Source organism: Thermobia domestica, chromosome 14 (assembly GCF_964235325.1).
Source record: "Thermobia domestica chromosome 14, izTheDome1.hap1.1, whole genome shotgun sequence".
Taxonomy (NCBI): domain Eukaryota; kingdom Metazoa; phylum Arthropoda; class Insecta; order Zygentoma; family Lepismatidae; genus Thermobia; species Thermobia domestica.
In genome coordinates, this window is record NC_137467.1 from 86,336,016 (window position 1) to 86,408,104 (window position 72,089).

Sequence of the window (72,089 nt, forward strand, 5' to 3'; positions counted from 1 at the left end):
AAAATCGGGGCTGCCTAGATATAAAACACCAATACATAACACTAAATACTTGTAGCCAAAGTCTTCAAAAAATTGGCGTAAAACTCGTTGCATGTTGATAGCGGAATTTCTATGGTCCATTTGTACATCTGTAGTTGATATTGCGAATGGTCCAACTCTAAATAAGGGACAGAAAACGCCATAAATTTACGATCTTGCTGAGTCGAATTTAGCTGAAAGAAAGACTGGTAAAGATAAAAAGGACACTATTAATTTGGCGTCAGCAATTTTCTCGATCGTGTCGGAAATAGACGATATTGGATCGGAAATTGGCGCGCACTGGAGGGTAAGCTTTGTGAGATCCAAATCGAGCCTTGTAGCCTGAGAGTTAGGCTTTGAGTATTAGGTATGTCCAAAATTGATTTCTCAACGACATTTTGCCGCAAAAGTAAAAGTTTAAGAACTTGTTCTTTAGCTTTGGCAGGTATCCTATGTGGAATAGAAGTATGTGGCGTTTGAAAATGGTTCACGAAATTTTAAACTAAGGCTGATCTGAAGCGCGTTGATAGTTGTGAATTAGTCTGGATGCTATTTAAAAACATTATCATAACGTGTCAATTACTCATGTAATTGCTGTTGCTAGTTTAGTGCTAAGGAGCTGTCAATATTAAAATTCGAAGGAACTACTAAATGCGCGATCTTGTAACATCGTTTGTGTGTTGCCTCACGAAATTACTCCGGAGTTGTTGTATACAATTTCCTTATTGTATTTAGTTGCACACGCTTCTCAGCCTACCCATGAAACACTATCGTATACACAATAAGCGTGATCTCCACGAAGTTACACGAAATTGAGGAAAGATTCACTACAGAGAGATACAATTTACTGATTTTAGCTACAGTGCAAATCATAACATATTTATGCAAGTTGTACGTAACAGGTGACTGAATATATAATTTGTGTGCATCAATATTCAACAGCAAAGTTATTGGGACCAGTTTTGTTGATTGCGGCAGTATCACCGCCGTACGTTCATCACACACATAAAATCACAGTGATCTGTAAGTTTAAAAGGCAAGATCGATTTGCTTCGTTCCAAGGCAACTGTAGCATGATTAAGCTGTGGAAGATACCCGTAGTGTTGTAATGTCATAGTCTTATCATAATTTATGATGGAAGATTGATATTTAAGAAATGTGTCTGCTAAAACAAAAAGAAAATCTTCTATGAGGATAAGTCGGAAAAGAATCGTAAGTATCTTATTATTTAACTTAATTGTTACCAGACATGCGTGACTTAAATATAACGGGGTATTAGAAATTCCAGAAAGAGTTGCATGTAATTCACATGGTTATGTTGCCGACGATAAATCTGAGAAACTTAAAATAGAACTCTCCTTCCCAGAATCGATAAGAAAATGTATCTCTTTTCCTGCTAAAGTACCATAAACATACATAAGATCTTCTTTGTTAATTAAAAGTAATTTCACTGCGCTCCCTTGTTATGACCCGTATGTAATTTTTGAGCGATTCTACAAAACTATGTATGACAGGTGAGCGAAAAGGGCACGTGTCAAGAAGTCGTTGTGGATGGATTGGTTACGTTTGGGAAGGGAGGGTTTGGGGGAAACTGCAAATAATCATTGTTTGAAGTAGGGGAGGGAGAGTGTTGTCTACCAGCACGTGATACTGACTTTCAAGCCGGGCTAGTAGGGCAAGTTACCAACATATCGGTAAGAGACGCAGGTTTGAATGTCAGAGGGAGAGACGTCCCGTGAACCTGGGGCAGCATCCGATCTGTGCTCGCTGTGTTCTGTATTACTTGGTTATTCTTTTTGTTTGAAGTGCAATGAACCTTGTGAAGTGGTAGAGCTGGAAAGGACGGGGTAGTCATATTCGAAAACCTGAATACTGAGGAGTAAAACGGAGGGGTAAGCAGAAATAATGTTAAGAGCAAAGTGTGTGATCACACCTTGTCTTGCTGACTCGCTTTTGGTATACCTAGTTACTTTTTCCTTTTATTTTTATTCTTCTCCATTTTGTATTTGTTATTGTGATTATTATAGGTAATAGTATGAGAATTCTGGTTACATAAACAATAGCACGTGTTACAGTGCCTGCAAGCACTAGACTTAGAACTTTGAAAGCAATCAGAACCACACAGAGAAAGTGATCGACTCCGGTGATGTCTAGAAGGAGAAGAATACTGCGACTTGGAAGTAACTGAAGTCGCAGGGAAAGGTGGAGAATTGTGCCTATACTTGGGCGTAGGATACTTAACCTGCGCTGTGAAATTAAGGTGTTCACTAAATTATAACGACAATTTCTGGAACTTTGCTACTATACCCTTAATAGCGTTATTTGTTTCCTGGTTAGGGGAAGAAAAAGGGGATGAGAAAGATGGAATTGGATGCTGGAGCCCTGTCTGGGTAGTGCAAACTGTTTTTGATGCCACTATTGGTTCAGCTTATTGTTTTCTCCTTTTTTCACCAATTACTCTATCAAAAGTTCTAATTGACAACTGGGAGAAGTGCTGAATGTATTGTGGTTGGAAAGAAAAGAGTGCTGCTGGGATATATTCTTTGTCTGAGATATCCTTATTAAAAAGACCTGCAAGAGTTTTTTTTTTCATAAAGAAAGAACTCCAGCGGTTTCCCTGGTTTCTGAACCCTTGACTGGGAAAGCTAAGCAACGCAATCCGGTTCCTATTGGTCTCAAACTGTGTAAGAAACTTCGTTTCTACCTCTATCCACGGTTCAGTAGTGAGCGAATCATTAAGGGGCGTAAACCAATATTTATCGTTCCGTCGAGTGTAGGCTAAAACATTCAATGTTTTATTATGATTCCAAGCATGAATTTCACTACCAACCTCAAGATTCGATAAAAGACTGATCATTCTACGTAGCCGAAGCGAAAAATGTCGGAAATGCTCAGGTCGGAAGAACAAACGTGAATGAGCAGACAACAGACTCGCAGGCTGGCAAGATTACTGATGTTAATCACACATGACACGCACTGAGAGTCCTTGGTGTCTTCATTTGTGTTGCAGGGATCCTGAATTTGGTTCTTCCGTACATGTCCTCTCTCTTCAGCAACTTAGACGTTCTCGTAGAGAGAAAATGAAATGCAGTGTAACTCTAGTGTCAGGCATACTAAGTTCGATACTAAGTCGTCCTTTGATATTTGCCTACAGACTTCGGTCTCTCTATTATTATACTGATGAGTTGACTTCCATTGGGTCTCTTATGGCTGCATCTCAACATCTTAAGAACGACGTATAGCATGTTCCTTCGGCGTTGAAGTTTCTGCTGGATATACACCCGACGAGACGAGATGAATTATCACATAAAATACAACAAAATAGAATACAAGTAGCAAGAGTGTTTTCCAATCCTCAGTTTTTATAGTGCTGTTAGTTTTCATCTTTGATGTATTGCTTTCCACTTTCACGGCTTGTTACTCTATAGAAAGTTCTCTGTTGTTAAACTGTCAGTTACGTTTCTTATTTTTCAAAAGTATCCGTCGTAGAATATTCATGTACACTCAATACTCTTAGCTCGCTTTTCTTTCCTAAGTAATGCAATGTTCTTTAATAAAATTAAATAATTCTTTTTTTTTTAAATAAAATTTTATCCATTTGAGCCATTACATGTTATACTTTTTCCTCGATTTACTGAGTACATATTTGCATCACTATGACAATATTGTTTCTAACTTGGACACCATTGTCTCGGAAGTATTATCCATGATCGCAATGACGCGGTGGAATTAGTATTCGTCTTATACGAGGACGAGTTGTCGTTTGACTAGACTGACATACTCACGTCTCGCCAACAAGGACTACTACTAAACTATTGCTTTCTGTCCTACCCAAATTTGTTGTTTCCAGGGGGATTGAGCAGTTAATGTGATGTTTCAGTGAGGTATACTGGTAATCGTTAAAGGAAGAAGACAATATAATGATATCTTTATTGAGATTTAAATACAGTGAACAGAAAAATCATTCATAACAGAAGAGAAAGGGAGATTATTTAATTTACCTCTGTGCACCTATGCATACTACACTAATGAATCATAATATATGAAACAAAGTAACTCAAGACATAATTTTTTCAGGACAGACAAAATTCAGGGTGTTAATTATTAATTAAAACCTTATAAAATTATTTACTAGTCTCCATTATTTACTAGTATGTGCATGTGTTCTAACAGTTCAGACTTAGATATTGATTTTAAGACTAACTTTTAAGAAAATACCTAAGCAAAAGAATGCAAGAGGGGATGAGAAATGATGTCTTACGCAATGCTTATAGAATAGGCTATCATGGTTGAACATAAATTAAACTCAACAAGTTTCAATTGTTAAAGACTAGTTAGGTAGAGAGTGAAAGAGGGGGAAGAAAGATTTAAATAAAAGAAAGGAATGAGCACTCGCCTCAAATATTCCTTGTCCTTGCTGATGTTGTAGTCGTCTAGGATGACGAATTGATTGTCCTCTACGTCTTCTCACTTTCTAGCTGGAAATATATGAAATCAAATGAGGTTGACGTCTGGATATGAATCCCGTCAAAATTGCCAGGGGCAACGAACGAAATTGCCAAGTGAGCTGTTTTCAATCTCTAGGTGTTGGTTTGAACACTTGTTGTAGATTGATTCTGCTCTGATGGACCTCTCCTCCTATGGCTGAAGCACCTGGAACAAACTGTTCTCCAATTTGGTAGTACTTTCCTTCTTTGATGTTTTCTTGTAAAAACTGCCACAATTGCCTCGTTGATACGTGTCTCCTATAGTTTTTTTAAAATAGGACATTGATACTAGCGTTCATTCAACTACGAATCTCTTACTAGTGAGTCCCATTTTGACCCACTTCCAATTACGTACAAAACTTCGAATTACGCGCAGAAAATGGCAAAAAACACACACAAAACGATATGAAAGAAACGACGTCGAAATTCGATAGTAGCGGAACAGTAGGTCATTTTCGTCCCACTTTGAAGGCCCATTTTGACCCACTTCTGGTAACTCACAAAACGTGGTAATAGGTGCACAAAACGATGGGAAGGAAACGACCTATAAGTTCGTTGGAGGCGGAACAGCATTAACTTGTTCCACTATATTTATTGGCCCATTTGGACCCACTTCCGACGGCGCACAAAACTTCACAAAACAGTCACAGCAAAGGAAACGACCTCGAAATTCGGTAGTGGTGGAACAGTGGATCATTTTCGTCCCACCTAGGAAGTTCATTTTGACCCACTTCCGGTGACGCACAAAACATTGGAATAGGCGCACAAAATGGCACAAAACGATGTGAAAAAAAGACTTCGAAATTCGTTGGCGGCAGAAGAATTTAATGGGGCTTGATATGTTCGATAGGGAGAGGAGCTAGGAGTTCTGGAACTTCAAAAGTAAAAAAGTAGAATATAATGGCATTATCGAACTTGAAATTAAATATCTTGAAAATGGGTAGAGCAATGAGAATAAAAACATTAGAACTGTGATAATGACAAAAGATAATAAAGGAATGCATAAACAGTGTTGCCACCCTTAATACAATGTTGACAACTTACAATATAATATATTTTCCAGAAATAATATAAGTAATATTATTATGTATATTAAGTAATATAAAATGTAACAGAAGATAAGAGAAGCATATATATCAGTGTTTTGCTGCGCAATGATGTAAATTATGAACACTATATGATGTTCAATTGGGAGAATCGCTATTGTCCGTATTTAATCTTGTATGCATTCTACAGTATGCAGTACTCAAGCTATCTCCCACCATGTTCAATACACAAGGTACATCTCTTCAGAACTAATTTGCAAATATGATGACAGATCCGAAGATTGACATCTAATCTCTCGAAAGATTCTTGGATTAGCTATTTCAACTGATCCAATTCCTTCAAACGCATCGTCCTTGATCCGGCATGGGCAAGTCGCATAGTATAAGACCAAATTAACAGGGTAACCAACCTGTCGTACCACGACTACCCATCCGCTGGTGGATATGTTGATGCAAAATAATCCTCACATCATGTTCAAGTAAAAGTTGATCTTGAATGAGGCATCATCTATCCACAAAAATTTGTTTGTAGATGAAGTCTGTGTCAGCTTTGTTCTGTGAATGTGAAACCGCTGACAGAATTCAACGTGTGGGTCCGAATCACATTTGTGCAAAGTGTGCAGAAGGTTTGGTCAGTAAGATTTCATCTTCAAATTCTTTAAGATCCTCCTCGAAAAATACATGTCATACTTAGGGCACGTCAGTGCGTTCAGGTAGACTATTCGGGCTAAATAAACAGCTCTTAGTAACAAGTTCAGTGTTTCCTTCATTTCATATAATTCATTGTGTCCGCTTCACGGTTAAACCTGTGTCCTTGAATCGTTGGTTCAGGTTGATAATGGGTTGACATGATTGTTATATACCTGGAAACATTCTCTGAAGTCTGCTCTCACCACACTCGAGCTTTTGTTGTGTTTCCGTCAGGCTTGCAGCACGAAAACACGTTGTACCTTGTTAGTTTGCAGTTAGTTTCAACACCTATGAAGCTCGGCACAACTTTACCACATAAACAACTCTTAAACAGAACACGTACAAAAACATGATTAACCATCCCAGCGACTTTGAGCAATAGAGTAATGGCAGTTCTAGTACAAAAAAGTTTGCTATTAGCTCTCTTATTTCTTCCCTTCCCTAATTTTTGGGAAGGCAACGTGCCAATAGATGGCTTATTTACTTTCTTACCGTACATAGTTTGGAGAAAACGATTTTTTGTACATTGGGTTTGTTGGCAAGCCCTGATTGGTTCAATTGTATTCATTTTTTTTCAACAAGGTTAAGGCATTGTTGGCTTAGTTGAAGACTCGTGTCCCTATGAAGGTTGCTGTCTTCTTCTAGTATTGCTATTGCTTCATTCACTTTGCTTTCCTAGTAGACTGGACACTTTGCCATCATAATTTTGGGCTATATTTCTTAAACCGTATTACGTACTGTTATATTCGTGATGCCATAATGAAGAGGGTACATTTTATTATCAGTTTCATCTTAAAATGTTGTTGCATAGTTGCATAGTTCAGCATCACTTTTGGTTTACAAAATTATTCATTTGTTTTCAATTTTCTAAAAACAAAAAAATAAAAACTACGTATGAGCTTTTGTACTGATGCATATTATTTTATTCTTCATAGAAAGATCTATCGATTGATATGTCATATCTTTGGACAATTATTGTTAATTGTTACACACTAATAATATTGTAGAACTATTACTAGTATTGTCACTATTGGCTCAATGGTATAGCATTCACATAAAATGCTTGGGATCCCTGGTTCGATGCCAGCTCGTGCCATGCTTATTTTGTGGTGGACAAACGCCGTGCTCATGAGTTTTTTCGGCGTTCTCCCGTTTTCAACTATTTTCTTCATTCCACCCTTTCATTCATTTCTCATCATCACCTTTCCTTTAGCCTTACCGATGTAACAGTGAGACGTAAACCTGAAAGATTTCTTTTGATACTATTGATTCCAACGCAAGTCCTTTGTCCGTATTTAATCTTTCCTTTTTTTATCCAAAGCCTTTGTAGCCCTCCATCAAACTTTCCTAGTTCATCAAGTCGAAAGCCTAATTAAGTAAAAACTAAGTAGACGTAACTGACTGGTTCATACTGGCTTCGCTATCGTAAATAACTTAAGCTAGAAATACAAATTGGTGATCAGTGGTGTGTAACAGTTTCATCAGACACTGTCTGACATTGTCTGTCAGTCTTGACAGTATCTAATGAAGCTAATATGTTTACTTAGTTTGCGAAACAGTTACAAATTCATTATATTTACATAAACGTTGCTTTGCTCAGCAATTTGTATTTCTAATTTAAGTTACGTAGACATATTTTTCTTTCTCTTCAAATTTTTCAATGAATACTTTAAGTAATTTGTCCGAATTATTTTTTCTCTAGAGCATTGTGCATATTCTTTGTTTATTGATAAAATAATTAAAATAGTATGGTAGTTGCCCACTGCTTTCCAGACAATACCATGCTGTTGTTTCAAGCCACTCTGGCCCACGCTTCGTATAAAGGAAAAAGTTTTAGAAATAGTAGTAGACTGTTAACGAGACTGTAATATTCAAATAAAATAATGCTTATGATATAGGTTTGAAACAAATTGGCAAGCTCTAGGAAAATGAATAAGTTTGAATTTTCCTACTTTACTTTCTGCATAGTGTTGTTACGAAATAATTTAGAAGATTATCTACAAGAACAGAAACGCTACCGCAAGAGATATGAAATTGTCACTTTATGCAGTATGATCCGAGGATACAGCCTGATATTCGCTTACGAAATTCCTGAAAACCGAGATTAAGTTGTCTTGGTGTGCGTTCCGTTATACCGTATAGATATTAGTAAATATTCTGTCATATTTTTAGTCATCTCATTTTTGAAATTCTAAAATATCTACACGGAGAAAAATGCATAATCCAGTCGGCATGTAAATGCTGTTTTTACCAGGTTACGCACTTCACCACATTAAGCAATGTTGTTTCATCAGTAGTACGATCTACACCACCGTCCAGCAAAAATTTTGTATTGTGGGACCACCATTTCAAATCTAGAATTAACGCCATACCCATTCCGAGGGTGGTAACTTAGGTATGTAATGTTGTTACTACCTTCCTACGAGTGTCCCCTCTTGGTTCTTTCTAAATCTGTTACTCCCTACCTTACGAGAGTAATAGTTTTTAACACGAAATCAATCATGTGAATAAAATTATCCAATCACAGTGAGTCTAGTTCGACGCCGAACTCCAGACTTGGCGTGGTGTTCCCACCTGCTGTACTTTTATACATGAAATTACATTACTTAAAGAGTGCACCTGCGTAAATACGATGTATCCACACGGAAATCCTAGTTCTTTTTTTCTCAGTGTATCATTAACGTTTAACGGAAATTATTCTGCAACGATGAGAGGTGTAGAAATCTATAGTTCTTATTGAGATGATCAAAATAGTATTGGTGAGTGTGATATAATCGAGAAAAATATTTCTTTCTGGTAAACCTTCAATTGATGCTGTACAGACTCGCGTTATCTATTAAGATGAAACTGTTACTGAAATATATCCTCATCACGTTTCCTATTATGACACTAGCAAGACAATAGGATACAAGTATGGATAAAGAGAACTAGCCCAAAGTTAATTCTTTAACCTTCTTTTTTCTTTAAAATAATACTAGCAGAATGTATGTCCTTTGCACGGGGAGGAAACGTTTCATTTTGCACATAAAGGGCACCAAAACTGTCACCAATCAACTTAAGGAACCCCAAAATATGAAAACGACATTAGTAGTAAAGAGGACTGAATTTGAATTTCAATGGCATCGGAAGTGTCACTGTTCGTCTCAGCGACCCTGAAGACCATGGATTCGACATTAATATCAGTCATTTGCAATCATTTTTATATATCTCCTCCCTTCCCCTCCCCTAAATTGCACCGTAAAAAGTGAAATAACAAAAAAAAAAAAAGAATTCCAGGCCCAAACATAATCTCTGTTAAAAAATTGATCGAAATCTTTGAGTTTTACGTCCAAATGTTATGGTGGTTAGGCTAAATGAGACGGTGATGGTGAGTGATGAATGAAATGGTGGAATGAAGAAAGTGTGAGGAAAGGGGAGAACTCCGAGAAAACCCACGCACACGGTGTTTGTCCAAAATTAGATCGAGGTCTGTCTGGTGGTTCAAGAGTTATGAAGATACATAATCACTTTCATTTTTATTTCTACAGAAGATAGATAAATTGTCCAAAGACGAAACATATATCAATCAACTCTTCATATCAAGCTTTAAAAAATGACCGGTACGAAGATAATCTTTTGTGTAATTTCTAGACAACCGACAGAAACTAATGTTTATGACTTTAGAAAATATGTCATTTACTGCCTACCTGATGCAGTTGATAGTCATTATTTTGCCGAAATTGTTTATTTATGTGTTTGAAAAACATATATCTTTAAATAGCAGACTGTGTGTATTGTTGTTTTATTTCTCATATTTGTAATATCAATTAAGGAAAACAGACAGTTTCGTATGAATTGTCAATGATCGTGTTAATGATAAATTTTATGTAAAATAATAAAAAAAACATCAAATCATAGCTATCGATAGAATCGTATTAAAATTCAGGCTAATTATGAACGTATATTCAAATTTGAAAAGAAAATACTAATAATTTCAGAAAAGTTATTTTCTGGGAATTTGTTTGATGGGAAAAATGTTATTCTGAACTACGTAGGTCAGCCATAAGTCTTGCTATATTTCTACAACTGAAATGTTAGGTACGTGTTTGCACAGTGATGGATCACAAGTTCAAGTTCGAACTCAACGAAAAGTAGTGTGGCAGGCGCACTATAAAAAACGGAAGTCGCCGCTCCGTCAGTATCTTTAGTGAGTTTTTAGTTACAGTGACAACGATTGCTGAACAGCGTCTGATATATGAACTGCTAAAAAATGAGTTCGAACTTTTACATAACGCTGCGGCCGCAACCAAAAACATTCGCCATGTAAAATTAAAGATGCATAGCAACATATTGTTTCAAGAAAATTCTTGTAGGTTTAAAACGCCGAAGATCAGTCTAGGTCCATTCGCTCCTGGTAACAATTCTGAGGCCATGTAACAAGCCATTCCGGATGTTCTATTAGCACACGGCCATTGGCAAACCAACTTAGCATGTAACAGCCCACTGTAGTGTGTGACCTTTATGAACTTGGGGAAAACATCAAGAGCTGCCTCATTGTGTCAAATTACTTGACCCCATCTCTGGGACGGAAGAAAGTGGATATGTGCCAACAACTAAAACGAAAACCTAATGAAGTGCGCTTTCTTTAACGGGTGGTCACATCGGACGAAAAGTGGGTTCTTTAACGAAATCAAAATCTACAAAGTCAGTATTTGCACAAGGGCCACCTTCCAGAACCGGTTGCCAAGCAAAGTATTATCGAACATAATGCCATGCTCTAGGTATGGTGGAACTGGGAGGACGTAATTCTCTTCGAGTTCTTTCCTGCTGGTCATATCATCAATTCCAACCTTCATTCCGAATAGTTCGATTGGATATACTACCATTTACGTCAAAAATATCCGGTCGTGGGGAACTGAAGGTGCCCCTGTTGTAAGAGAATAACTAAAACTACACTCTTCTCTAAAATGGAAGAGAAACTTCTGGAACTTGATTTCACCAAACTGAACCACATCTAGCACCTAGCACTGTCCAGTGTAAAGTGTCCATTCACCCATCAATGCCGTCAGTAAATAAATGATTATGAAATGTTTCTGGGAAATTGAACTTAAGAAACATGAGTTCCACTTTCATTCATTGTGGTTGCAAGTTATATATAGTACATTTATTGTAGTTTTTGTATTATTGCTAAGTGAAATCTTTGTTCTTCATATGGGAAGAATAGGTTCATGTAAGAAGTGTTTGTAATTATACTTGAACCCATCCCTGCTTTAGGATACATATTGTAGTGAAAATAACGTTACCATATCACAGCTTGAGCAAAGTACTAATCAAGTGATTTCCAAAATTAATTTTAAATATTCAGTAGTTGCTCGTTATGATGAGATAGACAACCTCGAAAAATATTATAGAAATTGTTTCCTTGCTGCCTTAGAAATGGACTGTTCAAGAAAGTTGGGACGAGTACTACTTATTGATTAGTTGTTTTCGATACAGAGTTTATATATAAAGTTTCATCTCTCTAACAAAAAGTGCTGGTAAGATACTATATTTTAGACATACATGTTAAATAATTTCTCTGTTAAAATACACATATCCATTTAAATAACATGATAACATGGTAGCTAGAGGACAGTGCTAAATATGTGGAAGAATTCATTTGAGACATGTTAATTGCTTTCGCGTAATAATGAAACTGATGATGTCTATTGTAACGTGAAGAACAAATATAAGTTGTTACCTTATTGCTTGCGCGTAATAATGAAACTGATGATGTCTATTTTAACGTGAGGAACAAATATAAGGTGTTACCTTATTAAGTGCTGATATAATGAACGTTTTTGCACGTGAAGAATTGCTTTACAGAAAACATTTGAACAGTACATTTTACTCACTTAGGATACGCGTGTTGATTAAAGTATAACTATACGAACTTAGGTCGACCCGAGTGATAGCTATCTTCAAATGTTCACTTTAAGCAATTCAACTATTTCTTTACTTTTGTTGTTTTATGAATAACAAAGTGAAAAATTAAAATATGAAACTTGCTCCCCTTCCCTCACAAAAACGAAATTTTCCAAAAAGCTGGCTACTCTAGTCTATTTTGTTATAAGTTTGAAACTCCATTTTCACCCCTATGATACGCACCTTATTTAAACTACATAATAATAATAATATTTAGTTCAATATATGTACTAATTATATTGAAAAATTAACTTCGAACAGTTCATCCATTTTCCCTGATCATGAGATGGACAACATCGATTTCAATTTTATAATTTACATAGATTTTTTAATCTGCTCCCTTTCGGGTAATTTCACTTCGGAAGTTTACTATTAATCTATAAACAATTTTAGTATCTCACTTGTGATTAGAATTAATGTTCTTAGTTGACATAAACCAAATCAAATACAGTAGTAGGGCATAATACTGATTAAAAGAAACATTGACGGAATGAATATGTGCTTTTTCTTTTAAATAAACGCAAACGATATATTTAGTTTGATGTCAAAATTTGGTGCCTTTTAAGGTAACAGAGATAGGTTATTAAAGAAAGTGAATGATTATGAAAGAATTGGAGGAAGTATAAAGGTAATGAAGGTATTAAAGGAATTTATGAGACATAAGAATATGAATGTGTGCAGCACAGTAATATGAAAGTAAGAGGCATGGAAATAGGAATATGGGAGGAATATGTATGTGAAAGAACCAATAGAAAATTCACTGATGCGATGTTGTGAATCAAGGGACAAAACTCGCCGGATTCGGATCGAACCAGAGTCTCCTCTCACCAGAGGTACTCGCCACTTTTTTGAAGATATTTCTTATTCATATTTTATCTTTTCTGTACTTTCCAGTATTACCAGACTTGACAGGGCACGAACACAGAAACATTGAGGACATAGATGGTTTTGTTCTTCAGACGAACTCGAACCTTTGGTTGGTTTCATCTTAACATTTTCAGCCTTATACCGCTTGACGCTTCCCTGTTTTCCTTATTCCAAATCTTCATTTCCGTTAAAACTGTAAATTTCTAAATTTTTGTTACTTTTGTTATCTGTAGGAAATTTGGAAATATGTCACTCGAGAGAAGACGTCATTATTTTCAAATTCTCAAACGTGTGGCTAAACTTAATGGTACTAGCATTTACAACACATCAAAATATAAAGGACAGGACCTACCAATCCCACTTAACAAATTGTACACGGAGGTAAGTGATAGTTTTAAAAATGAAGTAATTCTACTATATCAATATTTAATTTGTATGAACCCTGATTCTTGATTTGAAGATATGTAAATATGCATTATTTTATTGAAGACACATTAAATAGCATATGCAACTGAATATATGTGTATGGAAGCCATTATTACTTTTCTGTTACACGAAATATCCTCAATCCTATTCTGGAAGTTTTCTTTTTACTGAAAAGTAAGTAATGATATTTCTTTTTACCATTTAAAGAAGAAATCACTTTTGATTAACTAGGGAAAATATTATTGTTTAATCATTGAGGAAATAATGGATTTGGAATCACAACTATTAAATTTCTGAGGAAAGTGCTGTTTTTTGAATCACTGGCGAAGGTAAATATTTGTTAATTTCTGTATGGTTTATTTGCAATAACAAAAGAATTATTAGACTTTTCTGTAAGGTTTGACATGATTTTAAGATAAAAAGATGGAATTGATGGTAATTGATCTTTGGAAGATAATTCAACTATGACCGATGTTGTGACAAGATGTAATCAGTGATGTGAGTGCAGGAAAAAACCCATTTTTCCCGAGAAAAACCGGGAATGTTGGATGGGAAAATTTGGTAGTGGGAAAATTGGACAAAATGGGAATAAAAGTCGTAATTAAATCATTGAATCGAGTGACAGGAAATAATGTATTAAACAGTTTTTTTAATTTTAATGAAACCTTATAAAAGCTCAATAAATTTCTTTACATAATGTAGGTATTTGGTTATTGTCCAGTGTACCTTCAATAAAAGCATGAAATTTGGCAGACTCAATTCAAAAGTCCTCCCTACGCACTACATGTAGGAAAGTCCAAATATCACGTAAAATATCACTGGGCATCTGCGCTGTGCCAGTGCTGTGTTTCAGTTGTGTGAGAACAATTGACAAGTAAACGAGTTGCTAGTGCTTGTAATATTGCGATTGCCAGTAGGGATAAGGTGTTGCCAATTTCCACGTCCCGTTTGTTTCCTCTTTAGTTGATGAGTAGTGTAGTAGCACTTTATAAACATATATTATATGCACCTATATGCATGAGTATTTTAATGGCAAATGGAAAGACACAAAAACCAAAGGTTCACACTCACTGAAGATATGATGATGCCTTTTATGTTACAATCAAAGGTTGAGCCCCTACATTTCCTTAAGAATGTTATAATCTTCAAAATATTGATACAGTAATTAAAACATGTCAGTAACATTTCAGAGAACTTAAATCTGAATACCGAAAATTCATTACTTAAACTACTATTGTGCCCAGGAGCAGAATTTCTGATTGGAATCGGTTGAGGTTACGCCTCTTTTAATGATTATATTAAAATTTCTCATAATTACGGTTAATATAATCCGGTGTGAAAAATTTAACCACCATTGTATCAGTATGTCAAAACGAGTTAAAACGATATGGAACACGAGGTTACTCCCTCGCAGGTAGTGATGCTATATTCTTTCGACAACAAGTGTATCTTTTGCTGGAAAAAGGCCTTCGACTGCGAAATACCTTTTCAAAGGTTTGCAGCTTGGTATCCGATCCGAAACTTAGACTCAAAATTTTTGGGAGTGCAAAAAGTATGGAATGATGACAACGTATGTTTGAGCGTATACTTGCGTGTATTGTTAACACGTTTCGGAAAATTATGTGCAGTGTTGTATTTATTCATAGTTTTAACTCTAGTCTTGTTTCTTGAAAACTGTCACTTATTTTTTGTTCGAAAATCTGCCTATGATATTTGCTACATATTGTAACTTGGCAGCTCTCATTAGATAGTTTCACAATACTAAATGGTGTAAGGGGAAATCTTGTTAAGGGCCTGCTTGAAGCGCAAAAATTACGAACTATTTACTTCGATGATTTTCACAAATGACCAATTATAATAGTAATTAGTAAAATAATAGTAATTAGCGAAAATCATTAATTTAGCAGATACATAATTTTCGCGTGTAATGCAGACCCTTAAATAAATATATTATCTGATTTCTTTTGTCACATCCAGATGCAAAAATCTCTTCTGAATACTAGGAAACAAAAATGGCCCGACCATAATCTTCAGTGTGGAAGCACTTTAATACTGAGCTTTGTGGAACCAGAAGTATTGCAGTTTGTCGGTATTGCAAAACTAAATACAACTTTTCAAATGCAACGAAGATGGAAAAACACTTATAGAAGTGTAAAAACAGTCCAAAAACTGCCAGAGATTATTATACGAAACAAAACTAAAGAAGCACTGAAAGTGATTATGAAGTATTGCCCGTAGTTTTTCCACGTAAACTTCCTTCAAATAGTCTGACAGATGCCCAGTTGTTAACAAAGTGACCATGCGATATTTCAGTCGAATCTACAAGCGGTTCACAGGACAGCTCACCAAATCTCATTCACCCTAAAAAGCGCAAGCGTATTTTGATAGTATGTCTGATGATGACGTCATACAGTTGACAGTTGACGAAAGATTTGCTCCAGTGATATTCTGAAATTGAAATCTGTTACTGACTTGTGCAACAAAACTTAAAAAAAATAATGAAATATGTTAAAGATTCACACATTCCTCAGGCCGTATTTGGTGAGTAACAAAAATCGAAACAAGGATTAAGTGCGTTTGCTCTTAAACTTCCATCCCCGACACGTTGGAACAGTACAATTATCAAGCTATTAATAATAGTGATTCTATAAATAAATAAATAAGCGAATTTTGCAATAGTTCAAAGCTCGCAGTAGCATCTGTTCTAAACAGGGTGTGCGGGAAAGTTGTAACCATATTTCCTTTCTTGTTTGGTGGAAAAGTTTGTTGAGCAATCAGCCACTTTCTGAAATTGCAGTACTACTCTTTAGTATTTCATCGTCCTCAGCAGCATCAGAAAGAATTTGGTCTGCTTTTGGGAATACTCAAACATCTCAAACGATAAAGTATCGAAGCTTGTGTCAATAAGATTCGACTAAAATTTACAAAGCAAAGAAAGTATGAAAATGGAAGATTTAGTCAGTGCAACTAGTGAAGAGGATAGTGACTAGCAAGTAGGAATTGAGCACAACAATAGAACACACACAACGGACGTCTTTATAGTTTAAATATGCTAAGGTTCGTGTATACTACTATGTGTCTATGTGTATGTTCTATTAAGGACAAATATTATATGAAATAATTTGCTTTTGAAAAGTGGATTACTGTTGTGTGGTTATCTCTGTGTTTAGCAATTTGTGTGCACTCTGTATAGTTAATAATCTTTTAAATATGTCAATGAAGAAAAGTTCTGTTGTGCTCGCGTTGATGTAAGCTAAAGAAATGGTAAGGCAAAGATAGAAGGTAATTCCATTGCCTAGATGAAACATATTGACTACTTGTTTATGCAGGTACATATTCATATTTTATATAACGTTACTTTGTGTGATATTTACTATCACATATCTTCTACTTTCTTTACATAGTCCACACTATGCTGGTTGTTACTTCAATGTCAAGTTATCATCTTTCATATACTCATCTATCACATTTTTAAGTTACATGTCAAAATATGTGTATGATTGCAATTTTACATTGTTGTAAGTTGTTCACCTTTTCGAAATCATAGTAATATGTAAAATTGTTTCTTACTCTTTCGTAAATAGATATGTAATAAATCATTTCCGAACTATGCTGCAGTTTTTAGGTTTACAATTACATCTTTTACATCTCAGGAGAGAAACAAAATTTCTGTGTATGGAAAAATAATCCTCTTTTGTCCAAAGTCTTCTCAACCTGTTATAGTTTGATATTTATGTATATATTTGCACTATATTCGGAATCGAATTGATTATGTCCATGGTGTATTCAATAATACATGTATTTGAAAGCAGCCTGTATTATAAAATCCAACTATATTGTAAAAACTGCCTTTTATATTACGGATATACGTTTTTTCCCAATTTTCCTCAAAAAACCCGGTTTTTCCCGTTTCTTCCCGGGAATTTTCTCACGATTCAAAATTCCCGGGAAATTAAAAACACTAGATGTAATACGTAAGAAGTGAGATTAGTAACAAACAAAACTGTCGATAGAAGAATTTATATTAATTGAATGCGCTACATATAGAGTAACTAATATTTAAGGCTTGATCAATTGCTACAAGAGTGTTTCACAATCTTAAATAACTTACATGATCCACCGTACTCATATATATAAGTATCTGCATGTTGATTGGAGCTGAATCGACGGCCTCTTAGAGCATCTTTAAGTGGCCCAAACATATGGTAATCCGACTGAGCGAGATCATGACTGTATATGGGACGTTACAACATCTTGAAACACAGCACCTGGAAAGTTTGTGTGATGTGGGCAAAGGTATGTGGCCGAGTATTTTTATCCAATGCAAAAGCATCTTCAGACAAGAGACCTCTTCGTTTATCACGGATTACAGTCTTAGCCTTATTTATCAGCACATCACTGTACTTTTTATTGTTTATTGGTAATTGAAGACTTTGGGTCAAGAACTCGTTAAGTCCAAAAAGTGAAAGTATAAAAGAGGGCTTTACAAGGGTTTCTTTTCATCTGATTTTCTTCAAACTTGGTACCTATATACTACACCAAAAATAAATCTACACTTTTTGTTTTTTCCAGAAAATAAGAAGGGCAAAGGGCCCCTTTTCAAAAAATGGTCTCCTTGTTTAAAAGAACCATTTTAAAGAAACGAAACTCTGGCAGTGCGAAGATGACTTCAAAGTAGGAAATACGGGTTTTGTCGTTTTAAAAAAAAGGGTTGCAGGGGCCATGTCCCCTTCGAAATGACCAAAACCCCGCACAATCCTTACGGAAATTGGATTTCGGTGGAACTGCTTAAAACCGTGATATGTTGTAGATATGGTGTTCCTAAGAAAAAGTTTCAATAGGGACAACGACAAATCACTGACCGTTTGGCCACTACAGGGTATAACTTCTTTTTGAAAACAGCCGAAGATAGTAATATTCTGAATTTCAGCAAAAAAAAAAAAAAAAAAAAAGAAAAAAGAAAAGAAACCATGATATGTTGTAGATATTGTGATTCGGAGAAAAAGTCTTAATGGGCATAACCACCAATCACTTATCGTTTGGCCACTGTTCCGCCACTTTTTTGAAAACAGCCAAAGATAGTGATATTCTGAATTTCGGTTAAAAAATGACTGAAACCGTGACATGTAGTAGATATAGTGATCCTGGGAAAAAGTCTTAATGGGTATAACCACCAATCACTGACCGTTTGGCCACTACAGAGCCACATAAAAAAACAGAAGGTAATGTTATTCAGAATTTCGGTGAAATTGCTTGAAATCGTAATATGTTGTAGATATTGTGATCCTGAGAAAAAGTCTGAATTTGCACGACCATCCATCTCTGACCGTTTGGTCTCTACATGGCCAACTTTTATTTTTTTAAGTGCTGAAGATAACGTTATTTTGGATTTCGGTGGAATTACTTGAAACCGTGATACGTTGTAGATATTGTAATCCTGAAAAAAGCCTCAATATGCGCAGCCACCAATCAATGCCCGTTTGACCACTACAGGGCCACTTTGAAAAAAAAAACAACAATAAGAACAGAAGGTAACGATATTCTTGATTTCGGTGGAATTACTTAAAATGTTATGTGTTGTAGATATTCTGATCCTGAGAAAAAGGCTCAATGGACGCAACTACCAATCAGTGACCATTTGGCAACTACAGGTTCACATATTTTAAAACACCATAGGGTAAAGATAATTGGAATTTTGGTGGCCAAGGTCATTTAAGCATAGACAACATTCAGATGTTCATCTTGCGGGGTAAATGAAAACCCTGGAAAGCCCTAGACAATTTTTCTCAAGTTCACGGCACTTACAATATATATATCACAGTTTCATTCTTTTACACCGAAATCCAGAATACCAGTTACCTTCACCTGTTTTTTTAATGGCCCTGTAGTGGCCAAAAGGTTATTGATGCTATGTTTTTGCAAGTTGAGACTTTTCCCAGGATTGCAATATCCACAACATCTCACGGTTTCAAGCAATTCCACCGAAATCCAGAATACCGTTACCTTCAGTTTTTTTAAAGTGGCCTTGTAGTGGTCAAATGGTCAGTGATAGATGTTTGTGCAAATTCAGACTTTTTCTCAGGATCACAATATCTACAACATATCACGGTTGCTAGCAACTTCACCGAAAACCAGAATAACTTACCTTCTGCTTTTTAAATGGCCCTGTAGTGGCAAACAGTCAACGTTTGGTGGTTGTGCCCATTGACACTTTTTTCAGGATAACAATATCTACAACATATCACGGTTTCAGTCACTTTTTATACCGAAATTCAGAATCTTCGGCTGTTTTTAAAAAAGTGGCCCTGCAGTGCCCAAACGATAAGTGATTGGTGGTTATGCCCATTAAGACTCTTTCTCAGACGGAAATTCAGAATATTACCATCTTCGGCTGTTTTCAAAAAGAAGTTATACCCTGTAGTGGCCAAATGGTCAGTGATTTGTCGTTGTGCCCTTCGAGACATTTTCTCAGGAGCACCTTATCTACAACATATCACGATTTTAAGCAGTTCTACCTAAATTCAATTTCCGTAAGAATTGCGCACGGTCTTTTGTCATTTCGAAAGGGACATTGCCCCTGCAACCCTTTTCTCGCAAAAACAACAGAACCCGTATTTCCTACTTTGAAGTCATCTTTGCATCACCAGAGTTTCGTTTCTTTAAAGTTGCTCTTTTAAATAAGAGGACCATTTTTTGAAAAGGAGTCCTTTGGCCTTCTTAACTTATTTTCCGGAAGAAACAAAAAAAAAAAAAAAAAAAAAAAACGTGTTGCTTTATTTTTGGTCTAGTATATAGGTACCAAGTTTGAAGAAAATCGGATGAAGAGAAACCCTTGTGAAGCTATCTTGGACTTTTTGGACTTAACGGGCTTTTGCCCCAAAGTCTTAAATTCTTTTTCCAGGTAATGTTCCAGCGTTGGCCCTTGTGAGTCTCAAAACACTATGAACATCAGTTTCCGTGCAGAAGATTGACTCCTGAATTTGTTCTTGACGGAAGATCCGGGTTCCTTCCTTTCCATGCTCTGGCGTTTGCTCTCTGATCCAAAGTGATGTATCCACGTTTTATCTTCAGTAATGATTCGCTTGAGAAACGTTCTACCTTCGTTGGCATAATTGTCCAGCAGTTGCTGACAAATCAGTGACCATTTGGCAACTACAGGTTCACATATTTTAAAACACCATAGGGTAAAGATAATTGGAATTTTGGTGGCCAAGGTCATTTAAGCATAGACAACATTCAGATGTTCATCTTGCGGGGTAAATGAAAACCCTGGAAAGCCCTAGACAATTTTTCTCAAGTTCACGGCACTTACAATATATATATCACAGTTTCATTCTTTTACACCGAAATCCAGAATACCAGTTACCTTCACCTGTTTTTTTAATGGCCCTGTAGTGGCCAAAAGGTTATTGATGCTATGTTTTTGCAAGTTGAGACTTTTCCCAGGATTGCAATATCCACAACATCTCACGGTTTCAAGCAATTCCACCGAAATCCAGAATACCGTTACCTTCAGTTTTTTTAAAGTGGCCTTGTAGTGGTCAAATGGTCAGTGATAGATGTTTGTGCAAATTCAGACTTTTTCTCAGGATCACAATATCTACAACATATCACGGTTGCTAGCAACTTCACCGAAAACCAGAATAACTTACCTTCTGCTTTTTAAATGGCCCTGTAGTGGCAAACAGTCAATGTTTGGTGGTTGTGCCCATTGACACTTTTTTCAGGATAACAATATCTACAACATATCACGGTTTCAGTCACTTTTTATACCGAAATTCAGAATCTTCGGCTGTTTTTAAAAAAGTGGCCCTGCAGTGCCCAAACGATAAGTGATTGGTGGTTATGCCCATTAAGACTCTTTCTCAGACGGAAATTCAGAATATTACCATCTTCGGCTGTTTTCAAAAAGAAGTTATACCCTGTAGTGGCCAAATGGTCAGTGATTTGTCGTTGTGCCCTTCGAGACATTTTCTCAGGAGCACCTTATCTACAACATATCACGATTTTAAGCAGTTCTACCTAAATTCAATTTCCGTAAGAATTGCGCACGGTCTTTTGTCATTTCGAAAGGGACATTGCCCCTGCAACCCTTTTCTCGCAAAAACAACAGAACCCGTATTTCCTACTTTGAAGTCATCTTTGCATCACCAGAGTTTCGTTTCTTTAAAGTTGCTCTTTTAAATAAGAGGACCATTTTTTGAAAAGGAGTCCTTTGGCCTTCTTAACTTATTTTCCGGAAGAAACAAAAAAAAAAAAAAAAAAAAAACGTGTTGCTTTATTTTTGGTCTAGTATATAGGTACCAAGTTTGAAGAAAATCGGATGAAGAGAAACCCTTGTGAAGCTATCTTGGACTTTTTGGACTTAACGGGCTTTTGCCCCAAAGTCTTAAATTCTTTTTCCAGGTAATGTTCCAGCGTTGGCCCTTGTGAGTCTCAAAACACTATGAACATCAGTTTCCGTGCAGAAGATTGACTCCTGAATTTGTTCTTGACGGAAGATCCGGGTTCCTTCCTTTCCATGCTCTGGCGTTTGCTCTCTGATCCAAAGTGATGTATCCACGTTTTATCTTCAGTAATGATTCGCTTGAGAAACGTTCTACCTTCGTTGGCATAATTGTCCAGCAGTTGCTGACAAATTCTCACACATTTTCACTCGTGCTTTTCATCTTGTTTCTTCGGAACCCATCTCGCACAGACGTCGTAAAATTTGAGCGTGTTATGCATAGTGTCGTGTGTAAAACCATGATTAATCCATTAGTAAACACTTCGTTATGACAACACACTGTCCTCGTATTGTGCTGAAAGCCTTCTATGAATTTCCACTCCGTACTTTCAGAGTACGAAAAACGACAGACAGAACGCTGTTCTTCTTTGGTGTATACAGAGAGTGGCGCGGCCAGTTTAATTTCGTATCACTGCAATGTTCTATAGGCGAAGCCAACGCTGACACTTAGCGTCTGGCGAGCACAGACTTCCATAGAGCCAACAGGAAAAGAAATAGAAAAATATTGCTCTTACTTACCACTAGCAAGTTTTGTTAAACGTTCTAGCATCTCAGAATAGTATAGGCTATTGACAGTTCGCTGATCTTCAAGGAAATCGCAATAGATTGGACCCTGTGAGTCCCAAAAGATGGTCAGCAGCACTTTACCAGCGGAAGGTTGAACCTTTAATTTTTTGCGAACTGGAGAGCTAGTGTGTTTCCACTCCATACTCTGCCTTATGGTGTCAGGGTCGTAGTGATGGATCCAGGCCTCGTCGCAAGTCACTATTCTTTCAAAAAAAGCGTCTCCTTCAATCAAACTTGTTGCGTTAAGGCTTGACAAATGGAAAGCCTTGATTCTTTATGAGCGTCAGTAAGCTGCTCGGAACCCATCTGGTACACGTTTTTCTGAACTTTAAAATGTTCCTAATGACATTGTGAACAGTTCCAACACTTACTTGAACTTCCTTAGCTATCATTTCAACAGTAATTCTTCTGTTATCACGAATAAATCCGTCAATCCTCGATTCCAACGAAGAACCAGAAACTTCCACTGGACGTCCACATCGGGGTTCATCACCTACACTTGTTCGGCCACTTTTAATCCGATCAACCCACTTGTACACATTTGCACGGTTCATACAACTGTTACCGTACTGTCTCAACATTCGAGAAAAAATTTCACTTGGTTTTACACCTTCTGCGACTAAAAACCTAATGACTGAGCGCTGTTCTTGTAAGGTGCAATCTTCTAGAGGACTTGCCATGATGAATTGATATTTTTGAAGTTATGTTGACATAAAATTACGAAACAGCAGATCAGAGCATATCCCAAGGTTGCCAGCTAACACCACTGAAACAAACAAACAAAAAATGATTAGTGTTAAAAATATAGACTTTGTCTCTTTACTTATTGAATGATCCTCGTAATTTAATGTATTAGATCCCATTTTATTTATTATTTTTAACTTCGTATGCTATTTCATTTGTATTTGAGGGCGTATGCTCATTGGTTTAATAAGCAATTATTCTGCTTCTGCATGGGGATTATAATTTGTCAAGAATGAGAAAATATTTAATTTGGAGTAATATTTTCCCATTGAATTTTGTTTCTTAATTAGAGGATTGGCAATGGTGTTCCACGAGCTCATTGTCTCACGTTAAGTGTTTATTCGGCTGTCGCATTTTATATAATTCAGCTTCGCTCAATTATAATTCCGAGACAATTATCGTGTTCGAAGTAAAACTCGACAGCATGTGTATCAAATTCTCGTTTAGTTTACCGTCAAGTGAATATTCAAGTAAATGTGAATTTGTTTTAGAAAGTCCTAATTGACAGTAAGAAGAGCCTAGAAACTTTCCTTTATTATCTTTTTTCCCCAGGTATTGGAAAACAAGAATACATACGTAACACTTAGTCGCCACTCGTTTCGGCCAAATTCAATCCATTTTACAGAGGGAGGTATGTGTTCTGCTTTGAACACAGCACTTAAGAGTTCCATGAGGTAAATTGTAAATTCATTCATTATTAATATTAATGAAAAGTAGTTAATTTATGCGATAGAAATGGCCCGTTTAAATATACTAATGTATGCATAAATGCTGGTAAAATATAAATAAAAAATATCTACTGAAATTATATTTTATCTGTGCAAAGAATCCTATGAGAAGAAACATTTAACGACGATCAGTGTTCAATTATTATTGTAATGTACCATTACAGTCGAAGTAATGAAATTTTTGTTTGGAAGTTTCCAATATTTTTTGAACGTACTGTATAATATAGATTTTTCAATATATATTCTTCAGTCTATGTAGTATATTCATTTGTTCCTTATTAAAACCAAAATTAACGTAGAAGCTTTGAATAACCCAGTAGGAATTATATTTTGGGAAATAATATCTTTATTTATACATTATTTTATTGTAAATCCTGCATGTGGACATATCAAATGGTTGAGTATTGAAATTATACACTTTAATGCTATACGAAAAATAGGCCCGCAATTGGACAGAAATTCTTGAAATTATCCACCAATCTGATTTTGGCAGAAGAATTTAGACCCCCTTTGAGGTACCCATATCCTCCCAAAATCCGGTTTCATTCAGTTTTTACTATATTCTATTTGTTTTATGTTCCGCCCCCAAAATTCTTTGCTTTGATTGAGAACTATATTCCACTGTATTATTAAGGCACGATTCTTAGCATTCTATATTTGGGACTAGCTCCAAACAAGACCAAGTCTTTTTCTGTCTTAGAAAAAATGGATTTTGGGATAAAAAGGAGTAACATCCAGGTAAAATTAGTTTCAGTTAGAAGATAAACCATCCAGGAAGCAGTTGAGAGTCTAAATTCAGTGGAAATTTCAGATAAAACAGACTGAAAACCGTAAAATAAAGAATGCTTCTCAACAGACGCCATGTTTGCACTAACAAGTAGTTGTGGACAGGATTCAGAGTGAAGTGCATCGATTTTCCGGTTCTTTTAAGTGATCTTTTAAACAGTTTTGAAGATTAGTGTTTCTCCTAATAGGTCCCTTTATCCTTAAAATTTCCTGTTAGGTTACGATAGGCCTGTCCACGTATAGTTCTGCATATGTAGTATATGTAATTTTTTTTTTTAAATAATGACTATTAACATGGCAGTATTTGTAGGCTTCCTTGTAGCTAAGTTGAACTTCACAATGTGCGTGTAAGTTAGTACAGAGACTCTCACTTATTCCTAAATTGATCGTAGCTTCCAACGATAATGGGCTAAGTCAATAATTCATAGGGGTTCTTTTTTCTTCAGGAAAGGGACCTTTTTCATTAACAGTTTCAATATGTACCTCCTGGGGCATTGGAAATAGTTTTAAAACTGAAAAATATGATTTAGTTAATGGAAGGGCCATTTGACTCTGATTCATTCCGTTCCTTTTCCCAGTTTACAGAGCCGATTGTTAATATGGTGAAATCTAATGATTGTTTGATTTACGTATAGTTGAGTGGTATGATAATATGATTTTACACGCTTAGTAATATGCATTAATATTTGTTTTCTTAGTCCATGTGGGATATAGTACGTATGTGTGAGTAGTTTAGTATTTGACCTTAGAAGTGATGTGTGGGTGAAGGTATAATTCATTTCTTTACGGACAATGTATTGTACAATTAGTCATCTTTTGTTGTTAGTTTAAACGGATAAAGCAATTCGCCACGCAAATTCGTAGTAATCCCGTGCCGTACTTATGTAGTAAATTGCTTATATTTAGTGATGACAGAGTACAAAGTTTATTTAATAGTGCAGAGTTAGTTTTCGTACTATTAATGCCATCTCGTGCCGAGTTGATAACTAGTCGCCGCTAGTTTTTTGTTACTCTAAAACTTAATGATTCAGCCGATCTGGAAATTACCCTTCTTTTGTCATTTATGATGAGTAAATATTAGTTCTGGTCCGTATGAATAGGTATTTAGATGATTAACATTGTAAATTAACTTTACTGAAGAATACAGTCATTTATATAGTTTAGTAATCAAATTATTAATAATAGTACACTTTGCCATTTCCCTTAACTTGAAGTTTGTCTATATGGCATTTTCTGTTGTCAGGCTGCAGTTTCAAAATTCTATCTCTTCGTTGCTTTCTGTGAAAGATTGTATTGTTGTCACTTTTAAAATATAACTGCATTTAGTTAAGAGGATAGTTTGATATTGAATTCTCATTGCATATAAAAATAATATAAAGCCGTGAAATGAAATATTCTTTTGATTGTACTGAAAGAATCTAGTCTCAGTTCATACAAATTCTCGCGTGTTGATCAGTGTACAAAAGTTTATGCGTTAGCTTGGTGATTTAATATATATATGTATATAATAAGACTGCTTTGAACAGTCTTGGGCGTAATTGTAGAGTATAGGGTGTCTGAAAATAAGTCTACGTTATTATGAAATGAATAAATATATAAAGGAGTAATAATAATAGTAATGACATATATATGATAATAAGTGTGAGTAAATAATAGGACGCCCGTGCATATATGTGCCCAGTTGTGAATTTTGCAACAAGGTATTGATTATATATACGAATAACAATAATAATTATTTAGCGCACTTACCATTACGTCAGAAATTGTGTGAAGACAGTATGTCGTGTAAAAATGATGGATTGTATTTTCAATTCGTGGCTTGACATTTAATAGAAATCGGACATACTAACTGATCATCCAGCCTGACGATACGAATGGTAGTCATGCAGCAAATGATTCTGGATATTTTCCAGTTAATCACAGAACAGAATAACCGTTTGCAGAATTGATGCAATTTAAAAATATGCGTTCAGTTTATATTTGCGATACTACTCTGCAACTTGATTAAGCTAGGTTCGTTACTGTTCACAGAGGTGACAGAGTAGATAGGGTTAAATAATATAGAAAATTTATTACAGTAGTACCTCGTTCTACCGTACCAGAGCGTCTAAACCCCAATGGCCATGAATTTTCACTTGTTTTATCTCTACTATACAATGTTTAAAATTAGTTGACACCTCAAGCTTGGAACTCTTGCAGATTTGGGAGCTACTAGTAAGATTTGGTAGACAACTTACTAGTACAAAATTTATTTTATTTTATTTTTAAAAATTTTAGCAAATCCCTGTTGGATTTTTCTAGTTATTGATTTTAATCTAGTTTTTCATACTTTACTCGGAACTCTTCTCAGTTTCTGAGGGGTCGTATAATTGTTTATTTAGAAATCCTAAATTATGAGACCACACTGACCTTCCAGTAGGGCCGGAGTCTCCAAGGTCTCAGCCGGACACAGCGCGAAGTAAGATTTCCATAAAGCCATTATCTTTGTGGAAATCTTCCTCAGGACACGGACTGGCTTGTGGGCTTGGAGATATTTATCTTGGGCCACGCATTTTAGTAGGTCACATTTTTTGCCATATGAAAGCATATTTGACTGTGGATTGTTGTATGTCCAAATTCGACCACTTGTCTTTGTAGTTTTCGTGTCCTAGCTTATTCCTTTGACGCCGCTTTTGCTTTTCCTTTGTCTTCTCTATCTATTCCTCTATTCTCTTCTTCAAGATTTTTTAATTTTTAACCTTCCCCCAAGTTTTGAACTTGACGTATATCAACCATTCAACATATATCATTTGAACCTCGATTACCAATTGAGATGTCGCAAGACATGATTCGTGCAGATATTCGTTGATGTTGAATATCAAGGGACCGTTTCCCATCATATTTTGACCCATTGCAATAGCGAGAGATGGTTCTTTACACGATTAAGTTTTACTTTTTTTTTATCATTATCCGTTCAGAATTCTGCGTTAGACTACCAGTTATTTCTACTTTTGTTTCCATTTTTAATCATAGACGTAAATATTGTAGTTGTCTGGGCCCAAAAGTAGTGTTAATCATTTTAGAACCATATGGTCATACATATTTCTATGTTTACGCGTTTGCCATGCGAATGTATATGTCTAACAGAATTAATAAAATGCTTGAGAATATTAATCTTATTATTATGTGCGGTCAGTTACTATATTTGTAAATGTGTGATATGTCGGATTTTTCTTATGTAAAGTGTTGCAACCTAAAAATTCAATTTGTCGGGGCTATTAATTTGAAAGACTAAACGTTTATTGAGTATATGTATGTTGAGACACGAATGCGAATTGAATCTAAGTATGATATTAAAGTGAAATGTATAGTGTTTGATTGAGTCAACAAATATGTGTAAAGGGTCTTGGTACTTTACCCCGAACGGTTTTTGGTTGCCATAGTACCGAAATATCCGATAAATGTAGATACTGCTGCATTAGATATTCCCTTCAATGTTTGTGGTATTATTAAGCAACATATGTAATGACTAACATCATCTATATTACGCTAACTACATGTAGCATGGGATTTAGGCAAATCATCGTAACTCTAATGTATTCTTAAATCTACCCTCAAGTTAGTAAACCGAAATCCTTCTGTGAAATTACATTTCAATTCCATTCCTCATGTGCGAATCCTATACCTGAACAGTGTTTCCACCTCAGTAAAATAATTAATTTTTTCTTTCATCTGTCTGTTAACGTATATACATCATTACATTGCTGTTGTTCAATTTCGCATGTGGATTGATATATTTATATTTATGTTAATTGCTTGTTTATAAAATTCTGTGTTTAATTTCTCAATAGATGTAACAAATGTTCACCAAATTGTAGTTAGATGGTTTCTTTAAAGTATTTTCACCCATGTCGATACGCTGTCCTGTATGTATATGCGTGTGCGTGAATGAGTGACAATTTAGTTTTAAGTAGTAGCATTTAATCTCGATTTACTATGATAGTGTTTATAATAAGAGTGTAATAGCATGTTATATGTATTAGTGTATGATGGAGGTCATGAAAGATAACTAAATCTAAGTTAGTTTATATCGGCTCTGGGAGAAGAGCCAAAATAACAGAATGAGCCTGAATAACGACAGTCTTTTCAGAAATTTCAAAACTTGTATTTGTGAAAATTAAGTAGATCACTTTTACTTTTTTTCGTGGCTGATTCAGATATGTGTTCAATATCCATTATAAAAAATCGAATACTGAATACAGGTTATTTAAAATTTCGAAATAATAGACAAACTGTTAAATTAAAACCTCTCGTCACCGGGCTGGGTTAGGGCAACTCCCACTTGTGAAGTTGCCTGGATCCATGTCGAGGTAGTATGAGGGAGCATGTGTCTTTTCTGAATCATTTCAGAGACGATCATCAAGTAATGACCTTCGAATATCAATCACCTTTTAATATCTATTCAAGTTTCTATATCATATTTCCATAATTATTCAGTAATCCTTTATCTCTAGTTCCTTCTTCTTTTCTCCTTTTTCTACTCACTCTTTTCCTCCTCTCTCATACCTTCTTCTCTTCTATCTCACTCTTTCTTTTCTCTTTTTAATAAAACTGAAGAGGGGTCGTGACTGGGAGTTGTCACTATAGACAGTGTCATTAAATTCTTTAGGTGTTTCTTGTCGGAAGTCCGATAATGATTAACCAATAACGGAATATACATATAACCAACATAAAATTCCAAAATTCATTTATTTTAAATTTCATATTTGACTGAGTCATAATTACAAGATTTCAGTTGCAAAGAATAGCGACTAACTTTCCCAATCACGACAATGCCGCATTCATTATGATGTGTAATAACTGAACAGTAATCGTGGTGAAATCATTTAAATTAATTGACAAAATATGATCGGATACAAGTGTAAAAGTAGAAATCACAATTAGTGATTATACTAATTATGATAAATCATTTTAACTATGAATTTACTGATAGTACAGTCTTGCAATTGATCAAAATAGGATAAAATATAAATGAATCTAAGAAGTAATAATTAATAACGTTCCCTACACCAAATAATTTTCATAATTTATTAACATGCCGTTTTAGATTAAAAGCGTGTAAATCTCAAAGCATGATTACTGAAATAATCTAAAAAATATATTCTTTTTAACATTGGCAGAAAATCCAATTGGCTGTGATATGATCAAGAAAGAGATCAGTTAGCTTGATATGGACATGATACTGAGTGACAAAGAGATAAGAGGGTCCAATTAGCTGTGATATGAACATTATAGTGAGTGACATAGAGACAAGATAACCCCATTAGTGTGGTATGAACATTATACTGAATGACAAAGAGACAAGATGGCCCAATTACGCTGCTCTGCATGCATTCTGATGTTTTCAAACGACTAACAATTTGTCGACTGAACTTTTACACTGATTTCAAATATGTAATCAGTTTTTTCTATCACATTAGGTTTTTGAGATTTCGATTTTTCAGAATATTCAAAAATTATAGTTTAGTGGAAAAACTACTTATGTCTAATGGGCAAAACTAGTTGAAAACATAAATATATTCTAGTAATTACTAGAAGATTGAAATTAATTTTACTATGGGCGAGTCCTACGATGTCTTGACCTTTAATCGGGTCTATTTTCTCTTGGTATACACAAAGAGAACATGAGATTATTTCTTTTTTGTTGAAGAAGGATCAATGGTTTACTGCCGTGACAATCTAGGACTTATAGAATGGTTTGGTGTGACTTACTATGTTTCTGATTGGAGACTTTTTATTGATTCATCGAAATCAAGTTTGAAAGGCGTCTTATTCCACAATGGCAATATCCTTGGGTCTATTCCTGTTGCATATTCTATTCATATGAAAGAGACATATAAAAATGTTCTGTGTTTGATAAATTGTTTGAACTACAAAGAATACAAATTGCTTCTATGTAGAAATTTTAAAGCTATTGGCCTCCTGCTGGGTCTTCAATCAGACTACAATAAACATCATTTCAAGGGGACAGTCGTGCAAAGGAAAGAATAACCATCCAGAAAACATCTGCCATCTGGCGTGAGAAATATTGAACATGAATCACTCGTGGAGTGCTCAAAAATGTTACTCCTTCCCCTGCGTATAAAGTTATTCATCATGGCACAGTTGGTTTGTGCTCTAAATAAGAAGGTTAAGTGTTCTAAGTACATATGCAGGGTATTTAGTCCTGTGAGCATCGAAAAACTCACAACTGGTATATTTACTGGTCTACAGATAAGAAAACTTATCAACAATCCAGGTTTTGAGAATACCATGGACTAAATGGAGAAGAAAGCATGACAAAGCTTTAAGAATGTTGTGAAGAATATCCTAGGTAAAACAAATAGTATGGGTGTTGAGAAAATAGAAAGTTTGAGGATCCCTTTGCGGTAGTGCGGACAAGTTGTGCCTGCATGTACGTAAGTATTACCTCTACAAAATGTCGGAGCCTTAGGATAATATCTTCTGTTCTGCCAAGGCGTATGAAATTTCGAAAATTTGGTAAAAAAATAGGAAAAATCTAAAGTGTAAATTTTCGATAGAATCGTAGGCCCTTTCGAGGTAGTGCGGAGAAGTTATACCTACGTATAGGTATAACCTGTGAAAAATTTCAAAACCCTAGAATGATATCTTATGTTCTGGCAGGGCGTGCAAAATTTTGAAAATTCATTGAAAACTTCACAACATTTATCTTTATTTTACTTTTTTCAAATATTATACATTTATCACATCATATTTCATGGTAGTAACGAATTGTTACGTTTCCATGTATTTAACTACTATATAAAGTTTCAGAATCGTAGAATAACATTTTCTCTTCTGGCAGTTGCCCTGAATTTGCATATTTTTTTTCTTACTAGTACATGAACCATATTTTTAAATCACAATAACACATTTATTTCAAGTAAAGCAGCAACATTTTATAACTTCACAGTTATCAGGTTTCAAATCTTTCATTCATACAAATACCTGACAGATTAGAATGTTAATGTTTATCTTTCAACAAACAGAAAAATAAACGAAAACCTTATAAAACATTGCTTGCAATTTCAAGTTTGTGAAAATTTTTCGCGAAGGTTTCACAATTCACATTTTATACTGACCCTTGAACCTGAATGATGGCATACCATTTCTGGATTTTAAGGTAGTCCGAATGAAGTCGTCACAGTTTTCATGACTGAAAACTTTCCTGGAGGCCTTCGTAACTAGTTGTACAGTTCTTTCCACAGCTTGCGTGTGGCATGGGAAGTCAGTGAATGACCATTCCGTAGGAACCTCTTCTTGCAGCATGATTTGCAAATCTTCGGATGTTTTGTCATTCAAGACTGGTAATGGGGTCAGATGGGTTATCTGCCAGTCGATCATGTAAATGTAGTCCTTATCTTTAACATTTATTTTAGGAATGTTTAATTTGCGAACACCATCAGATTCAGCTGTTGCTTCAACTTGTCTGCCTCTGGCTTTTATAACTCTTCGAACGCAACTGCTCGAATGTGTGCTTTTTCGTCAGTTAGCAACCCAATCATAATGTTTTATGGAGGTGTAACGAAAGCATTTAGCGAAATCATATTGTCGATTATGAATTATTATCCCAGAGTTCTGAAACTTTTTATAGTTGTTAAATACCACGCAACTTTTCGTTACCAACCTGAAAAATTCTGTGATAAATGTATAGTATTAAAAAGTAATAAAAAAGATATATGTTGTGAATTTTTCAACGAATTTTCAAAATTTTGCACCCCCTGCCAGAACATAAGATATGACTGTACGGTTTTGAAATTTCGCACAGATAATAGCTACATGTAGGAGCAACTTTTCCATACCACTCCGATAGGGTCTACGATTCTATTGAAAATTTACAATGTTTTAGATTTTTCCAATTTTGTTTTACCAAATTTTCGAAACTTCAGAGACCTTGCCAGAACAGAAGATATTATCCCAAGGTTCTGAAATTTTGCAGAGGTAATACTTACATTAAACACAACTTTTCCGCACTACCGCAAAGGGGTCCTTAAACTTTCGATTTTTTCGATCCCCCTAACAAGAAGCCCTGATTACGGACGTATTGTAGAAGGGTTGCTGCAAGATCTTAGAAATCTTGGGTGTAATATGAGTGTCAAACTACACTGTTTACATGCATATTTAGAAATTTTCCCTCACAACCTTGGTGTCTATTGTGAAGAACACGGTGAACGCTTTCACCAGGACTTAAAGGATATTGAAAATGTATCAAGGTGGTTGAAACATAAATGTAATGCCCGACTATCGTTTGTTGCTTAAAAGGGAGAATACGGGGCGTTGTAACTGCTGGAAAAAGGAAAAACGAAGGAAATTATTTCATAAGTAGTAGGTTTTCGTATGATTAATTGTACATATTTGAGTGAAATATGGTATTTATTTGCATTTGCGTGTATTAGTTACTTTTGTCATTTTGAAACCACAGTATGTAAATGAAAATATATATTATGTATTCCATATTATAAGATAGTTTGTACTACTGAAATAAACATGCCTCCCCATTTTCAGGAAAACTTAAAGTGATAGAGGAAAATTGATGTTATATTCGTTATCATCTTCCCAAAATTATAAAAAATGTCACTCAAATCAAAACCATCATATTGTTTTTAAATGCAGAGCAGTATTAGCTGTGATATGAACATTACACTGAGTGACAAAGATACAAGAAGGCCCAATTACCTGTGAGATGAACATTATACAGAGTGACAAAGAGATAGTAGGTCCCAATTAACTGTGATATGAATATTATACTGAGTGACAAAGAGATAAGGGAGTCCAATTAGCTGTGACATCAACATTATAGAGACAAAGAGACAAGAAAACCCAATTAGCTGGGAGATGAACATTATAATGAGTGAGAAAGAGACAAAGATAATAGTTACTTAGGAAAGACAAAAACGTTTATCCAGCATGTCACCAACAGTCTGCTTGTAAACTATGAATAAACTAAGACAGGATTTTTAGAACGAGATAATTCCATTTGGTAAACCATTGATTATATGGTGTTTTACATTCCCCTATTAGTGGGTCAAACCATTGTGTATAGCATTGCACGTATACATTATTTAATACGGTAATAGCAGATGCCTCTTTGAAAATAGAAAATTTCGTTTTTTTTTACACTATTTACATTCAAAATGCTGTTGCTAAATTATAAGTCAAAATTACCTTGAAAGGCATAGCATTTGGATGTAATTATCACAACATAAACTTTCTCATTAAATAAAATACAATTATTAAATATAAGTTCACAACAGTTACTATAAGAAAGTTTAATCACTTGCAAGCTTTGCAGTACTATATTTGTGAATAAAGTGTATACGCTATTATTATTATATAAAATGAAGTCAATATCACAATATGAATCATTTGCTAAGACTGTTATGGACATGATTTTCTAGAATAGTCTAACTGACCTTCAAAGAAATCAGAGAGCCTTCTCACAGGCTCTACCACTAAATTTATTTATCAACTTCACATTGTGCGAGTATATTGGCATTTTTGTAATAGCTGAATGAGGTTCCTGAAAACGCGACAATTGCACTGTTAGATTGCTAAAATATTAAATGTTGCAAATATTTACGATGCAGTTTCTCCCCATAAAATGGCTTGTTCAAAATAAAAAAATTAGAGTTTTCCGTTTTCTGACTTTCGCGAATTTCTTATTCATATCACTTTTTCAGTGGTCTCTTCAATTGAAACGTGTCTTTACAAGATTAGCGAGTAAAATGTTCAATACACAAATGGTTATCTTTAGTTTTCGAACGGGCATTTCATTAGTGACCAGCAAATATAAGTTTTGTAACCGAACATATCACACGGATCATGCTAATTGCCAAACCACAAAATCAAGTTTCTGATAGGTATACATCTTGTTAAGTGTGTTGTAAAATTTGTCTAAATTCCAACCCATACTGGTTTCGGTATAGGATTTTGCTAACATCTCATTTCTTTCCCCCCTCAAAAAAATAAATAAAAGAAAGAAAGAAAGAAAAAGAAAATATAATTACGTGCTCAGATGCTCTATTAGAATCTAATTTAATTTCACGTTACTAAATTAAATTACAATTTTGGCTATCAGGAGAGTTTAACGGTACTAAAAGTTAATTATTTACGGAATATATTCTTCCTTTATAACATGTGAATATATTTCAAATAAGAAAATTGGATAAACAGTTTCTGGTCATGATTTAACGGCCTCTAGGAATGCTATGTTATGTTAACCTCTTACATAAAAGGTGTCTTTAGCTTCCAAGAGGATGAAGTTCTGCCATTAAGTATAATTACTACATTTTAATAAGAATTATGCCTAACCGTAGTAAATTTGAACTAGAACATACTTGTCTTACAGGTTTACTCTAGTAACTCGGGAAACAGTTCGTTCGAACTGTCTAGGTAGAAAACCTACTGCATCCACCAATTTGTCTTTTTGCTTCCTATCCACTATTAGATTATATTTGAATTTTGATCTTTCCATATATTTTCTTCTAAAATACAATAATTAAATGCCTTTCATTATAATGGAAAAAGAGAAGTAGAAATACTGTTATTTCTTCATCAACATTGAAGTTTTCAAAAGGGTCCCAAGTTTCCAACGAACAAGAGTCATGCAAAGAAACTTCGTCATTTTCTAATTAGAAAGCACTCTAATACAAATATTATTAGTAATTTTTCTTTTGAGCATGTCTATTAATATAAATATATAAATATAGGTGTATATACTACTACATTACTATTATGCAATTTCGTGTATGAATTGACCCATGTAAACGTATACTTATTGAATGTTTATGAAAAAAATTGTAATTTTATTATACTTACAGCTTTCCACTTGAAGAAGTCTACCCAAAGGAAATATACCACAAATATACAGATTTATTTATTTTTGTATGTTCAGTGACTGAAAACTCTAAGGTATGAACTTGTGAAAATCTCACATTTTTTTGGTCACACTAACATATATAAGATTATTAATTTGTTATGATTAACAATTTTTACATTCTAATCTGTATTGTAGGTTCATATATTAGTATCAGGAATTACATGAACGAGGTAGACAGTAAAGCGAGATAGAGCTCTATTCGCTGCTGGATATCATGAGTGTTGGACTGTACGATGAACTTTAAGTATTGAACTAAAGTTAAATATTAATCAAGAAAGAAAATTATGCAGTCTCGTTAATTAATACAGTATTATGGTGATATTATAACTATTAGTAGATATTTACTCTACTACTATGTTTGAAATGTAACTTAAAAGTTTAAGTTAACAATATTGGAGGTATCACAAATTAATATAATTGTATTCAAGATTTATTTAATGTATATATACAATTTCTATCTCGTACAGGACAATATCCGTCGCTAATCATTTGATCAGACTTTTATTTTCACGATTTACAAAATAATATTTCCAACTTCTAAATGCCATCCCTCAGGCACGTAGCCAAGGGGGGGGTCCGGGGGGTCCGGACCCCCCCCCTTCGAGACCAGAAATGAAAAAATTAAGGAAGGATAAAACAAAATGAAATGACGAAATGACAAAATGAAATGAAGGATCACCGTTAAAAATTAAAAAGAAAACTACAGGAAGCTTTTGCTTACTCTTTCTTATGAGGAAATTTGTATTACTTCCAATATGGTGGCGAGGTAAGCGAGATATTCTGGAAGAGTCAGGGAATTTGAAATTTCAAGAAAAGTTATGGAATTCTCAGAATTTCTGCTACTAGTCAGGGAGATTTCAAGCTTTCGAAAGCATAGTGCCGTTGTGTAACATCGTGGACATTTTAAATCATAATTTTTTGTCATCGCATAATTGTAGTATCCAACATGTTATTTTAAGGACAATTTTCTATTGCTCCTTTAACCTGTCATTTGGAACCGACAATAGTTAACGGAATAATAAAAACAATAATTTATGTTGAAAGAAAGTTCTGTTAGCATTTGATTCAACAGAGAAAGGAACGTATATATTGTAAAACTAGTTGAACATACACATGCTTCGCCACAGGGGCTGTATTTGGAAGTCAACGCCTGTGGGAGTATCACCATGAATCTCAGCGACGGCAAAAACTATGGATTTGATACTAATATCGGTCATTTTGGGCTATTTTTTTACATGTCTCGGTATCCACCCCCCGCTGACTCCCAGCCCGCATACAATTGTAACTAAATTTGCACGTCATCGCTAATGGAAATGTCACCATTGATTTCAGCGACCGCGAAAACTATTGATTTGACACTAATGTCGATCATTTTGGATTACTTTTATGTCTTTCCCCTCCGGCGACCCCCGGCCCGGAGCCGAATAGCGTGAATTTGGAAGTTAATGAGATCCGAGTTTCACCATTGATTTCAACGACCGCGAAAATATGAATTCGACACTAATAGCTCAAGTGGTAGAGCGTTGACTTCGCATTCGAGGGGTCGTGGCTTCGAATCCTGCTGCCGACCATCCTGAGATTTTCCAGGGTTTCCCTCAGTCCTACCAGGCAAATGCCGGGATGGTACCTACTAAACAGGCCCTGGCCGATACCTTCCCAAATCCTTTCCGTTGTTAATGTTGTTGGATAACCAGTGTAAATGGCCTCTGAGCTGTATCTGGTGATGGTTAAATAAATAAATAAATATCGGTCATTTTCTACTACTTTTACATGTTCCGGTAAACGCCCCGCTGAGACCCCCCTGGTTCGAATTTTGACAAAAACATTTAAATCTGGTCTGGAGCCTGGACCAAGGTATTCGTGACTAAAATTTGGTAACTCTCGGTCCACTCATCTGGTCCCCAGGCCTCACACAGACAGACAAACACACAAACAAATTCTTTATTTTATTTATATTAGAAGATAGTTTACAAGACAGTATTGAGTAAGTACTTTTTATAATAATTGAGGTCATAACGAAAGGAAAATTGTTATATTTGAATAAACAGGAGAAGGACGTAAATATTGTAAAATCTTTTTCAATACTTTTTTTTTATTATTTTGCTAGAAATTTCTTCATAGTTTGTTATTAAAATACTTGCCAACATATCCTCATTTTATTGTCCTAACAACCAAATATATGTTGATAGTAAAGTAGTTTAGATTGATCGAGCTCCTGGGCCTTCATAATTTCATGTCACTCGGCCCTCCCCCCCCGTTACGAAATCCTGGCTAAACGAACCAATATATGTTCCAGTAAAATAGTTTAGAATGATCGAGCCCCTTTTGGGATGACCACAGTATTTCATGTCACGGACCCTCCCCTTCACGAAATCCTGGCTACGTGCCTGCATCCCTGCTATTTTTATCTTTGGTTTCTTTTCTTCTTCAAATTTCAGATCTTTATTAATGCGTTATGGTGTTTCTTGGGTACCTAAAACAGCCCATTGGTTCTTCTGTTTCTCCTATTCAACTTTCACCTTAGTACAAATGTTTTGTTCCAATCATTATTATAACATTGATGTTTATTACAGAGATTGATTTAGTTATATTAAGCCGAAGCCAAGTTACAACTGTATCGCACATGTGGAACAATTTGTCATGAGATTGCCATGATGCAATCAACAATATTTCGTTAGTCACGGAGTAGAACAGTGTGTTCGAGCATAGTCTGATGCCACCGAAACTGAAAAGTTCTGGGAAGCGTTCATTGTGGTTTTTACCAACGCTAAGTTCACGGTGTCGCGCGTCATATAAATGTGTCGAGTGCGTAATTTTCCTGTACAAACTGCAACTGTAAATCGTATTATACAGAAATATCTGACAGAGAGTCATCGGCACACCTCACAGACGCAAGTAGCTAGAACTGTTTTCAGATAGGGTTCATGATTGTGGTTGGTTTCTCAAACAGGGTCAAATTGCATGTCCGAAAGATGGAGCGAAATGCAAAAAATCAATGCTGCGTAGTACCAGACTCGTGCTCTGACTAAAATGTACCAGCATGAAATTCTAGCATTATACATACAAGACGTGAACCACGTTGAGCTGCACAACGATAAATCATCCAGAACACGGTAAAAACATCCCTGGGATTCTGCTTCTATATGGGACACGAAACTAATTTGGGCAATTATCTTCTCTGGCATACTTATCGAGAGTCCAGATGCCAGCCCAATTTACAATTATGCTTTCGTACTCCCCAATCTGTGTCTCTCCCGTCGTTCAGTCCGCATTATCACCGGGCTGTGGAAATTCTGAGAGAGGAGTGGGATGCAATACGCATGACCCGACTGCAACACAGTTTCCTGCAATCGAATCTCGGATGCCAGGAAATAGTCAGTAAAGGTGAACTACAGATCAAACATAACCGATTGGTGGGAACACGGCATTTCCTAGTTACTGCATACTCAAATGTAATTGAAGCAACCCCTATAGACGTTCTTCACAGTTTTTCCGCAATAAAGCTTCCAAGTGGTTATTTGTTTAGCAATCATGATTTCGACGCGAGAGATCCCAGTTGGATTCTTCTAGAAGTTCATGTAATTTATTTGGTTTATTTCTAGGTTTCAACATACCTTTCAGCACAGAGGGAGCTAACGTAGTCCAGAGTTTAGTTAATCTCCATGTTCAGGTCTTATATTAACTCAGTACAAAAGAGTGACATAAACCCCAAATTAGGCAACAAACCAATCACATTTTCTAACATTCTGTTACTTTTAGTTTCAGATTCCCCTATACGTACGTAAAAGCCACATCATCTGCAAAGCTAGTGAAATTAACTTCTCTACCTTCTATTGAACAGTATTTTTCGTATGTAGACTTTCTTAAGTACTTTTAAATACATAAATGTTGAAATATCTAGGTGAAATGGAGAACTCTGTAAAACTTTTGTTTACTATATTCTCTCTTATCCTTTAAATCTAACCATTGCCCTTTGTTCATACATATGTTTGATATGAGCCTTCAATACTTGCATTCCATCCCAATCTTATTTTCAGTTCTCATTAAATATTCCGATTCAGTCGAAACCAATAGACTTCGTGTACCCTTTATCGACAAACCTTTTAAGCGATTCTTTAAGTAAGTCAAAAAAAGTCAATTGCTCCCTCCATTTCTCCAAACCTGAGATGTCCCTCTGTAATTTCCTGTTGTAGTATACTTTCTCATGCTAATTACTCAGAGTACAACTTTTGCTGCATATGGCATTAGAGTAACTGTTCTGAGTTCGCAGTTTCTTGCGAATACCTTATCATTTTAACGAAATCGTCAAATTCTTTAAGAAATAGATTTGATGCCATTCTATCGCTTCACACACACACTCACTCACAGAGAGAGAGAGAGAGAGAGAGAGAGAGAGAGAGAGAGAGAGAGAGAGAGACAGGTATACAGATATATACTACAGAACACATACGAAACAGTTTTCTCTACATTATTCCCGCATATTTTTCATTACTTATCTATCCAAAATTATTTCAGATCTCATCGATTTCGAAATACTTATTCAGACTCATCAATCAGTACCGTAAAATCTGTTACCTTTACTTGATGGTTTGTCGCCTACAAACTTCTGACTACTCAGTTCGTGTCTACTATAAATATATTTTCTACATATAATTCCCTTATTAATTTTACACTCCATTTTGTCAGTAACTATCTGTCCATTCCTATGTTTTATTCCTAAAGAGTCATTGTATAGTTAATGACGGATGTTTAGCTGTTTATCTACGTCTCATATAGCCCCCATGGTAAAAAGAAACATCAAACTCAGAAATTTGCTTTTGTATTCTTAAGTGTGGTTTTCATTTCTTCATACATAGTTTCGTTTACTCAACTTTTTCACATAACTTTTTATATCTTGTTATTGTTTTCTAATTCTGCTATTTCTTACCATTTATTCCTTATTGCTTCCTTGTAATTTGTTATTCAGAATCTATTCTTACATCCCCTTAGCTTCCTCGGTGCTTACTTTTACATTAATCTTTTTTCAATAGTGTTCCGCTAACCTACTTTAACTTTTCTTTACGCAATATCATAACATTTCTTCTACAGCTTGTAAACAAAACTTGTGCTTCTTTGACCACTCATCGATTATTGCACCTTTTTCTTACCAATTTTACGTATTCTCTTTAAAGTTCAGAAAGAGTCTATTTTTTGTTTGTCATCTTCAACTTTTCAATATTTAACTTGTAGTACTTTTACTTTCCTTTCACTACATTTTGGACTGAACGTTGAGATCAACCTGCAGTAGATCACAATAGGAAGATTTTTCCTTTGTACATAAAACCCAAGAATTAACCAATTATAATATAGTTTGGGTACAAAAACTCGAGGCCGAGCCTTGTAGCTACAACCTCGTGAACGTAAATGTCGCAAGGTCATAAACTAGCAGATCAAAATATTTACTTGCCAAAATCTGGCGGACGAAACATTGCCTCGGCAGAATCTAACATAAAACGAAACCTCACCGTCCAAATCTCACGGGACGGAATCTCGCCATAGAGGTTTCATCAATGTAGAATGTTCAGTTTTTTTTGTACCGGTAAGAATAATATATGTATTATTACGGGACATATTCTGCTATTTCAGGACACAGGTATAGACACGAACAGTCTCTCTCACCCCGCAAGACATTACCTCTTCATAATGAACAGGGACTGTTCCAAATTCGGATGTATTAGGACCTGAAAATTCGCGTATCTGCAATTTAAAAATAAACATGAGTAAAGTACAGTAGACAGAAAATCATTTCAAATGGTTCAGCCGTGATGGGGAGAATGGGGAGAAAAATATAAAAATGTTTACCTCTACCCCTTGAAAGCTGGATTTTCGAAAATGCTTGGCCATGTTTCCACTTATTTTTAATTAGAAATTTATATACACAGTTTCATCTTCTGAACTTAAATATTCATGATATACTAGATTTTTGGCATAAATTTTAGTCTATTGTATACTTTGCAGTTCACTCCCACCAAATAATATAACTAAAGCAGATTCGATGGGCAAGTTATCCTAATTTTATTTTATTTTAGGATTTTGTATCTATTCATTTTGAATCATCACGTTTTTCGTTTCTATTGTGTAATTAATCATATTATTATTATTATTATTATTATTATTATTATTATTATTATTATTATTATTATTATTATTATTATTATTATTATAATTATTATTATTACGTATTACTGTCACCTCAGAAGCTCTGACATATTCTTATAGTGAGGTTTTGTCTGTACGAGATTTTGACCTGCGAATTTTTACTCAGAGAAACTTGTCCTCCGAAGTTTTCGACAGTGAGGTTTCGGCCATGAGAACCGCGAGGTTTTCAGCGGTGAGATTTGGGCAGTGAGCTTACGCCGCAAGATTTTGTTTGTGTACTTTATAATATATTAATTAGAGTAAATCTAGAATGTTTAATAATATTAATGTTTTATTATTATTATTATTATTGTGAAAAGTGTGCTTGTACTGAAATTGTCCATTATTCTTTATTTTGAGCTATAGCAGAATTTTGGTCGCAACGATGAAAAAGTCATTACTTGAGAAGAAAATGTCAGGTCAAGATCAGGTCAAAGAATAGTTAATGCACAAAATCACTCAGTGATTATTTTTAACCCATATATTACTAATGTACAAGAGGACCTGGAACAGGAGCAAAAACAATCTTTCTTGAAGTATAGAATAAAGTTCTAGAGGCCTTCTACAAATGACACACTTCCTATATCGACTCGTACGTTAATGGAATCTAATATAAAAATATCACTCTGTTATTTTATCTGATCTTTATCTGACACTTCGTTCTCGAGTTATGACTGACCTCGATTTATGGTGTAGTGGTTAGCATTCAACTTTTGATGCATTGGATCTCAGGTTCATTCTCCGTGAGAAACGCTTAGCCTCGGTGCTAAAAGAAACACTTAAATACAACTCAACCAACTAAATCAAATTTTGGGTACTTTTATATTCTTACTAAGAAATTTCTCAGGGCTATAATTTCAAATCTATGCACTTGTGAACCCACAGTAGTATATATATTTTCATTGCTTTTGTGTGAGGATTAATTTCATGAAGTTATTTCGTGTTTTTCGAATACTTTTCATATGCACAGAAATTATCTGTTATTGAAATTATACCAAATATGTATATTAGCTTTCGTGCGTAAAGTTTATTTTTGTTTTCCAACACTGAGTGTACGTAAAAGTAAGATTACTTTCTAATAGATCTACATAATTCAAATCTTACTTTCTTCACCGAAAATCAATCCTGCAAAAGTTATAACGGTACCTGTTAAGTTTTATACAGTAGAATGACTAGAATCAAGTGGGTTAGTATAATTCGATAAAGCTTTTAACATGTGACCAATTTCTAAGTTTTATTAAGTACTTATATTATTCTATTTTTCTAGGTTTATTTAGTCTCAATGAACGAATATCCTAGTAAAGGCGACAGATACATTCAATTCGACTATAACAGTAAGACATTCTCTTTCGGTTATTTCATGGAAACTACTAAAACCATCAGCTCTCCCTCGTTAAAAGAATTAAATATCAAACAGCGAAAGTGTATATTCAGAGATGAAGTTGAGCTAGACGTCAGCAATTTGTATTCATACGAATCTTGCAAGAGACAATGTAAATATGGAGAAGCAATGAGGACTTGTAACTGTTTCTTGCCAGGATTTTACAACTCAGGTAGAGTCTTTGAGATATCAGCAATAATTATAGTTACCATATGCATGATTTAAGAACAAAGAGTAACATTTTAATACATTTCAGTGGCAATCTGGAACAGCCAAAGGTGTAATATTTACGTTTATTGTAAAAACTTAAATACATAGGTTAATGTCTAAGGGGTAATTGTTACATTTCTAATAATGGCTTGAATATTTTTGGTTCTAGAAATATCAACGAAATATATTCAAATAATTATTTTAAAGGGCCCAGCGGAATAAGCATGTGAAAACTGCCCCCAAGCATATCTGCACCAAATTTACAGAGTCGATTAACATTTATGAGAAACACAGTTTCCAAAAGTTTCAGCCCCCAAGCGCTTTTGGAGGGATTAGGAGGGGGAAGGAAAATTGAAATTATTTCTTTTTTCCCGAACGGCTCAACCGATTTGTATGAAAAAATTATGTTAGGTGTTCTCAACAAGAGAAAAGTCCAAAAATATTTTTTATAATTTTTTGGGGGTTGAAAATTGAAGTCAATTTTTGTTTTAAATTTTCAATTTTTTTAATTGAAAGACTAACTGGGACACCCACAATTTTTTTTGCCAGTTTTGTCTGGAGAGGGTTCCTAACAACATACAATGTTTCCATTTTGTTTGCAAGTGTACCTCATAGTGACAAAAATGCAAATATACATAGGTCAGCATCCATGTGGTATACATATGACACACTGTACATCACTAGGATACTGAGTATTGCAGCTGGTCGAATGATTTTCGATAAGTATTTCTCATATGATAAATAATACACAATAGCAGCAACGTGAGAACAGCAGCCAACAGTTCTGTTCACAAAAACCGAAATTGTTTCAGTAGTGAACGAAAACAGTGATGGGGATTATTTTTTTTAAATTCAGTCTTTATTTGATCATATTATACACATATATACAGTAATACCATCGAAACAAATTAAACACATAAATACCTATAACGATAGGCATATTATTAACCAACTGTTACAAAACAAGAACAATTACTAAACAAAGATATATCAGAGAACATTGATTATATGCAAAATTAACACAAAGTGCGAGATTGTATAATTTCAGTTGATGTACAGCAGTGGAGTAGCCGAGGGAGTGCGAACAGGGTCGAGAAACTCCTTCATCCTCATAGACCAATTGCCATTAAGACAACAAATACTTGTTATCATAAGATTCCAACGTTATAACAACTTCATCCGCCCCATTCAAAGGTATTGACTATCCTTGTGGTGTACAGTGTGTATCATACGTACACCACAAAACTGAGGAATTTTTCGAGTGTTCATGATTTCAAAGTGAATATACTTTTTTTTTGTTCTGACTAGAAACACAATTGTAGCATTAGCTTAAACAAAACATGTATTTAGAAGTGTTCATCCCATAATTGTTATTAGAATGCGAAAGTATATGATTCTGATTTCGTATGTGTTTTTGTACTTTTTTCTGAATCACATTTTAACAGTAGGTATATACAAGGTGTTTGGAAATAACTTCAATACTTTTGGAGGATGATTTCTGACACCTAAATAAGACTGACCAACTTGGATGCAGAAATGCTTCATTTCGTTTCTATGGCAGTCGACAACTTGTGAGAAAAATTCAAAAACATCCGAAAAAGGAATGTCGGACCTAAGTTGGATCAAAATAAATATTTTTTTAAATTTTTAGTTCTAGATTTCATTAATGCACAATTAGATATTTTGTATGGGTGGCGCAAATATAGCCCTACAGAAATGAATAAACTCAGTGTTCTATGAAACGTAAAGGCAGAAAGTATTTACTCAGTGCAGAAAGAGTACCCCAATCTATGAAAGGAAATATGTTTAACAAAATATGGATACAAAATGGGTCTTCACACTTAAAAGACTTCGGTGCAAAAAGGAGAGGATGGTCGATGATACCATCAAGAAACTTCGGGAAGTAGTTTCTTACATGAAAAAATAAAAAAATGAACAATCATGGGTGCAGCAATAGATGTAGTCCTTCAAACATTTGACTGAAGAATCTTAAAAGGATCATAGCTCGAAGACAAAGTGTTGGATCAAAGTAAAAGGTGTAGGAATTATTATCATTAGTAGTGGGCACAAGGGTTACCTTCAAAAAGAAGGACATTTACGAAAAATCTTCAAAAGGACTACCATTAGTAACTATTGCTGGATAATTATGAACAATGTGTGGTGAGTTAATGGTTTCAGGACAGTAAGATTCCGCACCAGCATCAAAATATTCTAGGGTTGTAGTGGAGGTTTTCGGAAACTTTATTATTCGTTCATTATGATAAGACACTGGCTTGTCTGTTTTCCAAAGTAGTAGTTAATTGTTTTGAGAATCAAAAGTGAGAAAGAAAGCGCAGGTGTTTCTTTTATTTTACTCCCTAGACAAATCTCAGGGTATTAGCATTCAATTTTCAACTTGTTTTCTACGATCTACTTCCAATTACTGAGCTCTGTAAGTGAGTTGGAGTTTTCCGTCTCGCATCAGTTTCTTTGTCTGAATACGAACTAGAGCATTCATTCACTAACACAGTTCACAACCTTACTCTTCCTAAGTTATTCCTTGCCGCCAGGTACCACTTATTTGTCGCTCCAACTATTAGGCACTTCCAGCTTTATATGTAAGATTAAAGGTATAGACAATCTAGCCACTTGTTGCTAGAAGCTACTATATAGCTAAGCTCATTTTCCAAACCATGTACAAATAGAGTTGGATTTAAATTTGTAGTCCACGGCTTGGATTCTATCCTACCTTCTTAGATACGAAACCAAACTTCAAAGATATGGTACTTATAAATACGGTAAATACATTATTTATAACGGAATATTAAAAAATAAAAATACTAGCACAGTGCTCATAAAACAAAGATTCTTTTTGTGAAGAATAAGAAATCTTCGAAACACATATCTAAATATCTTCGAAAAATATCTAAATATCTTCTACACCAGAAAGGACTTGAAGGAGCAAAATTACAGTTTACAGATCAAATAGCAACATTTTCATGTAGTGAGAATTTAGTTGTCCCTATTGAGGAATGTAAAAATTACCCAATTATAGTTTTAATGACTCTATAATAGAAGATCAAAAAAAAAAAAGAAAACATACTATTTTGCAAGATGACATAAATATTTAGATTGCTTGTATTTTGTATTAATGATCAAAAGTCATCCAACATATGTTTACATGAATACCAAAGTAAAGTCCGGATAGGAAAATTTTTCTCCTCGAGCTTTCACATCGAAAGTGGCCTGAAACAAGGAGATGCGTTGTCGCCATTATTATTTAACTTTGTTCTGGAATACGCTATAAGGAAAATCAAAGATAGCAACCAGGGCCTAGAGTTGAACGGTATTCACCAGGTTATGGCATATGCTGGTGCTGTAAATTTAATAGGGGATGATAGGGGAACAATAGAAAGAAATGTTCTTATTAAAAGCTTACAAGGACATGGATTTAGAAGTAAATGCAGAGAAAACTAAATACATGGAAGTACGTCGGGACCATAATAAGCAAATTATGGATGCGTTAAAATATTAAATAATACTTTCGATAAAGTGGATAGTTTCAAATATCTAGGATCACACCAATATTGTGAAGTAACTGTGTATTGGAAATGAAGTGACTGTGTATTAGAAGTAACTATGAATTTAATTCATTAAATTCGATTATTATTAAATTATTTTATTAAGGAAAGAAACATGAACTTTTGAAAACTCATTGAAAGAAAACTTTGATTAGAACTGTACATTCTCAGACACCTGTTGTAAATGCATATTTGTTAAATAAATTCGACTAGCTTCCTTTTTTCCTTTCCGCATACCTTCAAGCATAGCCCGAAACTTCCCGATTCATTGGACTCTTAGGTCATCATTCTTGAGTTGATCAAAACCACGAGCAACACAACAACAAGGGGTATTCGACACACGATTAGATTAGGTGAAGGATCGACGAGAGAAGCGGATCGCACCGTTGGAGAATAACCAGCTCCATAGTCAAGAGTACCATTCTGTTGGTTTATCACCGCAGACTCATTAAGCTTCAGCAGACTAGTAGAATGAAGGTGTAGGAGGACATCATCGCAAAGACGCCCCTTGCAGATCAACAGGATAGAGATCCAGATGTTGACTGTCTCCAGCTTATCCACGCTCTTCCAAGGGAAAATATTCATCGTTTCAGATGACTAGGACGACGCCAGCTTCGTTGGATCTATCAGGCTAGTGCTCATCCTTTATATTTTAATCATAACCTTTTTCTCTTTCTCACCTGTTTCCCATAACTAGTCATTTTTCAAAATTAGAAACATTTGAATTTTATTTAAATTCAATCATAATTTCGTTATTAAGTACCGTGTTGTGCATCAGTTCCATCCCCAATTGTTACATTATTCTATGAGTATTTTTAGAGATTATTCTGAGCTACAACTGATGGCACAGCACCGGCACAATACTAACAGACAAAAACCATATTCACGAAGAAATTAAATGTCGACTAAAAACAGGGAATTCGTGTTACTATTCGGTTCAAAATCTCTTCTCGTCGCGAATTCTGTTGAAGAATTTGAAGCTTAAAATATACAAAAACTATAATCATGCCTCGCTTACTCTGAGGAAAGGACGTAGTCTGAAAGTGTTTGAGAACAAGATCCTCAGATGAATACTCGGACCCAAGAGGAACAGGAATGGGGAATGGCGAAAGCTTCATAACGAGGAACTACATAATTTATACGGTTTACCCAATATTGTTAGGGTCGTCAAGTCTAGGAAGCTTAGATGGACAGGTCATGTAACTAGAATGGAAGAAAGTAGAAACGCTTTCAAAGGCTTGACTGGAAGAGCAATCGGAAAACGACCATTAGGAAGACCTAGGCGCAGATGGGAGGACAATATTAAGATGGATCTCGCAGAGATTGGAATAGAAAGTAGAAACTGCATGCAGTTAGCTTAGGATAGAAGAAAGTGAAGAGCTTTTGTGAACGCGGCATTGAACCTCCGTGTTCCATAGGCCATAGCGTTAGTTAGTATTTTGTATTAAAAATTCAAATATAAAAAATAGTAAAAGATAAGTTAATTTCGTGTTTATTTTATGAAGATTATGTAAATCTAAAACATTCTGTATAATGAGATTTTGGGAACATATGTCTGATGAACAATTTACAAGAGATAATGAGATATGGTCTACTTACTAGCCAGATGATTATGATTTTTAGCAACTGATTTGTTACTTAAACTTAACAATGAAAATTACAGGAACAAGATTTAGAAATTTATAAACATTCAAAACATAATAAAAACTCAAATCATTACTTCAGTCATTTAACATATGGTTTGAATTTTTACGGTAATTTCTATAAAATACTTGATCAATGTTCAAACGTTTAAACATTCAACGTATAACGTCGAAAATTCTAAAAAGAAAAAGACGTGAAGGTTCGAGATCCTATTATTTAGCTTGGTAGGTTATAATTCAACCTTTAACGTTCAACTGAAAACGTCCATTGTTCAAATGCCAAACGTCCAAAGTGTAACATTCAAACGTTCATTCTCAATTTTGCGACTTCAACATATTTAACTTTCGAAGATTTTCAATATAAGAAATTGATGATAAATAAATTGAGAGAAACATTAGGTAAAAATTCCCGTATTAATGATTGAAAAATGTGAACAAGAAACAAACAATGAATTTGGGAAAAGAATATATAAGCAAGAACATTCCGTAATATATGTTATTCTTATTATAGAAAATGATATTAGAATATTAGCAGAACAAGATGAGTCTATTAACAGTACTTGTTCCTGTTGTAAAACGAAAATCATATTATTATAGGTAACCATCAGAAACATTTGAGCGAGAATTATGGGAATTGAGCGAGCGGGAATTTAAAGATGAGAAACCACAGCAAGAGAAAATAACTTTTTCCCAAGTAGGAGGTGTGTCTCTTAATTCTCAAGAAATAAACAATTTACAATCATTACTTGCAGTTCGTTTTAAATTAGTAAAGAGCACATATAAACCAAAACAAAAACTTTATACATTTGGTTTCCTTTAGATTAAAGTAAAAGTCATTCAATAGGGGTGAAAAAGTACGAATGGAAGGTAATAATATATTTGTTAATGATGATGCATTTACAACAACAATGGTTTAATATTGATTTTAACAACCAAAGTGACTCAAGGGAACAAAGATGTATTCAAAAATTTTACAGGAAAGATGACGGAAAGTATACGAAAATATTATTACTCACAAAGGCTATATATCAAAATAATGATCTATTAATTAAAAGAGTTAACTCTAGTTATGAACTTATGCACCACAAGAACATGTGACAAATATTGATAGTACCAGTACTACCAGTGTTAGTGTTAGTAACGTATTGAATCAAAGCTATGGTGTCTTCTTCACTTAAATGTGTACTATCGTTACTTCCACAATTTCTCAAGCAAACCATGCAACATGAAGAATCTTCTGGCTCCTAGTCAACTATCCCAAATCCAAGCGTCGTCATTCTGCAGTGTCTTCAAACAATTACGCAACAATTGGAACGTCTCTCTGAAGAAACAACCAATGCTAACAAAGGCACGTATTCATATGGCGCTACACTTGACTTTCAGTCAGCATTGCACTATCTCTAAACCCGGCAAGCAGACCCCTCCTTCGGTCGTCATGACATCGCAGAGTAGCGAAATGTACTTATCTCTTTCCCTTTCGTGGCTCAAATTTCTGAAGCAGACTGTTTGCTCCTTATTGAGCATATAACATTTTTTGTCATTGTTCTACAATACGATTGGGCAACAGCAGAACTCAGTGTGTCATTTACAGCCATCCCATGTTTCAACATTTAGTTTACGATTTAACCCTTTCAGACAGCGCCGTCGACGGCAAAGAAAAAGAAGACTCAGGATACACCGTCTGTAGCCAATGCCGAAAGATAGTGATCTATAAGTATGATTTTTTTGGATACCACTTCCAGGTGAAGGCGCACCAGTCAACTTTCTCTACAGTCCGGGCAGATATATGACATACTTACTAGGAACCTAACTCCTCTTGTAGTCAGTTACTGTACTAAGCAGTGATCAAGTATTGGAAACGTACTTGTGAGACCAGTGCAGATACCCTACATAGGAGATTGACAGAGGATTTTCCTCTTCTGGAGGGTTTAACTTAAAATTTGAAGGTCATTGTTTGTGATCACACTTTAACCAACTCTTTTGTTGCTTTGTTAGGACTACCTGTAGCACTATCTGAAAGGGCTGCTTTTTACATCAGTTTATGCGGTGCATAATTTTCCCATGCATAAGCTAGCGGGAAAAGTTCAAGGTCCCACAAATAAAGCAGTGGTTGATGCCAAACGCGATCCGCGAATCGATCGACGTACCCATCAGCTCTCGGAGGGTAGTTTAGAGTCGGCTGATAAGCGTTCCAGATCTCGCTCTCCCACCTACATTCGCAAGCCGGAAAAATGGGAACCAATGCAGACGGCCGCTGGGGATCCTAGTACATCTACTGTTGGATTACAACCGTCATATGCAGCCACCCTTTCCCGTCCTAAATTGCATTCTTTTCTTCTTAGTAACTTCGACCCAAAGTACAGTAACACCTGCCATATCTTTAATCAGATTATTAAGTATCTTCCAAGAGCCAGTATCCAACAGATTGTTTTCACCAGGGGCGGTGTTATTATTAAATCTCATGACGAAAATTTTGGCATTACTCTCCGTAATAAGGCCAGTTTTACCTGAAATAACAGACGATGTGGTGCTTGAGGAGCTAAAAGCAGAGGGAATTGAAGTGACCAAATGTATTCGTATCAGAAATAATAACGGTCCAACATATATGGTGAGAGTCCTGACTACTTCTCAATCCTCCATCGATGCCTTGTTACAAGATGGCGCATACATATTGAAGAAACTTCATAGGGTGGAACCATCTCGAACAAGCCTCCCTCTTCCCATTAGATGTGAAAGGTGCCAGGCGTATAACCAACATATCACGGCTAAGTGTCCAAATGTCGTAAAATGAGGCTACTGTGCTGGTAACCATGATACTAAAGAGTGTCCGAATACGGGAAAACCACTTCTATGCTCGACCTGTTCCAGTGACAAGCACCCAAAGTATATTTATAAATGTAAAGGCAAACCCAATCCAACTCCTGACCACCCGGAGATGACGGTACCGCTACTCACCATAGATTCTAACGTGTCTTTGTTACAGTCTATCACCTCTCCTCTTATTGTGGAAAACTTCCTCCGCTACATAACACTCATATTACAAAATATTTTCCCATTCCAACTTATACTATAAATAGATCATGTTATTGCAGCAGCCTCCGCTATATTTCAAGTTAACTTGCATGCTACATATTCTGGACCATACGTTCATTTCCATATTGCTCCCCGAGACACAGCAGTTTTACTCCGTAATTTTGTGTATGAATATGGCTCTTACACTTTTTTCTGAACATTTGTTCTTTAGCGCAACACCGAATACTATTTAAGCAGTTACTGTTTGAGGAAAATATCGATTTATTTGTACTAAATGAGACTGTACTCAAATCTGCTACTTATGTCCGATTTCCTCGATGTAAATTTCTTCGCTGCGATTACGCAGACAATAACGTACGAGCCCAAGGTGACGCTGCAATTGGAGTTCGTAATAAACTCACTTCTAGATGCAACTCTGTTCCGCAGCATATGCAGTTACCGGAACACCTAGTGACAACAGTTTACGTTCATCACCTTATATTAACAGTAGCTACAATATACGTTCGACCATGTTATAACATTGCTCTTGCCTTCTTCACCTATTTGTTTCACCACTTTAAACATCTTGTCATATTAGCCGACGTTAATATTCACAGCCCGTGATAAAGCTGAGTTTTTCGATCATATAACTCTTAATTTAAATGGGCATGTCCATCAATTGCCCAAACATACGCGACCAAGCAGTCAGACTACACTCGATGTTGTTATTAGCACTGCCTCTATGGTCGATAAATGTAATATACGTGTACTAGATTGTATCGGCAGCGGCCATCTTCCGGTGAAAGTCGTTATCAACCATCAGAGACAACTATCTCAATCAACTATGAAAACTATCATGTTATACGACAAGGCGAACTGGGATCAGTTTCGTACTGATATCGATGTTTCTCTGGCCTCCTTTGTACCACCGACATCAGAGACCGACCTTAATAATACCGTCCATAGTATTAGCACAACTATTACCAGTAGCGCCAACAAAAACATACCTACATATCGAGGCAAAACATACCAACCTATGCCATCTCCGCAGTACTTGGCTCTCGTCAAAAAGTCTCGAACTTACTTTCGAAAATACGAACAAACACGGAATCCAGAGTATTTGAATCAAGCAAGACGATGGCAAAGGACAGTTCGTAACTATATTGTTGCTCATAAACGTCTTACCTGGAGCAAAGCATGCAATAAATTGAATACAGAGTCACATCCCACGAAATACTGGAAAAAATTTCATCTTCGAACTGGACAGACAGTTAGTTCATCTTATCCTCTCATACAGGATAATCAATCTCTAGATACAGATCAAGATAAAGCAGACGCTTTAGACACACATCTTCAGTCAGTATTTACACCTCCGCCTTGCACACATCAATTCAGCCCTAGAGTTTCTGAAGAGGCAATTGCACAATTACTTCAACCTTCCATCCAGCACACTTTAGAAGTGAATAATCCTTTGGCTCGTGAAATCACCTCCGCGGAGATACAATCCATCATCAAGCGGAAACGTAGTACTGCCCCAGGCTTTGACCAAATAACTTACAGATTACTTAAGGAATGTTCGGTCAATTTTTTCATATTTCTAGCATCGATATTATGCTTAGAACTGGTTTCTATCCTCTTGAGTGGAAGGTATCTAAAGTCTGTATGTTTCTGAAACCCAAGAAACCACCGCATTCCGTACAGTCCTATCGTCCAATCCAGTTAACTTCCACGTTAGGTAAAGTCTTTGAAAAAATGCTCGTATCTCGTTTACACCCATACATTATGGATCTACAACTTCTACTTCTCCATCAAACTGGATTTCAACTTCATTATAGCATAAATGATCAATTACTTCGTCTAACTACCATTATTACCAATCATTATAATAAGTCTTTTCCGTCCTGTCTCGTTTTAATGGATCTGGAAAAAGTATTTGATCGGATTTGGTATTATGGATTATTTTATAAACTTCTTAAACAGGGTCTTCCTGTTACATACCTCAGAGTCATATTTTCTTTTCTACTCAACCGAATAGCCTTTGTCAGCATAAACAACTCATTATCACATCCAGTCTTCCCAAACACAGGAGTACAGCAAGGCTCTAGTCTATCTCCTCTTTTGTACCTACTCTATGCTTCCGATTTACCATCTCCATCATCGAACACTTATCTCTTTCAATATGCTGATGATACAGCTTTTCTTACACTGGGAAACACGATACAGCAGATTAATACAAACTTGCAGACAACAATTACTAGCTTTCTGAATTGGTGTAGTAAATGGAAACTTTCAGTTAATGAAGACAAAACACAATCACTTGTTATTTTACCTCCTAAATGCCACAGCAAAGTTAGACGAAATCTAAATTTACTACAGATACGTCCGAGAGATCACTTTCTTCAGCCAGCTAAAACTGTAACATACGTAGGAATCCTTTTTGACGACAAGTTGCGATGGACACCCCACCCCTCCTTGCTCTCAAAGCAAAGAACCGCTTACAACTTCTTCGTCGCCTTGTTGGCCAGACTTGGGGTCTAAATTCCAAATTATTGCTTAGCACATACAAAGCAATTATGCGGAGTATACTTACATGTGCACACATAGCCTGGTGTTCAGCGCCTTCGAAATTTTACAATAGACTTGAAATTCTAGAGAGACATGCCATTCGTCTTGCATTTAGGATCAAACTTCCATATCATAATACTGACTTGTATGAAAAAATTACCTTTCCTCCGCTTGTTCAACACATAGCACAATTGCGTCATAAGTTCATAACTACCAGTCTCCATGATCGTAAAGATATCTTTCTTGACACCATATTTACTGATTTACAACAAGAATCTCAATCTAAGTACTGCTATACACCACTCAGAGTTTTGCTTTCCATATACATCCGCACCCTTTCAGCAGATCACCACCATGCCATCTTTTTTCGTCACCAACACATCCGTCAACATCTTATACATCTTTTTCCATCATAGCACTTGTCTCTCTACAACATTCATCTGGGCTTACCCCGTGTTTCTCATCAGTCCTGACACGCCCCAGGACAGAAGATTAATCTGTATTTGTTTGTACTAACATCTATATGTTGTGTTGTGGCGAAAGGAGCACCTCACTCATCATCATTTATCCAATTCTGCATTTTCTACGCTATTCATTAGTTTCAGTTTTTTCGCACCTTTTAGTTATCTTTTTGTATGTGCACCTTTCATTACTAGTTTGTTATTATTGATATATTATTAATGTTATTGTTGTTTAATATCTTTTTTTTATTTTCTGTTAGTGTATAATAACAATGATTGTTTCACAGCTCCTTAACCAACTATGAGTTAAATAAAGAATAATTGATGCTCCCACACCCCTGGCCAAGAGAGAGGGCGAAACCCTCTAGTGGGCGTTTCTTTACACCCATTGATTCCAAGTTCTTCAGCAATCAACAAATGTTTTACTTAAATTGATGTCCATCACTTTCCAATTCAATAAGTAAAGTACTGTTAGTACCCACCACTCTAATATATATATATATATATATATATATATATATATATATATATATATATATATATATATATATATATATATATATATGACACCTTGAAGATATCACCATTGACCTCGATCTTCAATCTGACGACCGCTTACAGCATACACTTGTATATGTTTTCTCTACCTAGCCCAGAAGCACAACATAGAACTTTTATAGAACCTAAGGATCCAGGAACCATGGTATGTTATGCAGGACAACTGTAAACTTTGCAGAAACTCTCCAGCAAATTTCTCACCTCCAGCGCTAAGATGATCAAGAAGATCACCCAGAAGACGCTGAGGAAGATCAACCTAATGTCGACTCCGCCTCGAGTATTGACAGCTCAGCTAGCGATATATAATAATATGAACATATATTCAATAGTTCAATTTTTAAAAAAAAAAAACTGAGGTAAAGAGATGAAAATTGAATGTACTATCGACTAAGAGAAGCAGAACTGAATAACCTAATTAACACCATAAATGTAAAATATCAGAAAGAAAAGTGTATGAAGGAACATGCATACAAAACATAACAGTGATGCTCTTACCCTGTTTATAGAAAAAATGATTATACCGTCTGTTAAAAATGACAATAAGTTAAGATAGCATGTAATAACATGTACAAACAATCTTAAGTATTAAAAAACACAGGAAGTGTTATAAACTTCACCGGTACTTGAGTTTATAAGAAATTTTGATAATAACATTAACTGATGTATAATGTATATTTTTAAGACGAAGAAAGTAAATTGGACAAAACGTTCTGCTTATCATAAACTACACGAAAACTATATTATATAATTAGAAAACACAGTGATTTGGATAAATGCTTCATAAATCAAACGTTAAGACAGAACTTTATAGGAAAATTCAAAGACGAAGTTAATATGATTTGTATAACTTGTAAGCAAAAAGTTTAAGATGAATTTATTTTTAAGTTTTATGGTCAAGTTTTTAAGTTTTATTGACAGGGTACAGCATTGTCAAACGTAAGAGTATACTACTGATTCTGCCTGTTTATTGCCACAAACAGTTGAGTGCGTGTTAATAAATCATATTGTATATGGGCTAACTTGGATGTGAATGAATATCATGAGATTGAGCTGCAATCCTGAAACAGTAAATTAGTTTGTAGAACGTGCAAGTATTATAATGAGAGGAAGAGAACTGTGAACTAAGTTCTCAATCACGTACTAAAATTGTTTTGCTGGGAGAATAGAGATTATTTGCCGAAAATCGCACTGTGGATGTAGATATCAGTAGGCATAATCCGTCTGTCTTGAAACACAGTCACAAGCTGGTGAAAATAATAAGTCATCCATTAATTAAAACTTCTTGTAAAGATAAATTCATTAAATTATACAAACAAATCGAATAGATGTTTAACTTATCAAAATGTAGCAACAGAACTGCTAAAGATTTGTTCCCAATCACTATCAAATGAGTTGGTGCGAAACCTTCAGATTTAAGGTCCTGGGGTTGCGATTGCAGTAAAAAAAATCATTCCTTTGAACAGGAAACATTGCAGACACGTACTCTCTGGCCATGGTAAAGAGTACTCTGCAACAACGAACCGGAATTTCGAGTTTTCCTTTCCCAACGAGATATTCTTGTGCGTCGTCCATGCGAAAGGTAACACAATCTCGATGTGTGATATCTACAGTAAAACAAGAAAAAACGTAGTATTATAGTGTGAATATTTTTAAAGGTGACCAAATTTTTGATTTGAATCAAATCAAAAGAATAATTGGTCAAGTCATATATTATAATATTTAAGTGAGACATGGAGTTCCAATTAAATTCTGGTAGGAACTTGTGTTTTGGGACTTAACTTTATACTTGGGATTTAACAAAGTAACAATCCCGAACATTCACCCAAGCTAAACAGGAATTATTAGTGAAGCAAAGAGGTGGTTCACATAATTACCACCTTCATTATGATTTTTCTCTCATCGAGCTGTTGGGGGATGACCTTCTCATGATAGTCGGAGACTAAATGCTAACGAATACTTAATATATAACAAAGGCTTTTCAAAGCTATTGGAGTCATAAAAGTTGGATTAATGTATTAAAGAAATGCTTGTGATTTGTAAAGCTATTATGTAGGCTAAGTATTGGGACTTCAGTGAACGCAAATTTTGTCAATATTTTTTTCTCAGTGAAAACAGAAATGTGTTTTTATATTTCATTATCTGAAACAATGATGTACAGTTTGCGAAACAGGTCTAACAAACAGGGGTTTGTATGGATGTAGTGTATTTTGTCAGTTAATTAAAAAAAAAACATTACTGAACTCAGACTTTTAACAGTAACTATATGTTTCAAGATCATCATTTCTCTTTAGAACTTAAATAGGAACGACAGAAAGGATTTTATGGAAAAGATCCACAAAGTGATTTAAATGTCCTATTTGTTATGAGTCGAAAAAACAAAAAGTAAAAACAATAAATTATTACATATTTTGTAAGCGGATATTGGGATAGATGGTTAAGGGAAATGATAATTCCCCCATATGTAGAAGAATAATAGACATGAAAACAGATCTTTCAAATAAAAATTATAATTATAATTATTATAATTAATTATATTTAAAGTTAGTAATAAGCTGTTGAATAAACGTAGGTTTCCAGAAGCGTTAAATATAATTCCACGTATGAGAAGACAAAGAAATAAAATACAAGTACTTTGTTTTTTTTGTGTGTAGACTGTTAGTTGTATAAATTATTCCATAAAATTAAAATTTTCAATTTTTTTTATAAAATTGAAATTGTGAGTTAAAGTGTGTAAGAAATATGGAAATACATTTTGATTTTATACAAAATCTACTTAAACTATCTTAAACTGTTAGGAGTATTAGTAGAAAAACAAATGTCGTTAAAAGAAGTAGAGTGAAAAGAAAATTTAATAAAATCTACATAACAGAATCAAATTGGGTAAGTTCATTTCTATTTGTTGTGAGAGATTTTCCAGAAGGTCTTTCAGTAAGACAAAACCGTACAACCCTTTCTAATAAGTAATTATCTATATACGTATTAGGTTGGTATGAATGAAATCTTCGCTCTAGGGGTGTCATTTCCAAAGGAAATAGATAAAATTACACTAATTGGTTGATTAAAACAGTCGCCAGCTGCAGCCACCTACTTCTCTCAGTCCTTCGTCAAGTATGAGATTCCATGTCGAAAGAAATCTGAAGTCCACGACACGCCAATAATCCTCAATCGCACATTGCACTGCTCAGTTATTAAGAAAGTTCTGTCCTCCGTAAAAGTGAGATACTGGAACAAATGGCAATAATAGGAAAAATACCGGGGAATACGGTGAATGAAAAAGGATTACATATTCAAACTTATGGATGCTCTGCATCACCCTTCACACGACAAAACTATCGCGCAAGATGGAAAGAAACGTCGATTGACTACTGCTAGATGCTAGCGGACAACTTTGTGATGGATGTCGTGGAGTTCAATACTGTAACAATGTCTATATTGATGTTCTTCCTTTCCTGAGACAGACAGGAAAGAATATTAACACAATAAACCATCATATCTTCAAGAAGTCTTTCTATGGGTAGATAGGTGATTGAAACAAATACCCTGAACATTGGTTGCTATCCAAATATTATCCATACTATTTGGTGTTGTAATAAGTTTTTTTTTTATCTAGTGACAATCTGTTGCAAGAAGCTTTCAAGTTTATTCCTTACACTCAGAATACTGCCCACTGCTAGACGACGGTTGGCCACAGTCAAATGGCACTTATTAGTCGCATTTTGTCATCTTACTGATTGCACCACGGTCTCGATTATCGAGGTATCTCCTGTTGTTTGAATTCTACAAGATGTAGGTCTACATCAATACACTCATACTGTTGAAAGTTATACTAAACTCATATTTACATCATTTTTGATTGTATGGACCCGCCAGATGACAGTGGTACATTTTCTCGAATGTCTCCTTTTACAGTATTCCAAAGGAACTGATCCAAACACGATGTCGGTCGAGGTTAATTTTCCAATACAATGTCATTTGGCAAAAAAAAAAAAAAAAAGGTAAATGGTGCATGAATTCGCCATTTTTAGCTCAAATACGATGCTAATATCTTTTGCAACTGTCTAGAATTTGACATTCTGAATTCGTAAGGCAAAATCAATTGTAATTGTGTTTTCTAGGATGCACTTTTATATGATTAAGTTCAACGACGCAGTGCCTCCTGACTATATAAGTATCCTAGAATGCTGTAGAGTATCAACAAATTCAATATATTTCATTCAACCAAACGTTTTCTTGTACTATTATATCTGGAGAACTGCATATACTGTATCCAAACCAAAATAACCGCTTAACTCAGTTTGATGTGCTTATTCCGTAAAATATACGGAAACTCGATTTATCTAGAGACCGTTCAAAACGTTTGTGGCTCCTGACCCAAGATTTAATTATTGGCCAAGATCACAATCTTTTGATCCATTTTTGGATCATTCCTAAAATCCTTGTTGAGATCCTCAGGCATACAGCTCATTCTGTTCTCATATGATCTCGAGGGTAAGATTTTAAAACTGCATCATATACTATTATAATAAGCATTAGTATTATTTAGTAAAGTACAAAACCCATAATACTTCTAATGTTTTAAACAGAGTATTGCTTTTGCAGGGAAGTATAAAGAATGTAACTTACAAGGACTAGCATGCTATGCAAGAATATTAAGTAAGTACTGTATTTTTACTAAGTAAGTATTTATTAAGTAAAAACTTTTTAATAATTGTAACAAAAATTATATAGCTATAAAAGAAGGATTTGTTTTACAGCGTATTACAGGTTAGTAATGTAGCGTTATAGGTTAGTAATTCAATAGTGTTTCCGTATGCTATATTCTCTTAAACCACAATCTTTTGTAAGGATCTTATTATCTTAGACAGGTTTTGTTCAATTATTTTGCTGCATGTAATTATTCATTTGCTTGTTTGCAGTTTAGCGTCCCACTACTATTCAGAGACTATAAGATATACATTTAGAATTGAACTTTGAGTCCGAACTACATTTTCACTCACCAAAAATCGGGCTAAAGATCTTGCTTGTTTCTCAGTTGCGTCATGAAAACTGTAAATATAAAGGTAACCAAGAACGTTTTTCGCTTTTTCAGCCACCACCTTCAAAGTTCGATATGTTACCTAAAATGTAGGTGGAAGATCAAAAATAGTCCTGATCAGCATCGACGATCTTCTGCCAACGGTCTGGAAGGCCATGAATTCCACCGCGGTAGAACTTGGTGGGCCATGAAGCAAAGAAATTATCAAGTGCATTGTACACCACTACTAGATATTCGAACTGGCGTCCTCTAAGGTGATTGTGCAAGAAATGGAATAGGTGATAATCGGACGGTGCAGTGACCGAAAGTATGGCGTGTGGAATAGTGTTTCCCACGCAAGGTGTAGAATGATGTCCCGCGTCATTATAGCTACGCGGGGCTTACCTTCTCAGGTAACAGGAGGACCCTTTTGCGATTCAGATTTCTGGCTCCAGAGTTTTCAGTTTTTCTTTAACACGACTCAACTGTTGACAGTACACAGTCGCATTGATGTTCTGACCAGCTGACAGCAGTTCGCGATGCACGATGCCACGAGCAGTCCAGAAAACACAAAGGAGGAATTTCGTCTGTTTCATTGGATGATAACCAATGATGACAGCGCAGTAGAGCTTTGAACAGGACACACTTCTCATTACATGCCAACACCCTGTCCTAAAATGATTCCTTCCTCGGACGAGACAGACAAGAAACACATGTGTCTGCTCGCGTTGGCTTCTGGCCCGGAGTCAAATTATATGGAACTCATCGACCGAACTTGTAATCTTCCGTAAGTTATTGGACGTGCTCCCAGATTGTTTCTCCACTCATACTGAATTGCAGTCCCAGTTCCCTACATGTCTGGCCACTGTTCGTCTCAATTACTGCCTAAAGATATTCATTTTGCATATTTGTTGGTCTTTCGGCACGTGGTGCGTTTTCAAGTGTTTCCTTACCGTACTTATACTTGTTAAACCATTGCTGCACTGTCCGCGTAGTCACGAACTCTCACCAAAGGCCTGTCATATCTTTCGCTCTGCCTCAGCGGCGTTTGACCCTAGCTTGAACTCATACAGTATACACGCCCATATAATGCTCTATGGAGGTCCCATGTTCACTCTGTCCTTACGCAAGTTTATGGTGTAATTGAACTGCCACAAGCAGGTAGTATGTTGGATATACCCGCACCAACAACTGATCTTCCCTTATCTCCATTTGCATTCAACTCACGGTGTAAGGGTGAATTGAACACAGACCTCCACAAAAAGCGGCAGAAATTTCTTGGGTATCTTTATAGATAAATACAGTTACCAGCAGAATGTTTGAAATATTAAGCTATACTCACACCTAAGAAAACAAGAAATTTAAAACAGATTCAACTTCTGAAAAATGGAGACATAAAGTATCATGTAGGTATTTATCATATCAGAAAGTACACCGTATCGAATTCTCGGTACGTGAAAGTTAATACGTAGAAATTGGCGGTGATTCCCAACAATTTTTTAGTAAGTGTTGGATCTTCCCAGTGATATACAACAGAAATTCAAACACATCTTTTTAAAGTGTCTTGTAATTTATTCTACTGCATATGAGCAGCTTAGGGAAAGAGTTATTTTGCATTTTTTAACTTCTGAGTTATCTGAGAAAGAAGATACGCATTCCTATGTAATTCAGTGCAATGACTCATAATAAACCTGTTTGCCCTGCAATCTGTAGGTACATTTGCAAGATTAAACTACTTACATACTGTTCTACGGTTCAATCCCAAACATACCATTTAATAACTCAACTTCACTGGAAGTGGCGCTTTCCATTAAGTTCGTTCGAGCTGCTCATTGACTCAAAAAGAACACAAACTTACCTAACAATCGGAATTGATGCACTGCTTGAATAAATAAGCCTACTAATCTTAACCAAATGAAAAGTAGGAAAAAATATCATAATACATTTTTATATTCTTCTCTAAATTTATGTAATGGGATTCCTGAAGCCCTTGAATCGAAAAGTTGGGATCCCTCTTATCTAATATTCTGCCATTTTTCTTATTCTCCTAGCTTCTCATATTTGACTCACTTCAAGGACAAAAACAAAAGAGACTCTTTAAACCCAGCAGTGGCACATCTGAAAAGAACTACACAAATGGTACCTTGCTGTCCTGAAAACCCCAACAATAAAATGCAGCTTTAAAGCAAATGCTCTTGCTTTTTAATGAAACCTTGTTTTAAAAAATAAGCTTACAAAGAATAAATTAACACCAAACTTAATGCAACGTTTAATGAAATATAAGTTTAAAAAAAGAACACGAAACTTAATCCTTTTCATCCGAGATAGACTTTGAACATACATAGCACAACTTGTACATAATGGCATTTTACAAATGATAAAAATATTGTTCACTGTCCGATCCTTGTCTCTAGGGAAGAAGGAACAAAGTTTTTGTTTGCTTGTGGCAAGAAACATTTTCCAGTGTACACACTAGCATTCAAAGAGTAATTATTTCTGCCAGCGGCCAAAATGAACACTTTAATGCCATAGTTTCTTGGTTTGGATGGAATTTATATTTTGAAGTTACATTTGCTGGGAAATCCGATTAGCATCTCATCAATGGTCACATATTCACCAAGAGAAAAGTTCTTCTTGGAATTGTCAATAAATGTGTTGAAATAGTTAGAAACAGAAAGAAGTTGGTCAGTTTGTTTTCGCACTTCACGAGAATGTATATTGTCTAAACGAAGGCAGCTCAATAGAAATAACAGACGTCTCATTGGTATCGTTGCTGTAGATCTGTCTCTTCCAGGACCATCTTCACCATAAAGACGTTGGAGGTTTGCGTGATTGGAATTGAAAATATCTGCCATATACAATAAACCTAAGGCAATCTTTCAGTTCTAGTGGTAGTACGAACAAATGATGGCTTTGACTTACTTTTTTAATCTTGACGTTTGTGTAGTTAACAATTTCTTCAGTCATGTTATCTGCGATTAACCAGTTCCAAAGAACAAATTGGGTCATTTGAGTTTTTGTGTCTGGCTAGCCCATCGATGTCAGGTAAGAGGCTGATGATATTATGTGCAGCAGTACAGAAACGAACAGTATGAACGTTTGGCTACTTATACCTATTTTTGCCATAAAAAGCACCTTTTTAGTTGTCATTGCCAATGTGACTGTCAAAATCAGTACCTTTATGCTTTTTACTCTTACTTTCGTGATCACGTGACACACATTCATCTTTTCCATCACTGATACTAATGTCATTTAAATTAGCTAGTTTTTGGTCTATTTTAGTATCATTAAGTCCACGGGAAGCAGTCATTTTCGAAGTAAATTAATGTCACTGGTTAAATATGAACTTATGTAAACAGTAGTTTTGGGTCTGCAGGATCCCAGGTACTCAACCGCATGAATAATACTGACTCTACAACAAGACTGTTACTTTTTGAGTTCTTCAATACATGTTAGGAGAATATCATAGCCAATTTGCAGAATAAAACCGTCTAGTGGCAATAGCGCAAAATATTTCGGTTTGGATCATGAAGACCCCTAAGTATCACTGGAGGGTTAAAACAATAAAATTGATATATGTTACTATTATGAAACATTTATTTTTTTTGTATTATAGTTCATTTGCTTCTGTATCAGGCTCCAAACTTTTTGGTTACCCTATACTTAAATATTTACAGAGCTCCTTCGTGGCTAAGCGGTTAGAGTACTCACCTTTGGCGTGGGAGACCCAGATTTGATTTCCGGCGGGAGCTCGTATGGTTCGGATTCCACGTTAATCTGTAGGTCCCGTGATATATAGCTTTGCTGCTGAAAGGGGTGTTAAACTCTAAATAAACACAATTAAATGTTTACATTTCTTCTTTACAGATTCTAAGTTAAATATGGAATCTTCGGAGAAATGCAATTGTCTTCCAACTTGTGAGTTCGAACATCACTTTATTAGTGAATCAGATTCACGAGGGTAAGAAACGTTCAAATTATTTGATCAAATGCTAATAATAAAAGACAAAAATCTCATTCTGTGCGTCACGCTAATAAATGTCAATACTTTCCCTATTGATTCCCTGTATAACGAAGTTCTTGAATAGGTGCTTGCTGGGCAAATTCGAAAAAATTAAAACAATAATCAAATAAAATAAATATAAATTAAAAAGTAAATACAATAATAAATTATTAAATGTGAACCATAAGATATTTTTATTAGCACTATTTTAGTACATAGTATTTAGTTCCTACGTGGTCTGTAGATTTTGTGAAAATTGTTACTGAATAATATTCTTTGTCGTTTATTTTGAAATTCATAGTTGTTATCTGATCTTTTCGGTTTACAAACAAACCTTCTATTATCACCCTATTTTGTAGCAAAAATGCTCGCAAAAAGAAAAAAAGTGGCATTTTTATGTATTTCTGTATTTTATTTTACCACTAACGTAAGTGGTACTCCACATGCTCAACAGAGTAAATGAACTTTGTATAAGTAATGACAAGCCATTATTCAATTTATTTCCATATGATCCCTAAATAACTGCTTTATCATTAGTCATATAACTTTCGTTCTTTAGGAAAAAAATAGCTTGACTCTTGATCCACGCCCATCGAATCCGATAAACTCAGGGGAAACTAGACCTGTCTGTCAGTGTGTTATAAAAAAAGCACGGTCAACAAGAGTTGGTCTCTGACGTTTCTTACCACATGCGGTGGGTCATTGCAGCTCCTACTTTGATACCAGTGTTACCAACCACGATCACTCTGTCTTATACCATTAATTAAATTGCCACTACAGTTGCACCGGAAGAAAACTTGACACGCGAGTAGTGGCAATGTCACTGCGAGCTGTCAGAGACGTTCTCTTACTGGACGCACTATAGTGCAATGTTACGACGGAGCAAAAGTGAATACGTACACGCAATATTATTTCTGCTGCTGACACTTGCCCAAGATTTGTGCAAAGTTGTTGCGTGGTGAATCTCGTAAGAAAGACTGAATGCGGAAGGTTGACAAGAGTGTATCTTACTAAATACTACCGTTGATGACCTGTTCCGCTCGATTGAAATAAAAACTTTAAATGCGCAATTGTTTATGTGATGTGTTTGATACAAATGACAGTAAAAAATTAAATATTACTATTATGGGCTGACCTTGCATTTACATGACATCAGAAGTGTCGTTGCTCATGTCAATGACCACAAATATTGATTATAAAAATATTTTTACCAATGTTTGTAATTCGTGAGCGTTGTGTAGTTTTAAACACAAAGTTTTAATCTCATGCTTCTCTCAAAATTCGACTGCATCATATTGTCCCGTTATTTGTTTATGTGAAGAAGGAACTCTCACACTGAGACGTGACGAACAAAGGCAACGAAATAGGGTTCGAAGTATATCCACATTCGAACATTGTATCTTATCGACATACACATGCTTCCGTTAATATATATACTAATAAAGTTGTGACATTTTGTTTGGTGTATACAAATATTATATCAAGCCAAGAAAACAGATATTGCCAATCACCTTGCAATGAAAATATTCTCATTCCTTGCAAATGTTGAATAAATTGAGGGTAACAAAAAAGCAACTTTTTACATGAATGTCAAACCCAAAGCTCATGAATGTTTATGACGCTTCTGTACACATCAAATGCGTAGTGAATTTTTTTTTATTATTTTGATTAAAATAGCCTCTTGACACAAATAGCCCCGGTCTCTCCTAAGCAAAACTCTCTTTACTATTTAAAACTCTTTAGGTAATGAATTTTGAGAAAGTATTAAAATATATGTTCAAAAAGAACTCAAATAAAAGATACGAAGTACTCCACAAAACTTCTTACTCCTACTTATTAAATTAAATCAAGTTATACTGCGATTACTACTAAGACATGTCATGGAATATGAACAAAATTATAATAAGTGTTTTGGAAACTTTGTTAAAGAAAACCTATACCCATGATTACATATTCCTGGTTGATTTTTCACTTAAAACGGCATATGGCATATTGTAATTGTTTATAAACATTGGCAAATTATATAAAGAACACCTTAGTATTTTTTAAAGAAATCTTCCAAAAACATACACAAAGGAATAAACTACCCTTCGCAGATATTAACAAGAAGCGACTTAAACCACTTATAAGATTGTTTATGAAATAAGAGCAAAATCTTCGCAGTTTTGTTTCAGTAGAACTGAAAAATCAACGTACCTCCAATAGGAAACTACTATTGTGGACTTTTCAAGATAAAAAGCTTATCCACATTAAAGTATTGTTAACAAAGTGTACACTCTGGTCAAAACAAGTAGAGGAGCAAGGCAGAAAACGCTAAAGCGATCTACGAAAATAGAAAATGCTTATGTGTTTGGCTATACGGTTGTTGCTGTGACTACTGCAATGCGCTTGTACTGCGTAGTAAAGACAATGAGATCTAGGGGTGATTTATGCCCTTGATTGAAAAACACACACATGAATGCATCTCAGGAACATGCAGTAATATGACAGAAATGGGCATTTGTACAACAGAACATACTGTTGTGTGTTCTCCCCGAACAGTTAAAACTTCTGCATATCTGTTTGGCACGGACTGTTTCATGTTGTCAATACCAGTCTGTGGAACGTTCCCCAATCTTACATTAGGACAATTTCCAAACGTTGCAGAATTGCAGATGGTAGTGGCTTACTATCAGTGCGTTTTCAAATATATCGTATAATGTTCAATGGAATTTAGGTCTGCAGAGAACGCTGCCCAATCCAATGGTTCGATACCCTCTGCCTGTAGCATTATATCTACCAGACGATATCCGTGAGACCTGGCATTATTATCTATAAAAATTAAAGAATTTCCAATTACTGAAGCAATAGGAAAAAACATGAGCCCCGAGGAAATGATATTTGTAACTCTGATCTGTTAGAATACTATTCCGGATGATCTTCCGAATTTATCGTCGTCCGATACTGATTCCTACTCACACCATTATTCCACTCCATGTTACGATGTCAAAATGTGATTCGTTCGAGAACATTGTTTTACTCAACACGACTCCACTCACATGGTAATGCTGAGTGGTCAAACGGACACATACCATTGGTCTTCGTGTATAAAGTTCTTCTTCTCGCAGCCGATTTCGCACAGTTTGAGTTCACATTATGTATACTGTTGCCAACACGGGCCAACGTTACTAGCCAGAAGCAATTTATCACCAGTTTGTATGTGCAAATAACACCAAATACTGGTTCTCACTTCCTGACTTTATCCGCGGCCGACCTTGTCCTCACCTAAAATATATTGTTCCCGTTTGTTGAAAGTGTTTGGGAATGGCACTGCGAGACAATCCGAGGTTCTCAACTACTACACATTCTGTCTGCCAGGCTTTCATCATGCCTATACTTGCATGTCACAGATTCCGTTTAATCGTATTTTCCTGCCATTATTTCTAATGAAAACTACACCACAGTAGCCAATTTTCAGTTACTGCTCGTTACAGCGACACTACTAGCATTCCCCAGTAGCCTGTTTATTGCAAATTGCATCTTGTATCGCGATACATCATATCTACACTCATTATTAAGTAGTGCCCAGACAGATATTTTGCGATGATCAAGGAAACAATCACCGTAAACAAACACATAAGAAATTTCGATGTTCCTCGACCTACGATAATCGTTTTGACCAGTGGATTTGTGAATCAGGAACAAGATTGACTCATAAGATTTTGAGAAAAACACCGCCCCCAAATTTTCACCTACAAGAATAAGCCACATCTATGCAATTATTAAGAGGAATGACCCGTATGAAATATGAATAAAATCGTCTGCTACGCATTCGATAAAATTGTCTGGAAAAACTCATCGTCAACAGTAAATTGCATTTTGTGGACACGTGAATGAGAAAAAACGTACCTCACATTGTCCAGTACTAGACTTACTAATAAAGCACATATTTATGAATTGTAAACAAAATTTTCTGAGTCATTATTAAAAATATTGCCGTCCTAAAATAACTTATCCTTCAGGGCAGTAGTTTCAACCTTTTTGGCTGATGACACACTCTGCTCAAGGCAAACAACATCGTGGAGCACTAGTTAAATCGTTATTAATAATAGTATAAATTACAACAGTATAAGGCCATAAATTACAATACTACAAGGTTACTATGCAAACCGGACGAATTGGAGCTTGACAATTCGGTGAAGACAATTTATTGTTGATATTTCGGTGTGGAGACAATTTTGTGCTAGGATATTTTCGTGCTGGGACAGTTTGGTGCAGGAAGAAAAATTTTATGTGGTACATACCACTGGTGGCTGTGGCTTTAAAAACACAATTAAGCATTCGAAAAGTACGATGATTTAATTACAGTGGCACACAAGCAGATAAGCAGGTAAACTTTCATTTATACTAATTTTACAATAAGCAGACTAGATTTTGTTCTCATTCTTCAGAAGAATAGCATTATTCCTGGAGAGTTTAAGGCATATTGGTAACCTACGGTACGGTACCTTGCTGCTTCTCGCCATTTTATCCATCCAATGTTAATTCTGCTGTTTTCATTTCCTTGATTCCTGTATTTTACTATAACATTTATACCAAGTAGTTGATTTTCTGCGTAATATGCACTTCTTCTACGTCTTGTCGTATACTTGTATCTTTGATTACATTTTTTCCAGTTGGGCAATGTATATATTATATCTTGATTTTCCTAAGCCTAAAGCCTTTTTTCACCAGTGTTCCTGTTCTGGTAATCAATCTCTCCTCCCGGTTGCCTTAGTCTCACTTATTTTGCCGGTTGCCAATAGCATAATCCAAGGAGCTAACTCTTAGATATGCTTTGTAAGATCATCTACCCGCAATTGAAAAAAAAGAGTTGATCTTTGTTGAATTCCTACTTTAACTGTGAACTCTTCCGTTATTCCACATGCATACCTTGGAGGGCCGTGGTGGTTTAATGGTAGAGTGTACATCTCTGGTGCATGGAGTCCTTGGTTCAATCACAGCTCGGCACAAGTGAACTTTGTAGTAGACAAACAGCATGTGCGTGGGTTTTCTCGGGGTTCTTCCATTTCCTTTCACTTTTTCATTCCACCCTTTAATTCATTTCTCATCGGCATAATCGTGGGACGTAAAACTTACAATTTAATTTAATTTCCACACTCGGACTTCATTTCTGTTCTGCATCCATTGCATCCACCATATATATTAGAAATTGTACATATATACAAGGTAGACTACTTGTCTTGATACACCCATATCATTTATGAATTAATAGATAAAAACACTAAAATTTAATATTATGCAGAGCGGAACATTTTTTGGTATACTTAACAATACCATCAGGTTAAGTGTTGCCAATTGAATATAAAGTATTTTTTCAAATAGCAGTACGCCGAGTTATTGTATATTTAAAATTTAGAAGTAAATCGGTATCTTCACATTTATTATGGAGTGTTGGAAACTCAGAACGCTACAGTATCACAAACACCAAAAACAACTATATTTTCAAGGGTTGTACAAGAGTAATTAAGTACACCGTAAGTGATACGGACCGTGTAACAAACATCCGAAGTGTGTTAGTTCGAATATTGCGGTCACCATTTGCTTTATTTCGAACAAGTAGATTCAAAGTTACAAGGTATTAAATTTTCAACATGTTTGAAAAGACTTTATTTCGAAAAACTGTTTACATAAGTATACATATGACTACGTAGAGAGTTTTCAACATACAAAAATCATAATGTCGTTTACAGTAATTTGATACCTCAAACAATTCCGGAGATACAAAAAGGTTACACTTGATATATTGGTTAAAATAGCGTATTTTTGGAAATCTTTTAAAACACGTTTCGATTAACTTGTTCTGTAACATTACAACAATACTTTTAGTAACTTACAACAAAATTTCGAAATTGCATAATTTTAATCAGTTTCCCAAATTCATTCAATAATCACCTAATCTCCAGAATTGTTTGAGATATCAAGTTACTGTAAACGGGATTGTGATGTTCACATCTATTGAAAGGTATCTATGCAATTAAGTTATGCAATGCATTCTATGTTTGTTCTTGTTTATTCTAGATCCGTCATATCATGGCTACAGTATTATACCCAAAGGTACTTGACATGTGGTTGCCCGTCTAGCTCATTTTCGTTCTTACTGCTATAAAGGCCACAACAATTTCGATGTTTGTGATTATGTAGCATCCTTATTTTCTAACATTCAATAACGAATCTAATAACATAAATTTCGATTAACTTGTAGATTTAAATATATAATGATTTGATATAATGTCATTTGTAAAACTATAACTTTATGTTGGGTTGAAAGCACTGTTAACTTGGTGATATCGAATAATATGACAAATAATGCCCCATGTCAATAATGCCCGTATTTTCTACGTACACTATTTTAGTATTTTGTATCTATTAGTTCAAAAGCTACAAGTGCACTTCAAGATAAATAATCCACCATGTGTTAGATTGGGATACACTTTTTCTTCAAATAAGACACCATGGCTCTTCAAATAAGACACACTTTCTCTAGATTGATGAAGGCCATATGAATGTCCTGGTATTCTCACTACTTATTTTATTAGCACCAGAAGTGAGAATATCGAATCCGTTGTTGACTGTGCTGGTAAGAAACCAAATCATTTCTCTGTTATTTCGGTCTATTCCCTCAACCCTGCTTCTATCATTGTCTTCTATAGCATCATTGTATGTTTCATAAGTTTTATTAGTCTGTACTTACCACATACTTGCACATCCTCTTTATTTCTGAAAATCGGAGAATTTATCTGCTTCCTGATTCTTTTCGCATATTTCTTGTTACAAGTATCCTATCAAACAACTGAATAATAACTTTCATCTTTACCTAAACTCTCCCATGCTTTGATGAGGATATTATTCAGTCCATGGGCTTTATCACTTCTCATCTTGCTCATGGCATTTTCCGCCTCTATCACAGTCATAGGCCGAGCAAATCCTTGAATCATAGGTAGGTATTTGCGAGATTCCTTTGGATTTTCTACATTAAGAAGTTTCTTTAAATATTTCTTTCACTCCTAATTTATCTTCTCCTCACTTGTTAGATCCTCGTTATGTTCACAACTGATGGAACGAACATGCAAAACATTGCTTGAGTCTCTTTTACTTTTAAAGCTTGAAAATAATATTTCTACCTCTTTTATTTCCAGGTTGTATTACACTGACGACCTACTTGACTTCTTTGTTAATTTTCTTGTAATCATTTAGTTATTGCTGATTTCCCAAGGTCTGTAATTTTTGTATAATCTTTTTATCCTTCACAGCTGCTTGAACTTCTTCATGGCACCACTATATTTCTTTATCAATGAGACCTCTTCTTTTATGTTTCGCCCAAAACATTTCCTGCTATTTCTCTAGCTCCTACTGAGATTCTTGATCACTTGTGTTCGTCGTAAACAGTTCGTCTTTCCTTTTGTAGTATTTGGAATATTATATTTTCCGTTCGAATATTCTACGCTATTTTCCCATATTCAATACTTCGTTCTAAGACATTTTATAGCCTTCTTTGTAATTTTCCTCCATGCCTATATCGGCTATTACGAGGCAGCGTTGCACCGTGATATGTCAAACTGGTATTATTTTGCAGTTCTTTACGTCACGTAGGTGTTTTTCTTCTCCCCAAGACGTTATCGATCTGAGCCCTTGACGTACCACTCATATATGTAATAAGGTGTTACTTTCTCCTTATCGAAGGTATTCAGGATGGCAATATAATATGCTTCCGCTAGTTATATTACGCTCCCATCTTCT